This window comes from Ranitomeya imitator, chromosome 1, assembly GCF_032444005.1.
Source record: "Ranitomeya imitator isolate aRanImi1 chromosome 1, aRanImi1.pri, whole genome shotgun sequence".
Lineage (NCBI taxonomy): Eukaryota > Metazoa > Chordata > Amphibia > Anura > Dendrobatidae > Ranitomeya > Ranitomeya imitator.
In genome coordinates this window covers 660,462,817-660,523,764 of record NC_091282.1, presented here as the reverse complement: position 1 = coordinate 660,523,764, position 60,948 = coordinate 660,462,817, and the positions used below count along the sequence as shown (strand labels likewise).

Sequence of the window (60,948 nt, the reverse complement as noted above, 5' to 3'; positions counted from 1 at the left end):
TGGGTGTGATGTCTTGCGGTGGTGTAATACTCTGTACATTAGGCGGTGGGTGCGATGCTCTGCGGTGGTGTAATACTCTGTACATTAGGCAATGGGTGCATACTCTGCGGTGGTGTAATACTCTGTATATTAGGCGGTGGGTGTGATGTCTTGCGGTGGTGTAATACTCTGTACATTAGGCGGTGGGTGTGATGTCCTGCGGTGGTGTAATACTCTGTACATTAGGCGGTGGGTGCGATGCTCTGCAGCCCAGTCATCTCTTCCCATCAGTGCTGTGGTTACACAGACAACTGCCTCCAGCCTGGGGTAACGCCATCGCCCTCTGGTGTCAGGCCTGGAGTACAGCTCCGCCAGGTTCCACTCTCCTAGTCTTTCCTTCACCATATTGTAAAGTCCCCACCAGGACAAAGCAGAAGTGAGACGCCGGAGCATGCGGTGGTTTTCTCACTGACATTTCCGACCACAAGGCGAGGATTATCAGTGTTATGTGGAGTGGCCCTTTAAGAAACTGTTGTCTTCTGAGGTCTTCCCTGAGGCTGCTGATACAGGAAGGAAGGAGAGTTTCCTGGAGGCGACAATGCAGAAGGACAAGAAGTGTCTACATGCAGAGGGACTACAATTCCCAGCATGCACACAGGACCTGACTACTTCTGGGACTAGAGGTAGAGGCTTCGGGCAGCGGTAGTAACTGCACACAGGGATCACCGCACACATTTAATGGCGCAGAACAAAAAAAATACAAACGGCCTAAACAGCCGGAGGAAGGCGGTGACCACGAGAAGTGACACTACAAGCGTGGTATCAGGAGGTTACTGAGCACGGACCGAGCGGCTGCCACACCAACCAATCAGAACTCAGCTCACAGACATGCAAGACCAGCAAGAGCATGAAAGCTGACCACTGATTGGTTGCTAGGGGTAACATTATTCAATAAACTTTATTTATAAGCACAGACAATCGTAGACAAAGAGGGTTTTGTTCTACTGATGGAGAGTTAAAGATGGTGGAAATTAAGCAAGAACCATCAGAGTCTGTGTGGAGTCTGCAGAGGGGAACAGTGGGGGCGCCAGTGAGGGACAGATGATGCAGACGCTCTTAAGCACTTAAATATACAGGCAGACATGTCCTACATCCCATGCCGCGCCACACGCTCAGTTCACTTTCGCTCCACGGTTAAGAGTCTCATACGTGGCCTTGTCTGTCGGTCCGAGACCCTGAGAACAGAAAAGTGTAATCACAGAATCATCCCAAATATACAAAGCACTACAAATCCCAGCAGGAACAGCACATGATAATGCTGAGCGTTCTCTTACCTCTCCTGTATTATTCTGCAGATCAGTGTATCTAATCCTCCCCTGTGCCGTACCATGTATCAGTGTATCTCATCCTACCCCACACAGCACAGTCTGCCAGTGTATCTAATCTTCTCGTGCAGCACAGTCTGCGGATTAGTGCATCCAATCCTCTTTCGGACAGTGTATATTATCCTAGCCTGTGCGGTACTGTCTACCCATTAGTGTATCTAACCCTGCTCTGTGTGATACATGAGCAATAGGTGATACTTACAGTGTAGACGCCTTCACCCCCCTGGAAAAGAGCAGAGACATACATGGATTAGATACATCACACACACAGCGGAGCCCCCAGACCGTGATTACTGGCCCCGCCACACACAGCGGAGCCCCCAGACCGTGATTACTGGCCCCGCCACACACAGCGGAGCCCCCAGACCGTGATTACTAGCCCCCACACACACAGCGGAGCCCCCAGAACGTGATTACTAGCCCCTACACACACAGCGGAGCCCCCAGACCGTGATTACTGGCCCCTACCTACACACACACACAGCGGAGCCCCCAGACCGTGATTACTGGCCCCTACCTACACACACAGCGGAGCCCCCAGACCGTGATTACTGGCCCCTACCTACACACACACACACACACACAGCGGAGTCCCCAGAACGTGATTACTGGCCCCTCCACACACACAGAGGCGCCCAGATGGCGATTACTGGACCCTCCACACACACACACAGAGGAGCCCCCAGATGGAGATTACTGGACCCTCCACACACACAGCGGAGCCCACAGTCGGTGATTACTGGACCCTCCACACACATAGCGGACCCTCCAGACAGTAATTACTGGACCCTCCACACACACAGTGGAGCCCACAGTCGGTGATTACTGGACCCTCCACACACACAGTGGAGCCCACAGTCGGTGATTACTGGACCCTCCACACACACAGCGGAGCCCACAGACTGTGATTACTGGACCCTCCACACACACAGCGGAGCCCACAGACTGTGATTACTGGACCCTCCACACACACAGCGGAGCCCACAGACTGTGATTACTGGACCCTCCACACACACAGCGGAGCCCACAGACTGTGATTACTGGACCCTCCACACACACAGCGGAGCCCACAGACTGTGATTACTGGACCCTCCACACACACAGCGGAGCCCACAAGCAGTGATTACTGGACCCTCCACACACACAGCGGAGCCCACAGATGGTGATTACTGGACCCTCCACACACACAGCGGCGCCCGCAGACGGCGATTACTGGACCCTCCACACACACACACAGAGCGGAGCCCCCAGACGGCGATTACTGGACCCTCCACACACACAGCGGAGCCCCCAGACGGCGATTACTGGACCCTCCACACACACAGCGGAGCCCCCAGACGGCGATTACTGGACCCTCCACACACACAGCGGAGCCCCCAGACGGCGATTACTGGACCCTCCACACACACACACAGAGCGGAGCCCCCAGACGGCGATTACTGGACCCTCCACACACACAGCGGAGCCCTCAGACGGTGATTACTGGACCCTCCACACACACAGCGGAGCCCAGATGGCGATTACTGGACCCTCCACACACACACAGAGGAGCCCCCAGACGGAGATTACTGGACCCTCCACACACATAGCGGACCCTCCAGACAGTAATTACTGGACCCTCCACACACACAGCGGAGCCCACAGTCGGTGATTACTGGACCCTCCACACACACAGTGGAGCCCACAGTCGGTGATTACTGGACCCTCCACACACACAGCGGAGCCCACAGACTGTGATTACTGGACCCTCCACACACACAGCGGAGCCCACAAGCAGTGATTACTGGACCCTCCACACACACAGCGGCGCCCGCAGACGGCGATTACTGGACCCTCCACACACACACACAGAGCGGAGCCCCCAGACGGCGATTACTGGACCCTCCACACACACACACAGAGCGGAGCCCCCAGACGGCGATTACTGGACCCTCCACACACACAGCGGAGCCCCCAGACGGCGATTACTGGACCCTCCACACACACAGCGGAGCCCCCAGACGGCGATTACTGGACCCTCCACACACACACACACAGAGCGGAGCCCCCAGACGGCGATTACTGGACCCTCCACACACACAGCGGAGCCCTCAGACGGTGATTACTGGACCCTCCACACACACAGCGGAGCCCACAGACGGTGATTACTGGACCCTCCACACACACACAGCGGAACTCCCAGACGGTGATTACTGGCCCCTCCACACACACAGTGGCGCCCAGATGGCGATTACTGGACCCTCCACACACACACAGAGGAGCCCCCAGACGGAGATTACTGGACCCTCCACACACATAGCGGACCCTCCAGACAGTAATTACTGGACCCTCCACACACACAGCGGAGCCCACAGTCGGTGATTACTGGACCCTCCACACACACAGCGGAGCCCACAGACGGTGATTACTGGACCCTCCACACACACAGCGGAGCCCCCAGACAGTGATTACTGGACCCTCCACACACATAGCGGACCCTCCAGACAGTAATTACTGGACCCTCCACACACACACAGCGGAGCCCACAGACGGTGATTACTGGACCCTCCACACACACAGCGGAGCCCACAGACGGTGATTACTGGACCCTCCACACACACAGCGGAGCCCACAGTCGGTGATTACTGGACCCTCCACACACACAGCGGAGCCCACAGTCGGTGATTACTGGACCCTCCACACACACAGCGGAGCCCACAGTCGGTGATTACTGGACCCTCCACACACACAGCGGAGCCCACAGTCGGTGATTACTGGACCCTCCACACACACAGCGGAGCCCACAGTCGGTGATTACTGGACCCTCCACACACACACACACACACAGCGGAGCCCACGGACGGTGATTAATGGACCCTCCACACACACACACACACACACACACACACACACACACACAGAGGAGCCCACAGACGGTGATTACTGGACCCTCCACACACACACACACAGCGGAGCCCCCAGACGGTGATTACTGGACCCTCCACACACATAGCGGACCCTCCAGACAGTGATTACTGGACCCTCCACACACACAGCGGCGCCCATAGACTGCGATTACTGGACCCTCCACACACACACAGCGGAGCCCCCAGACGGCGATTACTGGACCCTCCACACACACAGCGGAGCCCACAGACGGTGATTACTGGACCCTCCACACACACACACACACACAGAGCGGAGCCCCCAGACGGCGATTACTAGACCCTCCACACACACAGCGGAGCCCACAGACGGTGATTACTGGACCCTCCACACACACAGCAGAGCCCACAAGCGGTGATTACTGGACCATCCACACACACAGCAGAGCCCACAGACGGTGATTACTGGACCCTCCACACACACAGCAGAGCCCACAAGCGCTGATTATTGGACCCTCCACACACACAGCAGAGCCCACAGACGGTGATTACTGGACCCTCCACACACACAGCAGAGCCCACAAGCGCTGATTACTGGACCCTCCACACACACAGCGGAGCCCACAGACGGTGATTACTGGACCCTCCACACACACAGCAGAGCCCACAAGCGCTGATTATTGGACCCTCCACACACACAGCAGAGCCCACAGACGGTGATTACTGGACCCTCCACACACACACAGCGGAACTCCCAGACAGTGATTACTGGACCCTCCACACACACAGCGGAGCCCCCAGACCGTGATTACTGGCCCCTCCACACACACACACACACACACACACACACAGCGGAGCCCCCAGACCGTGATTATTTGCCCCTCCACACAAACACACACAGCGGAGCCCCCAGATGGCAATTACTGGACCCTACACACACAGTGGAGCCCCCAGACAGCGATTACTGGATCCTCCACACACACACAGCGGAGCCCCCAGATGGCGAATACTGGACCCTACACACACAGCGGAGCCCCCAGACAGCGATTACTGGACCCTCCACACAGTGATTACTGGACCCTCCACACACACACACACACACACACAGAGGAGCCCCCAGATGGAGATTACTGGACCCTCCACACACACAGCGGCGCCCACAAGCGGTGATTACTGAACCCTCCACACACACACAGCGGAGCCCCCAGACGGTGATTACTGGACCATCCACACGCACACACACAGCGGAACCCCCAGACCGTGATTACTGGACCCTCCACACACACAGCAGAGCCCACAAGCGGTGATTACTGGACCCTTCACACACACACACACACACACAGTGGAGCTCCCAGATGGCGATTACTGGACCCTCCACACACAAACACACACACAGCGGAGCCCCCAGACGGTGTTTACTGGACCCTACACACACACAGCGGAGCCCCCAGACGGTGTTTACTGGACCCTCCACACACACAGCAGAGCCCACAGTCGGTGATTACTGGACCCTCCACACACACAGCGGAGCCCCCACACGGTGATTACTGGACCCTCCACACACACAGCAGAGCCCACAAGCGGTGATTACTGGACCCTTCACACACACACAGTGGAGCTTCCAGACGGCGATTACTGGACCCTCCACACACACACAGCGGAGCCCCCAGACGGTGTTTACTGGACCCTCCACACACACAGCAGAGCCCACAGTCGGTGATTACTGGACCCTCCACACACACAGCGGAGCCCCCAGACGGTGATTACTGGACCCTCCACACACACAGCAGAGCCCACAAGCGGTGATTACTGGACCCTTCACACACACACAGTGGAGCTCCCAGACGGCGATTACTGGACCCTCCACACACACACAGCGGAGCCCCCAGACGGTGTTTACTGGACCCTCCACACACACAGCAGAGCCCACAAGCGGTGATTACTGGACCCTCCACACACACAGCGGAGCCCACAAGCGGTGATTACTGGACCCTCCACACACACACAGCGGAGCCCACAGACGGTGATTACTGGACCCTCCAATCGAGTTTGACAACACATGGGTCACACAAGTGTGGAGCGCCCCTTGTAAAAAGACTGCTTGTATTAAGCCACATCGGCGCACTTCCCAAAGGGAGAGAAGGCAGAGCCTCCGGCTGAGAGGACCCACAGCCGAGGTCACATGTAATGTATGTGAGGCTGATTATTGGCTGCAGGCGACCGATTCTCACCGTCCGCTAGGCATCACAGTAAGGGCCGACATCACACATACTTGGGTGTATGGGTCATATGTACGGTTGTATCCATGAATACTCAGAGCTCTGTCCTCTTGGGTCAGAAGAGCTCACACTCTACCCCATACAGGAAGCAGCAGGGGAGGGGGGTCTACAGCTCACAGCGTGAGACACGGGAAGTGGTCAGCAGCCACGGACAGCATTTTCTTCTTTCGCTATGAGTTGGTAACATAGCTGTGGGGGGGGAAGGGCAGCGGCAGTGCGTCTGGGGGTAGAATGTCAGCTCCGGGGTCCAGCAGCTGCGCTGTGTCCTTACCTTCACCGTCATCTCGGTCTCGGCCTTCCCGATTTCACTGTAGATCTGCCTCTCGGGGTACTGCAGATGCTGCAGGAACAAGAGTCGTTAGCACCACGACACAGACAGTTCAGTCCTTATATCACGCCATATTAATCACCTCGTAATGCCCCGCCCCCGACTCTGCTTTCTTGGCTTTGGCCGTCTTCACCTGTAAGAAAAATAAAAGCCGGAGGAAAGGTGGGATGAGAACGATATAACTGACTGTGAGCCACATACATGGTCCTGAACAGCCAGAAGTGCACTGACCTTCAGGTGGCAGTAGAGAGCGGTGAGGACAATCCCGTAGAGGAAGAGGATGCCGTCCAGGATGTAGCAGATCTCCGGCTCTTGCATACCTGCAGGTAATGTGATAATGACGCTCGCTCCGCAGGTTCTGCGAGAGAAATAAAAAATGTCAGGAGATCTGAAAAATTGTCGCTTGACACCGAGCACAACGCTGTCTGGTACAGACAGGACCACCATGAATCTCCTGCACCCCCAAAAGGAACCAGATCATAAAGACGGTGGAAACATCAGATCTCTCCCCTCGGACAGCACAACAAAGTATCAAGAAAGCAGATTCCAGAATTGTACAATGACAGGTTTGTGTGTTTTCTGCCCCAATAATTGGAGGTAACGGAGCAGTTACCTTCACGTCCTCGTAGTCCGGGTGCAGGGCGTGGTTTGTGCGCTGTCCGAGCTCTGCAGGGCGGAACGCTCCGTGTCCAGACCAATGCAGGAAGTGACTCTCTGCCCAGCCCCCGCCGCAGAGAACACGTAGATGCGGGGGGGGGGGGGGGGGGGGATTCTATTCTGGGCTTTACAAGAAAATTTTAAGGAAATCGGAGGTTCCTTATTTTGCTGTGATGACGGCCGTGGCTCCTGCCTGGCGCCCTTGTACAGTGGTCTGAGCGATGAGAGTTGGGGGGAGTGTAGTTATCCACAGTTCCCTAAACATGTAGCTCCCCCGGCGGACGGGCCGATTCCTGCAGCTTCATACAATTGCCTCATGTAAGCAGCCACCACTGCCATGTCAGCCCAACGTTACCACCCACCAGCTCGATGACTATCCCTGTGGCCATATTAGCCATCACCCAGCTTTCCTCTGATAACTATTCCTGGCACATGTCAGCGGCAGCGATGACCACGCATTCGTTATCCATTTAGAAAGCAGAGACTTTATTTTCAGACTTTTACAAACACAATGTTAAATAACGTCAGGATGAAGGGGTCGTGGCGGAGCCTCAGAGCAAGCAAATTATCGGTCAACTTCTCCGAACACGATATCCTGAGTCCCTACAAGAAGAGAAGCCGCATCTGTATCCAGGAGGCACACTGGCTATAAACCCCACCACCCCCTGCTGCAACACTCACCGATGATGGCGACGACGTCCGCGAGCATGTGACCCTGCGACATCTTGTCCAAGCCAGCCTACAAGATAAGAAATCAAGAATGAAGCATGGGTGCCGATGTGCTCCTGAGGATTTGGGGGGGGGTGAAGGTCGGTCTATTTACCAAGTGAGCGAATCCGGGGGCCTTTATCTTACAGCGGTACGGGCGGCTCGTTCCATCAGACACCAAGTAGACCCCAAACTCACCCTAGAAAGACGAATATGAAGTCAGAGGGGCACAAAATTGGCAGAAACCTGATGTCACATCTGCTAGGACTGTGCCATAATCCAACGCCAGAATTCCCCTCCCCCACCTGCCATACCTTGGGGGCCTCGATGGCGGTGTAGGTGGCTCCGGGGGGCACTTGGTAGCCCTCAGTGTACAGCTTGAAGTGATGGATTAGAGACTCCATGGAGCGCTGGAAGGAAAACATGAAATTTGTCCCTGATGCCAGCATGGATTAACCCAATAATCCCCATCTGTCATACCTTCATTTCAGACCTCTTGGGTGGTGAGATTTTGGCGTCATCCACCTTGATCTCGCCTTCCGGCATCTTATTGAGACACTGGTGGATAATTCGCAGGGACTGGCGCATCTCCTCCACACGACACAGGTACCTGGAGTACAGATACGGGTCCGCGGGGTGAGACACAGCACAGAGAGGGGCTAATATGTACCATGCCCGTCCACTCACCTGTCATAACAATCTCCCCTAGATCCGATGGGGATGTCAAACTCCACCTGGTCATACACATCGTATGGCTGCGACTTCCGGAGGTCCCACTGGACCCCTGAACCTCGGAGCAACACACCACTGCAAGGGCACAAGAAGGGTCAGAGCGGAACGGTAATCTGTGGAGGTGCCGAATTAATGAAAACTCTACAACATAATACTGGATTACAGGATCTTTCTAGTTAGATAAATAAAAAAATATTCTGGATTATTGGACTAGTGAACAGAGCATGGCAATCCAGAATACCTATAATCCAGCAGGACTGATATCACCATGTAGTTACCTAAACCCATAGTTCAGGGCGTCCTCGGCAGAAATCACCCCAATGTCCACAGTCCGGTTCTTCCAGATTCGGTTGTTTGTCAGCATCTGGAGGACACAAGAGGATTATGGGATGTCTGGAATCTGCTGTTATTGTGCGCCACCCCGTCTACGTGAGCAGGGGGAGTCACACACAGAGGACGGACATTGCTGTGCATCCTCTGAGGGGATAATTGAAAGCCCTTTACTATACATAGGGATGAAGGGCGTTGTCAGGGAACAAACTTGCAAGGATAGAAAGACAGAAGACCCACAATGGCGGCTCAGTGATCAGAGGAAACCCCCTCCTGCATGATGACAATTTACTAGTCAGTCAGGGCACCCCTCTGCCAGAGACTTCCGGACCCTCACCTCTTCCAGCTCGTCAATCCGCAGCGAGAAGTTCTTTATGAACTCATAGATGTCGTTCATCAAGCCGAGCGGCATGTCCTAGGAGACACAGGGCGAACAATCAGTGGCCCCTCTTATGTACAGCAGGGGGAGGGGACAAATAATGATAGCACACCTGGTGCACTCCTCCGGGCCGGATGTAGGCCGCATGCATCCGAGCCCCCGACACCCGCTCATAAAACTCGAACATCTGCAAGAAAGATGCTAAGGTCACTATCAGCAAGCAAAGGTTTTGCATCATGAGGGGCGTGGTTTGGGTGAGATTTTATACATCTTCCCAACCTACCTTCTCTCGCTCCTCGAACATCCAGAAGAAGGGGGTCATGGCACCGACGTCCAGAGCGTGGCAGCACACCGCCATGACGTGGTTCATCACTCGGGTCAATTCCCCGAACAGCACTGGAATGGTTGAAGGAAAGGTTACTGCCCCTCTAGTGGAGGATCGTGGGTAAGGCATGGGGGCAGCGAGGACCACTCACCTCTGATCCACTGAGCTCGGAGCGGGGGGCGGATGTTTAGCAGCTTCTCTACCGCCAGGGAGTAGCACTGCTCATTGCACATCATGGAGACGTAGTCCAGACGGTCAAAGTATGGCAGAGCCTGCAGGGACGAGAGCTGCTCATTACCAGGAGTACCACCCCCAGATTCTGCTGTCACCAGGCATCACCCCACCCTTACCTGCAGGTAGGTTTTGTACTCGATCAGCTTCTCTGTTCCTCGGTGCAGGAGGCCCACGTGGGGGTCGCACTTCTTCACTGACTCCCCGCTTAGCTCCATCACCAGACGGAGCACGCCGTGAGCGGCTGGATGCTGGGGGCCAAAGTTGATGGTGAGGTTGGACACTTCCTTGTGCACAGGGGGGTCCTTGTCTGTACAAAGGGGAGGGGCAGAAAACAAGAATATGAGTGACAGATGAAAGGGTCACGAGCAGGGAATACTCCCATCATCCAGACAGGCTCACTGAAGCATCAACGACACCTGCTGGTAAGATGACGGTAATCTTCATTTCTGACGCGGTAAAATGAACAGGAGACTATTCTCCGCCTGCGAGGCCACAACAAACTGAGCGGGAGGTTATACATCTTTGTGGTGGTAAAAAAAAAAAGATTTATAAGAGTACTAAGAATTTTTATCTATGTCTCTTGCTCCCAAGTGCAGTAGGTGGTGGGGTGCGGGGATAACTCTCCAAGTTTTCATTGCAGACACTTTTTGCTGCATTTTCATTATTTCATTATTTTTATTATGCTTTGCTTATATAGCGCCATCATATTTTGCAGATCTTTACACACATTATCATCGCTGTCCCCGTTGAGGCTCACAATCTACATTCCCTATCAGTATGTTTTTGGAATGTGGGAGGAAACCGGAGAACCCGGAGGAAACCAACGTAAACACGGGGAGAACATACAAACTCCTTACAGATGCTGTCCTTGGTGGGATTTGAACTCAGTACCCAAGCGCTGCAAAGCAAAAGTGCTACCCACTGAGCCACCAAGCTGCTGTATGAATAGTAGTGCTAACCACTTAGCCACTGTGCTGCTCTATGAATAGAGTGCTAACCACAGAGCCAAAGTGCTGCGCAATAAATACTACAGTACTAACCACTGAGCCACCGTGCTGCTCTATGAATACTACAGTGCTAACCACTGAGCCAAAGTGCTTCTCTATGAATACTACTGTGCTAACCACTGAGCCTCCGTGCTGCTCTATACTACAGTACTAACCACTGAGCCAAAGTGCTTCTCTATGAATACTACTGTGTTGAGCACCGTGCTGCTCTATGAATACTACAGTGCTAACCACTGTGATGCTCTATGAATAGAGTGCTAACCACTGAGCCAAAGTGCTTCTCTATGAATACTACTGTGCTAACCACCGAGCCACCATGCTGCTCTATGAAGAGTGATAACCACAGAGCCAAAGTGCGTGCAATAAATACTACAGCGCTAAACACTGAGCCATCATTCTGCTCTATGAATAGTACAGTGCTAATCACTGAGCCACCGTGCTCCTCTATAAATACTAGTGCTGACCACTGAGTCAAAGTGCTTCTCTATGAATACTACAGTGCTAGCCACTGAGCCACCTTGCTGCTCTATGAATAATACAGTGCTAACCACAGAGCCAAAGTGCTGCAAAATAAATACAGGCTAAGCACTGAGCCCCCGTGCTGCTCTAAGAATACTACAGCCTGACTACTGAACCAGTGCTGCTCTATGAACACTACAGCGCTAACCACTGAGCCCTCATTCTGCTCTATGAATAATACAGTGCTAACCATGGAGCCAAGGTGCTTCTCTATGAATACTACTGAGCTAACCACTGAGCCACTGTGCTGCTCTATGAATAGTAGTGCTAACCACGGAGCCAAAGTGCTGCGCAATAAATACTACAGCGCTAACCGAGCCCTCGTTCTGCTCTATGACTCAGTGGTTACCACTGTACTATTCAAAGTGTTGCTCTATGAATACTAGTGCTGAACTCTGAGCCACCATGCTGCTCTATGAATAGTACAGAGCTAACCACTGATAGACCATGCTGCTCTATGAATAGTACAGCGCTAACCACTGATCCACCAAGCTACTCTATGAATAGAACAGTGCTAACCACTGAGCCAGTGCTGCTCTATGAATAGCAGTGCTAACCACTGAGCCACCATGCTCCTCTATGAATAGTACAGCACTAACCACTGATCCACCATGCTGCTCTATGAATTGTACGGTGCTAACCACTGAGCCACCATGCTCCTCTATGAATAGTACAGCACTAACCACTGATCCAGCATGCTGCTCTATGAATTGTACAGTGCTAACCACTGAGTCCCCATGCGGCTCTATGAATAGCACAGTGCTAACCACTGAGCCAGTGCTGCTCTATTAATAGTACAGTGCTAACCACTGATCCACCATGCTGCTCTATGAATTGTACAGTGCTAACCACTGAGCCACCGTGCTCCTCTATGAATAGTACAGCACTAACCACTGATCCACCATGCTGCTCTATGAATTGTACAGTGCTAACCACTGAGCCACCGTGCTGCTCTATGAATTGTACAGTGCTAACCACTGAGCCACCGTGCTGCTCTATGAATTGTACAGCGCTAACCACTGAGTCACCGTGCTGCTCTATGAATTGTACAGTGCTAACCACTGAGCCACCGTGCTGCTCTATGAATTGTACAGTGCTAACCACTGAGTCCCCATGCTGCTCTATGAATAGCACAGTACTAACCACTGAGCCAGTGCTGCTCTATTAATAGTACAGTGCTAACCACTGAGTCACCGTGCTGCTCTATGAATTGTACAGCGCTAACCACTGAGCCACCGTGCTGCTCTATGAATTGTACAGCGCTAACCACTGAGCCACCGTGCTGCTCTATGAATTGTACAGTGCTAACCACTGAGTCCCCATGCTGCTCTATGAATAGCACAGTACTAACCACTGAGCCAGTGCTGCTCTATTAATAGTACAGTGCTAACCACTGAGTCACCGTGCTGCAGGGGGGTCAACCTGCGTGTTATGTTACGGCCGCGGCAATGACAATCACTTTCGTGGTATCTGAGGGGTTAAACATCAGCCGCGGGACATGACTTGGGGTACTGAGGGGGTAATGAGTTCTGTCCTCACCGTGCCAGGGGGCGGGCACCCATTTGGCGGTGACGGCGCTGGGGTACATGACAGCTCCGCTGTACTGCTCCATATACTCCATGTCCGGCTGCCATTGCTTCTCTCTACAAGATAAAACAGACTGAGGACTACAATTCCCATTCGCTGTGTTGTGGGGGCAGCCATGTTGGCGGTCCCCCAGCTTTCTCAAGGGGCAAACGTGCCTCTTGTCAGGGTCCCTGCCGGTTCTCTCATTACCTGACCGGCTGCGCCGCCCTCAGCCAGCGCCCGGACAGAACACCTGAAGGTGCCCGCAGCCGTCCCACAGCCCTGAGCGCCGCCATCTTCCCGAGCGCCCTACCTACTGGGAACTTCCGGTGTACTGCTCCGGCTTCACAGCCATAGAGACTCGCTGAGAGGTGGCAGGATGACGCACTTCCGTCGAGAAGCGAGAAGCCATGTTGGATAAGGGCACGTTTGCCAGAACTGGTTAAGTACAGAAGGTGTCACTGACAGGACGGCGCTTCTGTTGCTAAGCGATGATATGGCTCTAATGACTTCTGGCACACGGCCCCGATTGTGGTGACCCCATTACTAACATCCCAATTTTTTTTGTGCAAGTTTTTTTCTGCTGTTCATCCAATGGTAGAAATAAATCTCTAGAAACTGCTGGAAAAGAAAAGACTGAGCAAAGGTGAGAAAAAGGCACAAACCCTGTGGTGTTTCATGCCCCAGTTTCCTACATGAAAATGGGGGTCCTGGCTGGGTGTGTGTGGACTGTGTTTTTGGGGGCACTACACCCTCGCTGGCCGGGACCTGATGTTATACAGCTCAATAAGGGGGAGTCAGTTTAGTAAGCGAGTCCTAATTTTGGACCTGCGCTTCCGCATCCTTAGCTTCATTGCTTGCTGACGGCTCGGGACTACCACACGGGGCGCTCTCTTCCTCTCGTACTCCCTGCTCCAATGCATCCCGTTACCTCTCCGGTAAATCACTTTGCCTTCTTCCCTACTCTGGAAAATTCATTGCAGGTATACTCACTGGTCAGACCATACAGGTCCTTCTCAAAAAATTAGCATATAGTGTTAAATTTCATTATTTACCATAATGTAATGATTACAATTAAACTTTCATATATTATAGATTCATTATCCACCAACTGAAATTTGTCAGGTCTTTTATTGTTTTAATACTGATGATTTTGGCATACAACTCCTGATAACCCAAAAAACCTGTCTCAATAAATTAGCATATTTCACCCATCCAATCAAATAAAAGTGTTTTTTAATAACAAACAAAAAAACCATCAAATAATAATGTTCAGTTATGCACTCAATACTTGGTCGGGAATCCTTTGGCAGAAATGACTGCTTCAATGCGGCGTGGCATGGAGGCAATCAGCCTGTGACACTGCTGAGATGTTATGGAGGCCCAGGATGCTTCAATAGCGGCCTTAAGCTCATCCAGAGTGTTGGGTCTTGCGTCTCTCAACTTTCTCTTCACAATATCCCACAGATTCTCTATGGGGTTCAGGTCAGGAGAGTTGGCAGGCCAATTGAGCACAGTAATACCATGGTCAGTAAACCATTTACCAGTGGTTTTGGCACTGTGAGCAGGTGCCAGGTCGTGCTGAAAAATGAAATCTTCATCTCCATAAAGCATTTCAGCCGATGGAAGCATGAAGTGCTCCAAAATCTCCTGATAGCTAGCTGCATTGACCCTGCCCTTGATGAAACACAGTGGACCAACACCAGCAGCTGACATGGCACCCCACACCATCACTGACTGTGGGTACTTGACACTGGACTTCAGGCATTTTGGCATTTCCTTCTCCCCAGTCTTCCTCCAGACTCTGGCACCTTGATTTCCGAATTACATGCAAAATTTGCTTTCATCAGAAAAAAGTACTTGGGACCACTTAGCAACAGTCCAGTGCTGCTTCTCTGTAGCTCAAAAGTGGCTTTACCTGGGGAATGCGGCACCTGTAGCCCATTTCCTGCACACGCCTGTGCACGGTGGCTCTGGATGTTTCCACACCAGACTCAGTCCACTGCTTCCTCAGGTTCCCCAAGGTCTGGAATCGGTCCTTCTCCACATTCTTCCTCAGGGTCCGGTCTCCTCGTTGTACAGCGTTTTCTGCCACATTGTTTCCTTCCAACAGACTTACCATTGAGGTGCCTTGATACAGCACTCTGGGAACAGCCTATTTGTTGAGAAATTTCTTTCTAGGTCTTACCCTCTTGCTTGAGGGTGTCAATGATGGCCTTCTTGACATCTGTCAGGTCGCTAGTCTTACCCATGATGGGGGTTTTGAGTAATGAACCAGGCAGGGAGTTTATAAAAGCCTCAGGTATCTTTTGCATGTGTTTAGAGTTAATTAGTTGATTCAGAAGATTAGGGTAATAGGTCGTTTAGAGAACCTTTTCTTGATATGCTAATTTATTGAGACAGGTTTTTTGGGTTATCAGGAGTTGTATGCCAAAATCATCAGTATTAAAACAATAAAAGACCTGACAAATTTCAGTTGGTGGATAATGAATCTATAATATATGAAAGTTTAATTGTAATCATTACATTATGGTAAATAATGAAATTTAACACTATATGCTAATTTTTTGAGAAGGACCTGTAGGTCTGCTTCTACTTCACGCTGTGTCATATCTGCCTTCCTGTCCCTTCACTTTAGCCCCCACATCCACCTTGGGCTTGTCCCAACTATTAACCCTAACTGTCCAGAACATAGTTTGTCACTAATAACGTACATTACCAAACACATCAAAATACACTGCAACAATATACGTCTTGAAGGCAATCGTGAGCAGAACTTCAGACTTCTTAAATACAGTGTGAGGCAGTGACCGATGTAATATGCGAGGGTCGCTATGTGTCCCCCAGGATGTGCAAAGAAGCATATGGAGGCTGTAGGAGTGCATTGCAGTGACAGGCATAGCTGTGATTACAATGCAAAATAAAAGTAAGTATTGGTCTTGGGCAAGCTTTGTGTCCAGGGCAGATATAAGAAAACCTGTTCTGGGCTTTTATTTTTGAAACGGACTATAGGATGGTAGTGGGGCAGTCCATTTCCTCCTTAGCCCCGTGTTTTCCATGTGGCCGACGGCCACAGGTTGTTTTGTAAAAGCCCTTACAGTAGAGGGTTGGGTGTGTTAGTTTTGGTCTCGCAGGCAGAGCAGACGGCTCTGCAGAGCACTACCTGTGTGAAGCAATACAGGGCCAAGCAGAGCCAAAAGGTCTGGCACCCTCAGCATACACAGCAGTGCCATAGCCCACGGTAACCAGTCACGGATTGTCTTTATTTTCCCAGCTGCGATCCGGAGGATCCAATTTACTTTCTGTTTGAGTACGCTGTACGTTAAAGAGATTATATTTTGAACTTTTGCCAGGTTACTGCCTCATCACTGTCCAGCAAGGATACCGCTGCAATACATATGGTGTGAACTAAGGCATACTCCAAAGCGTGCTGCCGGGGACAACACCACTGGACGTAAAGTGGGGGTGGTGTGCATACATGGGGAGCTCTGAGAGTACTCGACCACGGAGGTTAATTTTTCTACACCGTGTGGGGACAATAAACATGTGGTGGGAGTGAAGAACCTTCCCAATGGGACAGTGTTGGGAAGAGACTTTCCCTTGTTCTGGTCCCTGTGAGAGACCAGGGTTAACGCTCCCAAGGTAAATGTTGTTCCAGGCGCAGAACCCGAAGATCCCGAGTCAGGGATACCTGCCGTAGGGTTAGCCCACATAGGGACAGAGTGTCACCCCGATAGGTTTCCCCTAGAGGTATTGACAGGAGAGGTAGAGGAGACCCCACCGATCCTTGAGCTGGAGATGTCCCCTGGTAAGTTCGGGACAGCTTAGCTCCAGGATCCCACCCTGGCCCAGGCACGACGAAGGGTAATTGAAATTAATGAAGTAGCTCAGCAACCTGGTGCTGAGATCATTTTTCCCCGCATGGCTATCCACCAGGAGCTGTTATACCAGGTGGGTAATGTTCGAGATGAGGTGGTGGAACAGCTGATGGTGCCCCAATCCTACCGTCAGGCGGTGCTCGACATGGCTCATACCCTCATGCTAGGAGGGCACTTGGGGGCCAAAAAGACGCAGGAGCATATTCTGCAGCGTTTTTTTTTGGCCTAGGTCTACGCGGATGTCCAGTGACACGTGGCCGGAGTGCCAACTATCATCAGTCATCGGAATCCATTGGTACCTTTGCCCATCATAGAGGTACCATTTGAGCGGATAGCAATGGATCCGGTAGGCTCCATAGTGAAATCCGCCCGGGGCCACCAACATATTCTGGTTGTAGTGGATTATGCCACACGGTGTCCAGATGTAATGCCTCTCTGCCACACATCTGCCAAGCTAATAGCTCGCGAGCTGCTTGCAATATTTTTTCACCTTGGGCTGCCAAAGAAGATCCTTAGTGAACAGGGTACTCCTTTTATGTCCAAGGTGACCAGGGAGCTATGTAAGCTGCTCCAGATCAAAGAGCTACACACGTCAGTGTACCACCCACAAACTGACAGGATGGTGGAGAGGTTTAATAAGACCCTTAAGTCCATGCTAGAAAAGGTGGTTGCCAAGGATGGGAGAGATTGGGACATGTTACTGCCCTAGCTAATATTCGCTATCCGTGAGGTACCGCAGGCGTCCTTGGGGTTTTCACCGTTTGAGCTATTGTATGGTTGTCATCCGAGGGGACCGCTCGATGTAGCCAGGGAGACGTGGGAGCAGGAGCCCACTCCACATAAGTGTCCTCGAGCATGTCGCAAGCATGCAGGACCTGATTGTGGCAGTACGGCCCATAGTAAAGGAGCATATGATGGATGCTCAGACTGCACAGAGCCGCAGGTATAATAAAAGAGCCACTGTCAGGACCTTTAAAGAAGGGGAGTGGGTGTTGGTACTAGTACCCACCACAGAGAGTAAGCTAATGGCCAAGTGGCAAGGGTCATATGAGATACAGGGGAAGGTGGGGGAAGTGAATTATAAAGTGTACCAACCTGGGAAAAGGAAACCTGAGCAACTATAACATGTCAACCTGCTAACACCCTGGAAGGATCGGAAATGTTTGGTCACGAAGGCGATTCCGGTTGTATCAATGGGGATCTCTCTGGCATTGGCCAAGGACGCAGCAGAGAGTCAGGTTAAAATAAATGATGCTCTCATCAAACAGCAGCGGCGGGAGGCTTGGACTCTGGTGCAGCGGAATATGGACGTATTCTCAGAGCTGCCAGGGTGGACCTCTGTGATACAGCATGACATTGTGACCGAGCATCGGATAAGGGTATGGATGAAACCGTACCGAGTGCCCGAAGCCTGAAGGCAAGCTATCGTAACCGAGGTGAAGCAAATGCTCCAGTTGGGAGTCATTGAAGAGTCCCGAAGTGAGTGGGCCAGCCCTATTGTACTAATTCCAAAACCATATGGGTCATTATGCTTCTGTAATGACTTCAGGAAATTAAATGAGGTGTTAAAATTTGACCTCTATCCCATGCCACGGGTGGATAAGCTAATTAAGAGAATGGGAAAGGCCTAGTACTTCACCATGCTCGACCACACAAAAGGTTACTGGCAGGTCCCATTAACAGAGTCAGCGAAAGAATGCTTTTATAACACCAGATGGTCTCTATCAATATGTCTTCTTGCATTTTGGGCTACATGGGGCTTCGTTCCAGAGGCTGATGGACATTGTTAGATCCCCATCGGAAAAACGCGTCGGCATATTTAGATGACATAGTCATCTTTAGTGCAGATTGAAACGCCAACCTGTCCCAGGTACAAGCAGTGCTGGAGTCTCTCCGGATCACTGGGTTAACGGAGAACCCAAAGAAATGCGCAATTGGACTCACGGAAGCCCGATACTTAGGTTACGTGATCGACCACAGGGTTATCAAACCCCAAGTAAACAAGATCGAGGCCATTATATATATATATACACACACAATAATTTGTAAACAGGTGAGGGCATTTCTCATCATCAATGGGTACTACCACCGGTTTATACTCAATTTTCCTGGGAGATCAGCACCCTGTTGTGAATTCTGTGGCCGAGCTCCCTCCTGTGGTCACAAGTGGTACTTCGGCTGGTTCTCTCTGTGAGCTTCCGTTGGTGGAGGAAAGTGGTACTGCGGCTTCTGAGTTTCCTTCCTCAGGTGATGTGGTGAAGTCGTTAGGTGCTGCTCTATTTAACTCCACCTAGTGCTTTGATCCTGGCCTCCAGTCAATGTTCTAGTATTGGACCTGTTTCCTCCTGGATCGTTCCTGTGGCCTGCTGCTCTGCATAGCTAAGTTCCTCTTTGCTATTTGTTTGCTGTTTTTTTCTGTCCAGCTTGTCAATTTGTTTTTTTTCTGCTTGCTGGAAGCTCTGGGATGCAGAGGGTGTACCTCCGTGCCGTTAGTTCGGTACGGAGGGTCTTTTTGCCCCCTTTGCGTGGTTTTTGTAGGGTTTTGTGTTGACCGCAAAGTTACCTTTCCTATCCTCGCTCTGTTCAGAAAGTTGGGCCTCACTTTGCTAAATCTATTTCATCTCTACGTTTGTCTTTTCATCTTAACTCACAGTCATTATATGTGGGGGCTGCCTTTTCCTTTGGGGTATTTCTCTGAGGCAAGGTAGGCTTATTTTCTATCTTCAGGCTAGCTAGTTTCTCAGGCCGTGCCGAGTTGCATAGGGAGCGTTAGGCGCAATCCACGGCTGCCTTTAGTGTGGTTGGAGAGGATTAGGGATTGCGGTCAACAGAGTTCCCACGTCTCAGAGCTCGTTCTTTTTTTTTGGGTTATTGCCAGGTCACTGTATGTGCGCTGACCTCTATGTCCATTGTGGTACTGAATTACCTTTCATAACAGCACCCCTAATGGACCTGTTAAAGGGTAAGAAGTCGGTGATAGTCCGGTGGAAACCTCAATCAGAGGAAGCATTTAAGTCCCTGAAGTCGGTGTGTGGACAGCCGTGCCTCATCAGCCCCAACTACAAAGAAACCTTTATCGTGCAAACAGATGCCTCAGAGGTAGGCCTTGGTGCGGTGCTGTCGCAAAAGTTAAACGGGGATGAGCATCCAGTCACCTACTTGAACAGGAAACTCACCCTGGCAGGGAAAAATTATAGCGTAGTGGAGATGGGGTGCTTGGCAATTAAGTGGGCAGTTTCGTTAGGTAATGAACCATTCACCCCTCGTCTGGATGAGAAACTCAAAAGAGAGGAATGCTCAGGTCACCAGATGGTTCCTGTCTCTACAAAACTTTAATTTCTCAGTGGAAAATCGGGAGGGAAGTCACAGGAAAATGCAGATACCCTGTCACGGGCCCCCTGTATGGTGACAAATGTTCAACCCTATAAGTTTGAACAGGGGTTATGTGAGGCAGTGACCGATGTTATATGCGAGGGTCTCTGTGTGTTCCCCAGGATGTGCAAAGAAGCATATCGAAGACATGGGAGTGCATTGCAGTTAAAGGCATATCTGTGATTGCAATGCAGAATAAAAGTGAGTATTGGTCTTAGGCATGTTACGTGTCCAGAAAACCTGTTCTGGACTTTTATTTTTGAAACGGACTACAGGATGGTAGTGGGGCAGTCTGTTTCCTGCCCAGCCTGAGTTTTCCATGTGCATAGGTTCTTTTGTAAAAACTCCTGCAGCAGAGGGTTGGGTGTGTCAGTTTTGGTCTTGCAAGTAGGCAGAGCAGATGGCTCTGCAGAGCACTACCTGTGTGAAGCAACACAAGGCCAAGCAGAGCCAAAAAGCCTGGCACCCTCAGTGTACATGGCGGTGCTGTAGCCTATGGCGACAGGTCACAGACTGTCTTTGTTTTCCCAGCTGCGATCAAGAGGATCCGATTTACTTTCTGTTTGTGAGTACCCTGTACATTAAAGAGATTTTATTTTGAACTTTTGCCGGGTCACTGCCTCCTCACTGCACAGCGAGGATACCGCTGCACTACAGCAGACACACAGACGGAGCTACACAGACATATACATACACTGCTCGAAGAAAGCACAATGCTTTTTTGCAGCAATTTTCCTGTGATTTTAATTACGGTATAAATGGAGGAAGCTACGACCATCTATATGTAATAATGATGGCCACCGGGGGCATCAGCACCACACCTATCTTCTTCGCTGCAGATCTGCTTATTTCTGTGTGTGATACTGTATCTAATCCCATGATGTGTGTGTAAGGGGATGCCAGGGCAGTAGTCATGGCCGAGCACTCTGGTGTATCTTTGCCCTGGCCTCCTCTTACATGAAAACAACATTCATTAAAGGGAACCTGTCACCCCCAAAATCGAAGGTGAGCTAAGCCCACCAGCATCAGGGGCTTATCTACAGCATTCTGTAATGCTGTAGATAAGCCCCCGATGTATCCTGAAAGATGAGAACAAGAGGTTAGATTATACTCACCCAGGGGCGTTCTCGCTTCGGTCCGGTCCGTTAGGCGTTGCGGTCTGGCGCCTCCCATCTTCATGCGATGACGTCCTCTTCTTGGCTTCATGCTGCAGCTCCGGCGCAGGTGTACTTTGTCTGCCCTGTTGAGGGCAGAGCTAAGTACTGCAGCGCGCAGGCGCTGGGCCTCTCTGACCTTTCCTGGCGCCTGCGTGCTGCAGTACTTTGCTCTGCCCTCAACAGGGCAGACAAAGTACGCCTGCGCAGGAGCCGCAGCGTGGAGACAAGAAGACATCATCGTAAGAAGATGGGAGGCACTGGACCACGACGCCCATCGTACCAGGACCGCCCCTGGGTGAGTATAATATAACCTCTTTTTCTCATCTTTCAGGCTACATCGGGGGCTTATCTACAGCATTACAGAATGCTGTAGATAAGCCCCTGATGCTGGTGGGTTTAGCTCACCTTCGCTTTGGGGATGACAGGTTCACTTTAACAAGTGTATCTGTGTCTTCTCCCACTGCGACATCAGGGATACCACTGTGGTGCTGAGGCCTTTCTGCAATTGACTTCATAAGAATGAAAACACAGTCCGCTTCAAATGCAACATGTGAAACTTTAACAACTTGGCAGAACATTATTGTCAGTAACAACATCAACAGCAAGTCTCATGCAGTTCTCATTCTGCTCTTTCCCTGCACTCGGTTCCATGTCCTCCAGTACATTAAAGGGTAATAGTGCCTGCTCAGACTCACTGTACCTGGGGATTCTCTAGTCCGTTTCGCCCCGGTTCTGTGAGCATCGGCCCAAGCAATAATCTGCCACATGTTGAACAATCTGTGCCCTGTGCTATTCCGGACCTCTTCCTTTCTCCAGCTATGAACTGCTGCAATCCTGCTGCTTGACAGCATACTTTTGTCCTATAGACTCCGAATGGCTACGTTTCTCTTACGTTATGTGGCTGCTGAGGCATCCTGGGCCTAGAGCCCATGTGGACTATTCGGGCGCCAGGGCCCCTCTGCCTACTCCAGGAAACATTCCTCACTTGCCACACAGCAGCCCCTCCTATGTTAACTATTTTCTACACTACACACTAGATGAAAGTTCTGTACACTATAATGTCCCCATCTAGTGCCCAGTCCAATAACTGCACTTACCCTATACACAATACATAGCAGCACAAATATGCAATAAACATTTAGCAAGAATGGTAATACACATAGTAGTGTAGCAGTACCAATAAAATACACATATTCAGAAGAATGGTAATACACAATAGTGTAGCAGTATCAATATAACATTATAGCTAGACATATATACACTGCTCAAAAAAACAAAGGGAACACTAAAATCCCACATCCTAGATATCACTGAATTAAATATTCCAGTTGCCAATCTTTATTCATTACATAGTGGAATGTGTTGAGAAGAATAAAACATGAAAGTGATCAATGTAGATCAAAATTAATATCCCACGGAGGTCTGAATTTGGAATGATACTCAAAATCAAAGTGGAAAATGAAGTTACAGGCTGATCCAACTTCAGTGGAAATGCCTCAAGACAAGGAAATGATGCTTAGTAGTGCGTGTGGCCTCCACGTGCCTGTATGACCTCCCTATAACGCCTTGGCATGCTCCTGATGAGGCGGCGGATGGTCTCCTGAGAGATCTCCCAGACCTGGACTAATGCATCCGCTAACTCCTGGACAGTCTGTGGTGCAATGTGACGTTGGTTGATGGTGCAAGACATGATGTCCCAGATGTGTTCAATCGGATTCAGGTCTGGGGAATGGGCGGGCCAGTTCATAGCTTCAATGCCTTCATCATGCAGGAACTGCTGACACACTCCACCCACATGAGGTCTGGCATGGTCCTGCATTAGGAGGAACCCAGGGCCAACGGCACCAGCATATGGTCTCACAAGGGGTCTGAGAATCTCATCTCAGTACCTAATGGCAGTCAGGCTACCTCTGGCAAGCACATGGAGGGCTGTGCGGCCCTCCAAAGAAATGCCACCCCACACCATTACTGACCCACTGCCAAACCGGTCATGCTGAAGGATGTTGCAGGCAGCAGATTGCTCTCCACGGCGTCTCCAGCCTCTGTCATGTCTGTCACAGGTGCTCAGTGTGAACCTGCTGATTTGACAATCCTGGTGTTCTGTGGCAAATGCCAAGCATCCTGCACGGTGTTGGGCTGTGAGCACAACTCCCATCTGTGGACGTCGGGCACTCAGACCATCCTCATGGAGTCGGTTTCTAACAGTTTGTGCAGACACATGCACATTTGTGGCCTGCTGGAGGTCATTTTGCAGGGCTCTGGCAGTGCTCCTCCTGTTCCTCCTTGCACAAAGGCTGAGGTAGCGGTCCTGCTGCTGGGTTGTTGTCCTCTTATGGGCCCCTCCACATCTCCTGGTGTACTGGTCTGTCTCCTGGTAGCGCCTCCAGCCTCTGGAGACTACGCTGACAGACACAGCAAACCTTCTTGCCGCAGCTCGCATTGATGTGCCATCCTGGATGAGCTGCACTACCTGAGACACTTGTGTGGGTTGTAGAGTTCTTCTCATGCTACCACGAGTGTGAAATCACAATCAACATTCAAAAGTGACCAAAACATCAGCCAGAAAGTATTGGCACTGAGATGTGGTCTGTGGTCCCCACCAGCAGAACCACTCCTTTATTGAGTGTGTCTTGATAATTGTCAATAATTTCCATCTGTTGTCTATTCCATTTGCATAACAGCATGTGAAATTGATTGTCAGTGTTGCTTCCTAAGTGGACAGTTTGATTTCACATAAGTTTGATTTACTTGGAGTTATATTCTGTTGTTTAAGTGTTCCCTTTATTTTTTTGAACAGTGTATATGTAACAGATGGTACCAGAATGAGAGAGAAAGGCAAGGCATAACAGGAACATTGTCTACCCCCTTACATGTGATACTGGCTGCTGAGCTGTGTATCTAATCCTGTCCTGTGTGATACTGACAGCTGAACTGTGTATCTAATCCTGGGTATTAGACCATGTTTAACCAGGCGTGGAAAATTATAATAGAGACATACACCACCACTTCTGTATTTATCACCGACTTCTGGTTTTGACTTACAGGTGCTTCTCACAAAATTAGAATATCATCAAAAAGTTAATTTATTTCAGTTTTTCAATACAAAAAGTGAAACTCATATATTATATAGAGTCATTACCAGCAGAGAGATCTATTATAAGTGTTTATTTCTGGTAATGTTGATGATTATGGCTTACAGCCAATGAAAACCCAAAAGTCATGATCTCAGTAAATTAGAATACTTTATAACATCAGCATGAAAAATGATTTTCAAATCCAAAATGTTGACCTACTGAAATGTATGTTCAGTAAATGCACTCAATACTTTGTCGGTCTTCTTTGGCATCAATTACTGCATCAATGCTGCGTGGCATGGAGGCGATCAGCCTGTGGCACTGCTGAGGTGTTATGGAAGCCCAGGTTGCTTTGATAGCAGCCTTCAGCTCATCTGCATTGTTGGGTCTGGTGTCTCTCATCTTCCTCTTGACAAGATCACATAGATTCTCTATGGGGTTAAGGTCAGGCGAGTTTGCGGCCAATCAAGCACAGTGGTGCTGTTGTTTCTAAACCAGGTATTGGTACATCTGGCAGGGTGGACAGGTGCCAAGTCCTGCTAGAGAATGAAATTTACATCTCCAAAAAGCTTGTCAGCAGAGGGAAGCATGAAGTGCTTTGGTCTTGATAAAACATAGAGGACCTACACCAGCAGATGACACACCAAGTAAGGAACTGTTCATCTCCTCTTCAGTCCTCCCCATCCACGTCACCTCCTCATCAGAACTATTCCTTAACATACAATCTTCTGTCTCCAAGCACAGACAGCCCCCTCATGCTCCCACCTTCTAACATTTTCTCTGCTCCTTCTCACTGCTGGTGATCTCTCTCCAAATCCTGGTCCTCCTCACCACATCCCCACAGTCAGTTCTACCTCCCATACACGCTCTATCACAAACTTCCGTAACCTCTCTAACTTTATACCCATTCGCCCAGCCCCCGCTTCCCCAGTCCCACTAACAGGAGTTCTGTGGAACACTCGCTCTGTCTGCAACAAGCTTTCCTACATCCATGATCTTTTTGTTACTACCAAACTTTCCTTCCTCGCCATCACCGAAACCTGGCTCACCCCTTCTGACACAGCCTCCCCTGCTGCACTCTCTAACGGTGGCTTCCACCTTTCTCACACACCCCGCCCCAGCAGCAAACATGGCGGAGGAGTTGGTTTTCTCTTGTCAGATAACTGCTCCTTCACCCCAATCCCACTGCCACCCTCTGTTACCCTCCCTTCCTTTGAGGTGCACTCTGTGCGCATCTACTCCCCCACCAATCTCCAACTGGCTGTCATTTACCGCCCCCCAGGGCCAGCCACCACCTTCTTTGACCACTTCATCACCTGGCTACTTCATTTCCTTTCTGCGGACATCCCCATTATCATCATGGGCGACTTCAACATCCCCATTGACACTTCCCTCTCAGCTGCCACTAAACTTCTAACTCTCACTTCCTCCTTTGGCCTCACTCAATGGTCTTCTGCAGCCACTCACAAAGATGGTCACACACTGGACCTCATCTTCAGCCGCCTCTGCTCTCTATCTAACCTCTCTAACTCAGCTCTTCCACTCTCTGACCACAACCTTCTCACATTCTCATCTCTCCACTCCATGTCTACAATCCCCACCCCACAAACTTTCACACCCTCGCAGAAATCTTAAACATCTTGACCTACATTCATTCTCTGAATCCCTCCTCCCTCTCACAGACATAAGTTCCATACACAATGCGGATGACGCTGCCGCTCTATATAACACCACAATAGCTGTAGCTTTGGAATCTGCTGCCCCACTTACACATACCAAAGCTCGCAAAATCAACAGACAGCCCTGGCACACCAGCCTGACCAAAGAACTGAGGCAAGCTTCCAGGGCTGCTGAGCACAGATGGAAAAGATCCTACTCCAACGAGCACTTTATCACATTCAAACAGTACCTCACTACTTTCAAGACCACACTCGCCACAGCTAAACAAACCTACTTCTCATGTCTCATATCCTCCCTGTCTCGCAGCCCTAAACAGTTATTCAACACCTTCAATTCTCTCCTCCGCCCCACAGCACCTCCTCCCTCCCCACTTATCTCCGCTGAAGACTTTGCCTCATTTTTCAAGCAGAAGATTGATAGCATCAGAGACAGTTTTGGTCAACAGCCCCCAGAGCCCTTCCTCCCGACTTCCCAGCCCTCCACCTCCAAAACCAACTTCTCCACCATTACAGAAGATCAACTCTCCACTCTACTCTCAAGATCGCATCTCACCACCTGTGCACTTGACCCGCTCCCATCCCACCTCATCCCAAACCTCACCACAGTCTTCATCCCAACCCTAACTCATCTCTTCAACCTATCACTAACAACTGGTGTTTTCCCCTCAAGCTTTAAACATGCCTCCATCACACCTATCCTCAAAAAGCCCTCTCTTGAACCATCCTCTGTATCTAGCTATCGCCCTATATCACTTCTCCCCTATGCCTCCAAACTACTGGAACAACACGTTTACCTTGAACTGTCCTCCCATCTCTCTTCTTGCTCCCTCTTTGACCGCTTACAATCTGGCTTCCGGTCACACCATTCTACTGAAACTGCCCTAACTAAGGTCACCAATGACCTCTTAACCGCCAAGAGCAAGCGACACTACTCTGTCCTCCTCCTCCTCGACCTGTCGGCTGCCTTTGACACAGTGGACCATTCCCTATTATTACAGACCCTCTCATCCCTTGGCATCACAGACTTAGCCCTATCCTGGATCTCATCATACCTAACAGACCGGACATTCAGCGTCTCCCACTCACACACCACCTCCTCACCTCGCTCCCTATCTGTCGGAGTCCCACAAGGTTCAGTCCTTGGGCCCCTGCTCTTCTCCATTTACACCTTTGGCCTGGGACAGCTCATAGAATCTCATGGCTTTGAGTATCACCTCTATGCTGATGACACACAGATCTACATCTCTGGACCAGATATCACCTCCCTTCTAACCAGAATCCATCAATGTCTGTCCACTATTTCATCCTTCTTCTCCGCTACACTTCTGAAACTTAACATGGACAAAACAGAATTCATCATCTTTCCCCCATCTCACGCGACACCCCCCAAAAAAACCTATCCATTACAGTAAATGGCTGCCCACTCTCCCCAGTCCCACAAGCTCGCTGCATCGGGGTAATCCTTGACACTGATCTCTCCTTCAAACCACATATCCAAGCCCTTTCCACTTCCTGCCGACTTCAACTCAAAAATATTTCACGAATCCGTTCATTCCTCAACCATGAATCTGCAAAAACCCTAGTCCATGCCCTCATCATCTCTCGCCTTGACTACTGCAACCTCCTGCTCTGTGGCCTCCCCTCTAACACTCTCGCACCCCTCCAATCTATTCTAAACTCTGCTGCCCGACTAATCCACCTGTCCCCCCGCTATTCCCCGGTCTCTCCCCTCTGTCAATCCCTTCACTGGCTCCCCATTGCCCAGAGACTCCACTACAAAATCCTAACCATGACGTACAAAGCCATCCACAACCTGTCTCCTCCGTACATCTGTGACCTCGTCTCCCGGTACTTACCTACACGCAACCTCCGATCCTCACAAGATCTCCTTCTCTACTCCCCTCTTATCTCCTCTTCCCACAATCGCATACAAGATTTCTCTCGCGCATCCCCCCTACTCTGGAACCCTCTACCACAACATATCAGACTCTCACCTACCATCCAAACCTTCAGAAAGAACCTGAAGACCCACCTCTTCCGACAAGCCTACAACCTGCAGTAACCACCGATCTATCCTCGCCTACTGTATTCTCACCCATCCCTTGTAGATTGTGAGCCTTCGCGGGCAGGGTCCTCTCTCCTCCTGTACCAGTTATGACTTGTATTGTTTAAGATTATTGTATTTGTTTTTAGTATGAATACCCCTCCTCACATGTAAAGCGCCATGGAATAAATGGCGCTATAACAATAAATAATAATAATAATAGTTTGTAAGCTTGCGAGCAGGGCCCTCACTCCTCCTGGTATCTGTTTTGAACTGTATTTCTGTTATGCTGTAATGTCTATTGTCTGTACAAGTCCCCTCTATAATTTGTAAAGCGCTGCGGAATATGTTGGCGCTATATAAATAAAATTATTATTATTATAATAATGACATGTCACCCCAAACCATCATTTATTGTGGAAACTTCACACTATACGTCTAGCAGCTTGGATTGTGGCCTCTCCACTCTTCCTCCAGACACTGGGACCTTGATTTCCAAATGAAATGCAAAATTTACTTTCATCTGAAAACAACATCTTGGACTACTGAGCAACAGTCCAGTTCTTTTTCTCCTTGGCCCAGGTAAGACGCCTCTGGCTTTGTCTATTGGTCATGAGTGGCTTGACAAAAGGAATGCAACACTTGTAGCCCATGTCCTGGATACCTCTGTGTGTTGTGGCTCTTGAAGCAATGACTCCAGCAGGAGTCCACTCCTTAGGGATCTTTGTAAACCCTTAGGAAGCCTTTGAAGGTATTTTTGTTAGTTATTCTAATTTACTGAGATAATGACTTTTGGGGTTTCATTTGCTGTAAGCCATAATCATCAACAGTAACTGAAATAAACATGTGAAATAGATCACTCTGTTTGTAATGACTCTATATTAGTTTCACTTTTTGTATTGAAGAACTGAAATAAATTAACTTTTTGATGATAGTCTAATTTTATGAGATGCACCTGTATATATACTGACGGAAAATACTGACCGTGTGAATGTGGCTATACTGTCTTACTGCAGTGATACAAGCGATTGTTCTCTGTTTGCAGCTATCTGACATCTCCTTTCAAATTAAGCCATAAAGTATTATGAGATCATGGGTGTCAGAGCACTACAAGTTCCAGCATATCATAGTGCACATTAGATTGTGAAATATCTGTAGCAGAGGGTGCTATACCAAGAGCTTACACACGAGGGCGCTGTTGGTCCTGCTGTTTTGCAGTTTGCAATGTGGGGATGTACAGCTCCATGTACAGATCATAGGGACTAAAGAGGGACGATCGCCAGACTATGCAGAACATCGCTCCTCCACCTCCTGACAGATACATAGTGATATATCCTGCAGATTATTACACCACTGACCTCTCTGCAGAACATCACTCCTCCACCTCCTGACAGATACATAGTGATATATCCTGCAGATTATTACACCACTGACCTCTCTACAGAACATCGCTCCTCCACCTCCTGACAGATACATAGTGATATATCCTGCAGATTATTACACCACTGACCTCTCTGCAGAACATCACTCCTCCACCTCCTGACAGATACACAGTGATATATCCTGCAGATTGTTACACCACTGACCTCTCTGCAGAACATCACTCTTCCACCTCCTGATACATAGTGATATATCCTGCAGATTATTACACCACTGACCTCTCTGCAGAACATCGCTCCTCCACCTCCTGACAGATACATAGTGATATATCATGCAGATTATTACACCACTGACCTCTCTGCAGAACATCACTCCTCCACCTCCTAACAGACACATAGTGATATATCCTGCAGATTATTACACCACTGACCTCTCTGCAGAACATCACTCTTCCACCTCCTGATACATAGTGATATATCCTGTAGATTATTACACCACTGACCTCTCTGCAGAACATCACTCTTCCACCTCCTGATACATAGTGATATATCCTGCAGATTATTACACCACTGACCTCTCTGCAGAACATCGCTCCTCCACCTCCTAACAGACACATGGTGATATATCCTGCAGATTACACCACTGACCTCTCTGCAGAACATCGCTCCTCCACCTCCTGACAGATACATAGTGATATATCCTGCAGATTATTACACCACTGACCTCTCTGCAGAACATCCCTCCTCCACCTCCTGACAGATACATAGTGACATATCCTGCAGATTATTACACCACTGACCTCTCTGCAGAACATCGCTCCTCCACCTCCTGACAGATAGTGATATATCCTGCAGGTTATTACACCACTGACCTCTCTGCAGAACATCGCTCCTCCACCTCCTGACAGATACATAGCGATATATCTTCAGATTATTACAACACTGACCTCTCTGCAGAACATCGCTCCTCCACCTCCTGACAGATACATAGTGATATATCCTGCAGATTATTACACCACTGACCTCTCTGCAGAACATCGCTCCTCCACCTCCTGACAGATACATAGTGATATATCCTGCAGATTATTACACCACTGACCTCTCTGCAGAACATCACTCCTCCACCTCCTGACAGATACATAGTGATATATCCTGCAGATTATTACACCACTGACCTCTCTGCAGAACATCGCTCCTCCACCTCCTGACAGATACATAGTGATATATCCTGCAGATTATTACACCACCGACCTCTCTGCAGAACATCGCTCCTCCACCTCCTGACAGAAAGAAAGTGATATATTCTGCAGATTATTACACCACTGACCTCTCTGCAGAACATCACTCCTCCACCTCCTTACAGATACATAGTGATATATCCTGCAGATTATTACACCACTGACCTCTCTACAGAACATTCCTCCATTCTCGCTCTTTTCCCCACAGCCCCCCTGTATCCTTTTGTTGGCCCAGGGGTGTGGGCTGTAGATTATATACATATAATGGTGATCCATGCACTATATACCATCTGCCCCCATTTGGCACATTCACAGCGGGGCGACATATATCTGTGGGCTGATGCCTTTTCCCCCAGAGCCCATTATGGCCGCTATGGGGGTACGGCGTGGTCCGCTCACTGCGGCTCTCATGGTTGGATCGGTGGGAATGATCTCTGCTTCCAGAACAATCATTTCCAGATGTGCATTACTCTGTGTCAGCAAAAGGAGCGGCGAGGACAAGAGCGGCGGACACGGAACGGGCCCATACTGAGGATGGTGGAGGGGTGTACGGGCCACATGTGGTTGGGCAGGGGCCTGGCACATTGGGGTCTGCACAATACCTGGCAGACACAGCCCCTTTGTGCCAGGGTATGAAATAAGCAGGGTAAGAAACAGTGATAATTCCCCCAAGGCTGCTTGAGGTGAGCAGCTGAGCCCTCTGCTGTCTGTTGGCCCCATGTCCTTGTTGTTTCCACCCTTAGGTGGCAGTAATGTACATTCTCAGCTTGTCATTGGCCCCTGCTTTATGTCCCCCCCTAGTTATTCCTGGGGGTCAGCTAATACACCCACTGCCCATCAGTTTTACCCTTAGTCTTATCCCTTGTATTCACCCCAATATTCACCCACGCACCTTCTTTATCCTCCACTTGCAGTTCTCTGTGCAGCCTGTAGGTGGCAGCAGGGAACATGACACAATCCTTGGTGTTTTATTGGGCCTTGGACAGGGCTTGTTGACCTTTAAGGCCCCTTCACACTCAGCGATGCTGCAGCGCTACCGACAACGATGTTGATCGCTGCAGCATCGCTGTTTGGTCGCTGGAGAGCTGTCACACAGACAGCTCTCCAGCGACCAACGATCCCGAGGTCCCCGGGTAACCAGGGTAAACATCGGGTTACTAAGCGCAGGGCCGCGCTTAGTAACCCGATGTTTACCCTGGTTACCAGTGTAAAAGTAAAAAAAACAAACAGTACATACTTACCTACCGCTGTCTGTCCCCGGCGCTCTGCTTCTCTGCACTCCTCCTGTACTGTCTGTGTGAGCACAGCGGCCGGAAAGCAGAGCGGTGACGTCACCGCTCTGCTTTCCGGCTGACCGACGCTCACAGTCAGTGCAGGAGGAGTGCAGAGAAGCAGAGCGCCGGGGACAGACAGCGGTAGGTAAGTATGTAGTGTTTGTTTTTTTAACTTTTACGCTGGTAACCAGGGTAAACATCGGGTTACTAAGCGCGGCCCTGCGCTTAGTAACCCGATGTTTACCCTGGTTACCAGTGAAGACATCGCTGGATCGGTGTCACACACGCCGATCCAGCGATGTCTGCAGGGAGTCCAGCGACGAAATAAAGTTCTGGACTTTCCCAGCGACCAACGATCTCCCAGCAGGGGCCTGATCGTTGGTCGCTGTCACACAGAACGATTTCCTTAACGATATCGTTGCTACGTCACAAAAAGCAACAATATCGTTAACGATATCGCTATGTGTGAAGGTACCTTTAGACTTTTCACAAAACCAGGGGCAAAGGAATTACATGAAACACTTGACCCTGCGCCCACTTTGTCTTCTGGGAAAAAAGCTCTGACCCCTCCCGCCCTGATAAAGTAATTCTGCACCTGCAATGTGATGAGGAAACGATTAATACCGCCATCCCGCGCCACAAGGAATCCTCGCACGCCTGCAGTTTTCTTTATTCCATTTTTGTTAAAAAATACTTTTTCCCCTTTTTTGATTCTTTTGTACATTTTTCTCACTTTTATTCCAATTTTTTTAAATCACTTCTTCTTTGTTCCCTTTTGTGTCTTTTCTACTTTATATTTTTTTGCGCTTTTTGTTCATTTTCGCCTTTTTATTCCCTTTTTTAATTCTCGGGTTTTTTTTGCTTTCTGATTCTTTTCTCTTTTTATTTTTTACTTTCCTTTATTGTCTTTTTTTTTCAATTTTCTCAATTTTGCCTTGTCTTATTTTTATCCTTTCTTTGTTTTGTTTTTTTTCTCTGTTTTACTTTTTGTTGTTTCCAGATTTCTTTCCTTTTGGCTCTTATCCATTTTCTCCTTTACATTCGGTTTCTTGTTCTCTAGTTTTTAGCCTTGTGACTTGGTTTTTCATTTTACTTTTTTCTATTTATCTAGTTTTATTTTTGTAGAAAATGGAGAGCATTTGGAGAGGATTATTTCTCGGGTCGGGTGGGGAACGTTATTTGACAATGAGTGGACTGAACCCACGCCTCAGCCTGCATGAGCGCCTGGCCCTTTAATATAAAAGCAAGGAGGGGCGAGAGAGAAGGCGCCATGCACAGGGAGCGAGGCAGAAATTTAACCAATGCATGACTTAGTTTGGGATCTCCCCCTTCTCTGGCTTTTGTCCCTGTCACCAATCACAGGGCTGCTATCCTGACCAATCTGGGATCTCCACTCGCTTGTCACTCGCTACCAGTGACAAAGGCCCTTTATAAGAATGGCTGCCACGCCGCTAAGTACGAGCCCGCCAGGCCGTGCTGTAGTGCAGCCCTTCTGATATTTCCCCGCACCCCCACCCGTGTCCCCGCGTGCACTCTCTGAAACCGATCCCCCCTCAGGAGCGCACACGGGCAAAAAAACTCCAAGCAAAATAGAGCGTTACGTCCGGGACTTGATCCGCGCAGCAGGATGGCGGCCAGGACAGCACATGGCGAAAAACAACATTGGGGTGATCAGAACGCATGTGCCGGGAGGGGTAGCACTCTGGCCATGGCACCGTCCTCACTTCACCCTGCGGGGTCTCGTTACGGCCGTAATGTGCTTCTGGTTAGGAGATGGCGGCTGTGGGACTGTAGATGGGAATCCCCCGCGCGGCCCACATTCAATATGACCACAGTAGGCACACGACATGGCGCCTGGGAATATCACTGACGTGCAGACAGGCTTGGACTGGCCCACAGGAGAACAGAAGAATCCTCCAGTGGGCCCCTGTGCAGAACTGGGCCACCCCCTATCATATGAGCAGTACTTGGCACTATATACTTGAATCACTGGGTCCCTCCAGCCCGGCCCAAAGGGATTCTGGGCATCAAACCAGGCAAATAGCCACTTTTCACAGATTTGAATAACTGCTGTTTTTCAAGGGTTACATTAATGTGACCTCACCCCAGCAATACACAGTGACGGTCAGAACCCCTTTGGGCCGGGCTGGAGAGACCTGCGGAGCCCCCTGATCTATGTGTCTGCAGTGTGAGATCAGTGGCCTGCAGTCAATTAACCCTTTCATGAACGCCCCTCGGTGCCCACTTTGATGCCCATGTTTGTGCCAGTGTTATAAGTTTGGTGCTGCTTATAAGCGTGTTCACATCAGGGCTCCTCGCTGCGGTGTCATTTATTATTGGGATTTTTTACTTTTGTCGTTAAACCTGTAAAGAACAGAAAAAAATGAAATTTTGAAATAAGAAACCAACGTCACCACGGTGATGTGCGGTGGGCTGTGGGTGCGGGGGGGCTGCGGGTGCGGCTGGCTGCGGGCGCAGTGGCTGGCTTACCCTCCAGTCATATGAGAGGTGAGCAATCCTGGGCGGACCCTGCAAGAAAACCATCAAGAAACAAAAAGAAAATGGTGATGGCGGAACACATATGGCTCCCATTACACCGCACAGGCCGACCCCAGAGACTGTGCGCTGCCGGCCTGGAAGGGGGATTGTACTTCACTGCAGACCCTCCATTGTCTGCTGCCCAACATCTCATGGGACAGCAGGGGTTAGCACAAAGCATTATGCTCGTCACACCCAAAGCTGCACCAAAACTGCTCCTCCATCTGACTGCAGCATTGGATGTGACTAGAGTAGGAGTTGTCACCTCTGATCACTATTTTTCCATCCTGACCAGAATAAAGCACGGGACCACAGGACATAACTGAGGACAAGGCGTAGGCAGCATGCCGTCATCTGCAGCACCGGAGGGGATGCCCGGAGACACTCCCACCCTCCACAGCCCCATTACTATCAGTACCGTCCGTGTGAGACCCCCGGACAGAGCCGCACTGGCATTGAGGGGTTCACAACATACACAGTTACTGCCACCCCTCATCACACACATCTGTATACCCCCAGGAGTCCTGCAGGGCAAATGTACTCCAGTCACCCCCAGAGCTGCAGCGTGTCTAATGCTCCAGATGAGAGATAAAGATACAATAATGATGCGCGCACCTCAATATGAAGAATTCTATGTAAAAAGTGAAAACATTTATTGAATTAACATATAAAAACCTCTAAAACCAACAACACAACGTGATCCAATGTCAGATGCCGATGATGGCGACATTATCTCACAGTGATACAAGTATAGTGCAAAACCATCTCCCACAGTAATGGGAGGTATTAACGGGGTCTCCACTGCTACGACAACCCTCTCCTAAACTGTCCGGCCCCAATAAAATAAACCCATACTCCCCTCCCATGCTGGCGCCATTCCCACAGTGTCGGCACTGGCAGTCCGAGGCTGTGAGGTGGTGAAATGACTGGTGATGCCCAGCGCCCAATCAGTAATCTGCTAAGTATGGGCTAGGATGATCCCATAATTATTGGGGCGTGCCCTCATATTGTATTTATATCCGATACTCCAGGTCTTTTATTAAAATAAAAATACTTTCACATGACACTAACTGTGATAAATTACAAATAAAACACAACAGAACAGAACATAAGAACAAAGCTCCAATCAGACGACAACAAACGACAAAAAACACAAAGAAATAAACCGGAAATGGAACCAAAATGGAGAAAGTTCATGACCTTCAAATCAGGGACGTGAAAGAAAAATTCCAATAAAATAAAGAAAGCAAAACTAAAAGACAACAAACAAAATACTCATAACTTACATGAATACCTGTAAAAATTATAAATAATAAATAGTATAAAATCATGTAAGACCCCCGGCCCAGCTTCATTCATACTACTATATACAACCCCAACTACATTCACACCGTCCTATATACAATATTATATACAATATATACACTATAAACACATTATACTAAACCAAATATTATACAACACCGCAAACACAACAAAACCCTACTGGTCCCACTGCCGTACCTTACAGCCACCCCCTTACACCACCACATTCACCCTACAACAAACCTAAATACAATACAGTGTACAAAATTAACATTTGTTTTTTTTGTTTGTTTGTTTTTTTTTAACATATACACACACCTACTCTAACTATCCCGCCACTTCTGATCCAACTCTGGCCACAAAGTTCAGGAATTATCCAAGCTAGGATCAGGCCCCAAAGTTTTTCCCCAGGCGGGGCCTGGGCCAGGCCAGATCAGTCTCTTATCACCGCCGTTGAACCCCCCCAATCCCCCCACCCAACCTGTGAGGATAATGTATAATATAAGTATAGTCTCTCATTGCCAGCACCTATAGGGTGGATGTTGTTTAGCTTTTCTTTTCAATGAGAAAAATTTCCACGCTTGAGTTCACCTGAGGTTATAGCAGCAGGGGGCGCAGTACTGCAAGTCTACCTAGCTACGTTCCCCTTCTTCCCATTCATATCCCAGTTTTTACAGGCAGGAGCACAGCTGCATTAGCAGGCTCCTGCTTGTAAAATTATTTAACCCCTTCAGATGGATTTACAGCGTGGGACAAGACTGAATGACGGAAGGTATTGGATATTGTTGTTTTTTTATTTTAACTTTGTTTCAGGTGACAAGGGTCTTCAATTGGATTGAGAGTATAATAAACTATTACAACACCGTGTCTTTATTTCAATAAAATACTTTTTTTCATAATGTGTGTGTTTTATTAACCATTTACTACTATTGGATTAATAATGGATAGGTGTCTTATTGACGCCTCTCAATTATTAACCTAGCTTAATGTCACCTTACAATAGCAAGGTGACATTAACCCTTTATTACCCAATATCCCACCACTACAGGGGAGTGGGAAGAGAGTGGCTACGTGCCAGAATAGGCACATCCTACAAATTTGCCTTTTCTGGGGTGGCTGGGGGCAGATGCTGTTAGCCGGGGGGGGGGCAATAACCATGGTCCCTCTCTAGGCTATTAATATCTGCCCTCAGTCACTGGCTTTCCCACTCTGGCGGAGAAAATTGCGCAGGAGCCCACGCCAATTTTTTCCATGATTTAACCCTTTATTTTAACAGCTAGAGCTCCAAAATTTTGCACACAGACACTTGGAACATTATTAGTGAGGAATATGTACAAAAATAAGGGATATGAAATGGTTTACTGTATGTAACCATGTCTCATATCCTGTCGGGTTTGGGAAGGAGATAGCAAAAGCCGGCAATTGAATTACCAGCTTTTCTGCTATCTAGCGCTGTATGAAATATAAATATATATACATATATATATATATATATATATATAGATCAGCGGGCCAGCAGTGGTTAATCAGCTTGAAGCAGTCACAGTCAGCTGTATCGGTGGTGCGGTCAGCTGTTTCTTTTTCTGTTTACTATATATATATATATATATATATATATATATATATATATATTTTTTTTTTTTCTATTGTAACCTGCCAGTGTGATTTTACTGTACACCGCACTGAATTACCGGCTTTTCCTTAGAACACCGCTGCGTATTTCTCGTAAGTCACACTGCTGGTCCGTGTGTAATCCGTATTTTTCTCGCCCCTATTGACATTCATTGGTGGATTTTTTGCGCCATATGCTGACAAACGCAGCATGCGGCGATTGTCTACGGCCGTACAAGACTGTAAAATACGGATGTGTAAAATACGGCTGATAGGAGCTGGGCCATAGAGAATCTTTGGTCCGTGTGCAATGCGTATTTTCTGCACCTCTCATACGTCCGTCAAACACGCTAGTGTGACCCTGGCCTAAGGGCTCCTTCTCACTTGTGAGACATACGTCCGAGTCTCGCAGGTTAAAACCAAGCTCTGGCGCCAGCACTTGGGAGCAGAGCATGCAGCCCCATGTATTGCTATGTAGCCGCACGCTCCGCTCTGGAGTGCTGGTGCCAGAGCCGGGTTTTAACATGCGAGACTCGGCAATATTTCTCGCAAGTGAGAAGGAGCCCTAATACTCCAGTCACCCCCAGATCAGCACTGTCTCTACTACTCTAATCACCCCCAGAGCTTCACTCTCTAAGGCTATGTTCCCACGTTGCGGATTCGTATGCTGATTTTTCTGCACCATTTTTGAAAAATCCGCAGGTAAAACGCACTGCGCTCTACCTGCGGATTTACCCCGGATTTCCTGCGTTTTTTGTGTGGATTCCACCTGCGGTTTTACACCTGCCGATTCCTATTAAAGAATAGGTGTAAACCGCTGCGGAATCTGCACCAAAAATTGACATTACTGCGGAAAATAAACCGCTGCAATTCCGCGCTGAATTTTCCGCAGCATGTGCACTGCAGATTTAGTTTCCATAGGTTTACATGGTACAACACATGGAAAACAGCTGCATATCCGCAGTGTGTGCACATACCCTAATGCTCCAGGTCTTTTATTAAATAAAATAAAAATACTTTACATGACAATAACTGTGATACATTACAAATAAAACACAACAGAACAGAACATAAGAACAAAGCTCCAATCAGACTACAACAAACGACAAAAAACACAAAGAAATAAACCGGAAATGGAACAAAAATGGAAAAAGTTCATGACCTACAAATCAGGGACGAGAAAGAAAGATTCCAATAACATAAAAAAAAAGGAAAACTAAAAGACAACAAACAAAATACTCATATCTTACGTGAATACCTGTAAAAAATTATAAATAATAAATAGTATAAAATCATGTAAGACCCCCGGCCCAGCTTCATTCATACTACTATATACAACCCCAACTACATTAACACTGTCCTATATACAATATTATATACAATATATACACTATAAACACATACTAAACCAAACACTATACAACACCACAAACACAACAAAACCCTACTGGTCCCACTGCCTTACCTTACAGCCCCCCTTACACCACCACATTCACCCTAAATACAATACAGTGTACAAAATTAACATTTGTTTTTTGTTTGTTTTTTTAAATATATATATATATATATATATATATATATACATACACACACACCTACTCTAACTATCTCGCCACCCCTGATTCAGCTCTGGCCACAAAGTTCAGGAATTATCCGAGCTAGGATCAGGCCCCAAAGTTTTTCCCCAGGCGGGGCCTGGGCCAGGCCAGATCAGTCCCTTATCACCGCCGTTGAACCCCCCAATCCCCCAACCCAACCTAACTAAGACCCTCTATTATACACACTATATACAATATATACAATACAGTATACAATATATACATAAACCAACATCACAGAACACAACCTACATATTCACCACCCAAGGCTCAAGTTCGATGCCTGCAAACCTTCTATTCAGGGAACAGAAATATAAAACAAAAATCTAGGGTGTAAAGATATCAGCCCACCACCAGGATATAGGAGCGCTAACGACTAAGGCACCCCGAAGGAGAAACCCCTCCAGAGATGGGCCGCCCTCCGAGCACCCAGTCTTTCGCACTCCAGAGAATGCACCTTCACCAGGGCACCTAGGATGCTGCTACAAACTTCATCTACACGGAGGATTTTACTCTGCGTCGAAACTAAAACTCGTGCGTTCCACGTGAAATACCTGACCACTGCGCTAACTAAGAATAAAGTGGCTTGATCCCTTCTCCCGAGGTCTCTGAACGCTCCATAGGCCCACTCGGCATAGGACAGAGTGGCCAGCCGCGGCCAACCAATGGAAGCGCCCACCCTGTTGTACACCTCTGTATTAAAGGGACAATGAAGCAAGAAGTGCTCCATGCTTTCCAGCATGGTAGCGCAAGCCTCACGGGGACAATTCCAGTCCACGGAGCTCCTGTGCTTCAAATTGTCCCTCACATACAACTTGCCTTGGAAGCAGCGCCAAGTCAAGTCCCAATACTTCTTGGGGATCCTGCTAGAATTTAACAAACTTAACCCAACCTCTAGATCCCGACTCGGGCAGTCCTTGAGGACCAATGGTCTCTGAAAATGCGAAAGCAAGACCCACATGTCGAGGAGTTTCCTTGGGAGGGACCTCACTTCCCACATTCCCAGACCCCATCGGCGCATCATTTTCAGAACCGGGGTAACATAAGCCGGGAGATGCCTGTGCGGTGTGCGAAGATCCTTCAATCTTCCCCCTGTCTCCCATTCCTGGAAGAAAGGCTGAAACCATCCCTTGCAGGAGAATACACACGAAGGAGCCCTCTCTTTCCAGAGGTTGGCCACATTAACTTTCAAAAAGGTGTTCACTAGAAACACCACAGGGTTCACCATATTCAACCCCCCTAGTCTCCTCGTGCGATAAGTGTCCTCCCGTTTGACTAGGTTTAGTCTATTCCCCCATAACATCTGGAAGAACAGACTGTAGACCCGTGTCCAGAGAGGCTCCGGCAAGACACAGACGCTGCCCAGGTAGATTAGCAAGGGGAGCAGGAAAGCTTTGCACAGGTCAACCCTTTCCCTCAGGGTCAAAGACCAACCCTTACATTGGTCCACTCTTTGGGCGACACCTTTGATTCTGCCTTCCCAGTTTTTCGTGGGGTAATCACCCTGGCCAAATTCGATGCCTAGGACTTTGGCATGTTCTTGGGGTTCGAGGAGGGTGTCCGGAAGATTAAACGTGGGATCCCCGCCTCCCAGCCAGAGGCTCTCACACTTGTTCTGGTTGACCTTGGACCCGGATGCCTCCGAGTAGCTCACCACTTCTGACATCACCACCATCGCCTCCTCTTGCGAAGAAACAAAGACGGTAACGTCATCCGCGTAGGCCACTACCCTCAGGATAGCCTCTGGAGCCAAAACCCGCCCATCCCCACCCCCGCCAACGGTCCACAATCAACCCTTCTGAGGAAGGGATCGATCGCAAAAGCGTAAAGCAAAGGGCTAAGAGGGCAGCCCTGGCGGACACCAGATCCCACCCCGAAAGGTTGTCCAATCCACCCGTTTACCAGAGGGAAAGTCTCAGCCCCTGTGTACAAGGTCTTAAGCCAGTCCACAAACCCTCCAGGCAGACCATACCTCAAAAGAGTGGACCAGAGATACTCGTGGTCGACCCGATCAAAGGCTTTTGCCTGATCCAGGGTCAGCAAGAACCCCTTCCAAAGGCCCGCCTTGCCCCGCTCCACGGCCTCTCGGACACCCAGAACAGCACTGAAAGTGCTATGGCCAGGAACGCAACAGTGCTGGGCCTCCGAAAGGAGCCGTGGAGCAAACTTCCCAAGCCTGGTGAAGACTATCTTAGCCAAAACCTTCCTGTCCACATTGAGAAGTGATATGGGACGCCAATTCTCAATGCGTGACGGATCCTTACCCTTTGACAAAATGATCAAAGCCGACCTGTTGTGAATTCTGTGGCAGAGCTCCCTCCTGTGGTCACAAGTGGTACTTCGGCTGATTCTGTCTGTGAGCTTCCGTTGGTGGAGGAGAGTGGTACTGCGGCTTCTGAGTTTCCTTCCTCAGGTGATGTGGTGAAGTTGTTAGGTGCTGCTCTATTTAACTCCACCTGGTGCTCTGATCCTGGCTTCCAGTCTATGTTCTAGTATTGGACTTGCTTCCTCCTGGATCGTTCCTGTGGCCTGCTGCTCTGCATAGCTAAGTTTCGCTTGAGTTATTTTTGTTTGCTGTTTTTTCTGTCCAGCTTGCTTATTTGGTTTTTTCTTGCTTGCTGGAAGCTCTGGGACGCAGAGGGTGTACCTCCGTGCCGTTAGTCGGTACGGAGGGTCTTTTTGCCCCCTTTGCGTGGTTGTTTGTAGGGTTTTGTGTTGACCGCAAAGTTACCTTTTCTATCCTCGCTCTGTTCAGAAAGTCGGGCCTCACTTTGCTAAATCTATTTCATCTCTACGTTTGTCTTTTCATCTTAACTCACAGTCATTATATGTGGGGGGCTGCCTTTTCCTTTGGGGTATTTCTCTGAGGCAAGGTAGGCTTATTTTCTATCTTCAGGCTAGCTAGTTTCTCAGGCTGTGCCGAGTTGCATAGGGAGCGTTAGGCGCAATCCACGGCTGCCTCTAGTGTGGTTGGAGAGGATTAGGGATTGCGGTCAGCAGAGTTCCCACGTCTCAGAGCTCGTTCTATGTTTTTGGGTTATTGTCAGATCACTGTATGTGCTCTGACTACTATGTCCATTGTGGTACTGAATTACCTAATCATAACAGTACTGGAAGCCAAAAGTACTAATGATTCCCAATAGAGGGAAAAAAGAAGTTCTGAGACCATTTTTTTTTCTTTGCACTGTGTTTTGCCTTTTTTTTCCCCTAGACATTTGGGTGGTTCAGGACACAGGTGTGGACATGGACATTCAGGGTCTGTGCTCTTCAATGGATAATCTCGTTATAAATGTGCAAAAGATTCAAGATTTGGTGGTTCAGAATCCTATGTTAGAACCAAGAATTCCTATTCCTGATTTGTTTTATGGTGATAGAGCCAAGTTTGTGAATTTCAAAAATAATTGCAAACTGTTTCTGGCCTTAATAATAATAATAATAATAATAATTTTTATTTATATAGCGCCAACATATTCCGCAGCGCTTTACAAATTATAGAGGGGACTTGTACAGACAATAGACATTACAGCATAACAGAAATACAGTTCAAAACAGATACCAGGAGGAGTGAGGGCCCTGCTCGCAAGCTTACAAACTATGGGGAAAAGGGGAGACACGAGAGGTGGATGGTAACAATTGCTTTAGTTATTCGGACCAGCTATAGTGTAAGGCTCAGGTGTTCATGTAAAGCTGCATGAACCAGTATGTAGCAGTACAGACACAGAGGGCTAACACTGCATAAAGTGTATGAGAACATGATGCGAGGAACTTTTTTTTTTTTTTTTTTTATTATAAATAGGCCACACAGGGATCGTTAGGTTAATGCATTGAGGCGGTAGGCCAGTCTGAACAAATGAGTTTTTAGGGTACGCTTAAAACTGTTGGGATTGGTGATTAATCGTATTAACCTAGGTAGTGCATTCCAAAGAATCTACGCAGCACGTGTAAAGTCTTGGAGACGGGAGTGGGAGGTTCTGATTATTGAGGATGCTAACCTGAGGTCATTAGCGGAGCGGAGGGCACGGGTAGGGTGGTAGACTGATACCAGGGAGGAGATGTAGGGTGGTGCTGAGCCATGGAGTGCTTTGTGGATGAGGGTAGTAGTTTTGTACTGGATTCTGGAGTGGATGGGTAGCCAGTGTAATGACTGGCACAGGGTAGAGGCATCAGTGTAACGGTTGGTGAGGAATATGATCCTGGCTGCAGCATTCAGGACAGATTGGAGCGGGGAGAGTTTTGCAAGAGGGAGGCCGATTAGTAGAGAGTTACAATAGTCCAGACGAGAATGAATAAGTGAAACAGTCAGAGTTTTTGCAGAGTCGAAAGTAAGAAAAGGGCGAATTCTAGAAATGTTTTTGAGATGCAGGTAAGAAGAGCGAGCCAGTGATCGGATGTAGGGGGTGAATGAAAGGTCAGAATCAAGGATGACCCCAAGGCAGCGGGCATGTTGCTTTGGAGTAATGGTGGAACCGCACACGGAGATGGCAATGTCAGGCAAAGGTAGGTTAGTAGAGGGAGAGAACACGAGGAGTTCAGTTTTTGACAGGTTTAGTTTCAGATAGAGGGAGGACATGATGTTAGAGACAGCGGTAAGACAATCACTGGTGTTTTCTAAAAAGGTCGGTGTGATATCAGGAGCAGAAGTGTATAATTGGGTGTCGTCAGCATAGAGATGGTACTGGAAACCAAATCTACTGATTGTTTGTCCAATAGGGGCAGTATACAACGAGAAGAGTAGGGGGCCTAGGACTGATCCTTGAGGAACCCCAACAGTAAGGGGAAGGTGAGAGGAGGAGGAACCAGCAAAACATACAGTGAAGGATCGGTCAGAGAGATAGGAGGAGAACCAGGAGAGAACGGTGTCCTTGAGGCCGATGGAGCGGAGCATAGTGAGGAGGAGCTGATGATCCACAGTGTCGAATGCTGCAGAGAGATCCAAGAGAATTAGCATGGAGTAGTGACCATTAGATTAAAACCTCGCTCCTCTGGTGACCCAGTTCAACAAGTTAGAATTATTATTTCTTTTTTGCGTGGCGACCCTCAAGACTGGGCATTTTCCCTTGCGCCAGGAGATCCTGCATTAAGTAATATTGATGCGTTTTTCCTGGCGCTCGGATTGCTGTACGATGAACCTAATTCGGTGGATCAGGCAGAGAAAAATTTGCTGGCTCTGTGCCAGGGTCAGGATGAGATTGAGATTTACTGTCAGAAATTTAGAAGGTGGTCCGTGCGTACTCAATGGAATGAAGGTGCGCTCGCAGCTATTTTCAGAAAAGGGTCTCTCTGAAGCCCTTAAGGATGTAATGGTGGGATTTCCTATGCCTGCTGGTCTAAATGAGTCTATGTCTTTGGCCATTCAGATCGGTCGACGCTTGCGTGAGCGTAAATCTGTGCACCATTTGGCGGTATTATCTGAGCATAAACCTGAGCCTATGTAGTGCGATAGGACTTTGACCAGAGTTGAACGGCAAGAACACAGACGTCAGAATGGGCTGTGTTTCTACTGTGGTGATTCCACTCATGCTATCTCTGATTGTCCTAAACGCACTAAGCGGTTCGCTAGGTCTGCCACCATTGGTACAGTACAGTCAAAATTTCTTTTGTCCGTTACTTTAATCTGCTCTTTGTCATCTTATTCTGTCATGGTATTTGTGGATTCAGGCGCTGCTCTGAATTTGATGGACTTGGAGTATGCCAGGCGTTGTGGGTTTTTCTTGGAGCCCTTGCAGTGTCCTATTCCATTGAGAGGAATTGATGCTACACCTTTGGCCAAGAATAAGCCTCAGTACTGGACCCAGCTGACCATGTGCATGGCTCCTGCACATCAGGAGCATATTCGCTTTCTGGTGTTGCATAATCTGCATGATGTGGTCGTGTTGGGGTTGCCATGGCTACAGGTCCATAATCCAGTATTAGATTGGAAATCCATGTCTGTGTCCAGCTGGGGTTGTCAGGGGGTACATGGTGATGTCCCATTCCTGTCTATTTCATCATCCACCCCTTCTGAGGTCCTAGAGTTCTTGTCTGATTACCGGGATGTATTTGATGAGCCCAAGTCCGATGCCCTACCTCCGCATAGGGATTGTGATTGTGCTATCGATTTGATTCCTGGTAGTAAATTTCCAAAAGGTCGACTGTTTAATTTATCTGTACCTGAGCACGCCGCTATGCGGAGTTACGTGAAGGAGTCCTTGGAGAAGGGGCATATTCGCCCGTCATCGTCGCCATTGGGAGCGGGGTTCTTTTTTGTGGCCAAGAAGGATGGTTCGCTGAGACCTTGTATAGATTACCGCCTTCTAAATAAGATCACGGTCAAATTTCAGTACCCCTTGCCATTGTTATCTGATCTGTTTGCTCGGATTAAGGGGGCTAGTTGGTTCACCAAGATAAATCTTCGTGGTGCATATAATCTGGTGCGAATTAAGCAAGGCGATGAATGGAAAACTGCATTTAATACGCCCGAGGGTCATTTTGAGTATCTAGTGATGCCATTCGGACTTGCCAATGCTCCATCAGTGTTTCAGTCCTTTATGCATGACATCTTCCGAGAGTACCTGGATAAATTCCTGATTGTGTACTTGGATTATATTTTGGTCTTCTCGGATGATTGGGAGTCTCACGTGAAGCAGGTCAGAACGGTGTTCCAGGTCCTGCGTGCTAATTCTTTGTTTGTGAAGGGATCAAAGTGTCTCTTTGGTGTTCAGAAGGTTTCATTTTTGGGGTTCATTTTCTCCCCTTCTACTATCGAGATGGATCCTGTTAAGGTCCAGGCCATCCATGATTGGACTCAGCCGACATCTCTGAAGAGTCTGCAAAAGTTCATGGGCTTTGCTAATTTTTATCGTCGCTTCATCTGCAATTTTTCTAGTAATAATAATAATAATCTTTATTTTTGTATAGCGCTAACATATTTCGCAGCGCTTTACAGTTTGCACACATTATCATCACTGTCCCCGATGGGGCTCACAATCTAGAATCCCTATCAGTATGTCTTTGGAATGTGGGAGGAAACCGGAGTGCCCGGAGGAAACCCACGCAAACACGTAGAGAACATACAAACTCTTTGCAGATGTTGTCCTGGGTGGGATTAGAACCCAGGACCCCAGCACTGCAAGGCTGCAGTGCTATCCACTGCGCCACCGTGCTGCCCAGTATTGCTAAACCATTGACCGACTTGACCAAGAAGGGTGCTGATGTGGTCAATTGGTCTTCTGCTGCTGTGGAAGCTTTTCAAGAGTTGAAGCGTCGTTTTTCTTTTGCCCCTGTGTTATGTCAGCCAGATGTTTCGCTTCCGTTCCAGGTCGAGGTTGATGCTTCTGAAATTGGAGCGGGGGCTGTTTTGTCGCAGAGAAGTTCTGATTCCTCGGTGATGAAACCATGCGCCTTCTTTTACAGGAAGTTTTCGCCTGCTGAGCGAAATTATGATGTTGGCAATCGAGAGTTGCTGGCCATGAAGTGGGCATTCGAGGAGTGGCGTCATTGGCTTGAAGGAGCTAAGCATCGCATGGTGGTCTTGACTGATCATAAGAACTTGACTTATCTCGAGTCTGCCAAACGGTTGAATCCTAGACAGGCTCGCTGGTCGCTGTTTTTCTCCCGTTTTGACTTTATGGTTTCGTACCTTCCGGGCTCTAAAAATGTGAAGGCGGATGCCCTGTCTAGGAGTTTTGTGCCCGACTCTCCGGGTTTATCTGAGCCGGCGGGTATTCTCAAAGAGGGAGTAATTGTGTCTGCCATCTCTCTGATTTGCGGCGGGTGCTGCAAAAATTTCAGGCTAATAAACCTGATCGTTGCCCAGCGGAGAAACTGTTTGTCCCTGATAGGTGGACGAATAGAGTTATCTCTGAGGTTCATTGTTCGGTGTTGGCTGGTCATCCTGGAATCTTTGGTACCAGAGAGTTAGTGGCTAGATCCTTTTGGTGGCCATCTCTGTCACGGGATGTGCGTTCTTTTGTGCAGTCCTGTGGGATTTGTGCTCGGGCTAAGCCCTGCTGTTCTCGTGCCAGTGGGTTGCTTTTGCCCTTGCCGGTCCCGAAGAGGCCTTGGACACATATCTCTATGGATTTTATTTCAGATCTTCCCGTCTCTCAAAAAATGTCAGTCATTTGGGTGGTTTGTGATCGCTTCTCTAAGATGGTCCATTTGGTACCCTTGTCTAAATTACCTTCCTCCTCTGATTTGGTGCCATTGTTCTTCCAGCATGTGGTTCGTTTACATGGCATTCCGGAGAATATCGTTTCTGACAGAGGTTCCCAGTTTGTTTCGAGGTTTTGGCGAGCCTTTTGTGCTAGGATGGGCATTGACTTGTCTATTGTCAGATCACTGTATGTGCTCTGACTACTATGTCCATTGTGGTACTGAATTACCTAATCATAACACCGACCTCCTTAATGATCTCGGCAGAGTGCCCGAGGAGAGACACTCATTAAACACCTGAGTCAAGAGGGGGACCAAGGAGTCCCTAAAGGTCTTAAAGAACTCGGATGTTAAGCCATCCGGACCTGGCGATTTTTTGGGCCGGAGCCCATCGATCGCCAGTCTCACTTCCTCTTCTTTGCTCGCTTCTGTCAAACCGCCCAGCGAGAGGTCAGCCCCTGGCTCTGGAACAGCTTCAGCCAGGAAAGCCGACATCCTGTCACGATCCAGTTCCTTCCTTCCCAAGAGGTGCGAGTAGTATGAACTGACGACCTCCAAGATCCCTGATCTGGACCTTCTCAGGGATCCCGTACTGTCCATCAGCCCTGTCACTATCTTACTATTCACTGACATCTTGCAGCTTCTGTAAGGGTCGGGTGAGTAGTACTTCCCGTAGACCCTCTCAAAAACCAAAGATGCGTGCCTATCGTACTGACACCTCTTTAGCAAGGATTTCACACTGGAGATCGCCTCGCGGCTACCCCCGGTCGAGACAAGATGCTCGAGTTTCCTCCTAAGGCTCTGATACAGGCGATCCCTGTTCAGGCTTCTGAGGTTCGAGAGTTGCCGGAAGAATCTCGCCACCCTATGTTTGAACATCTCCCACCACTCAGACTTAGTGTTACTTAGGCCCAGCAGCGGTACCTGGCTCTGAAGAAATTCCTCAAAGGACCGTCTTACAGCTTCTTCCTCAAGGAGTGACGAATTCAGCTTCCAATAACCTCTTCCCATCCGAGGAGTCTCTGTAACGCTCAGAGAAAACATAATCAAACAGTGATCAAGAGAATTCCACCTCCACAACCGATAATGGCGAGGAGACGGCCTCCTCCTTCAAATAAAACCTGTCTATCCTAGACCTGCACTGACTACCTCTAAAAAGGTGAACCCCGCGTGGCCTGTGTTGTGCCGGATGTGGACATCCACCAGGCGTGCCTCACTTACTATCCTATTTAGCGCGACGCAATCGTGAGCCAGCCGGTCTCCGGAACCTCCTCTATCACAGAGTCTCGTGACGTTGTTGAAATCCCCTCCAAAGACCACCTGCCGACTCGAAAATAAGAAAGGTTTGATCTTCATGAAGAGACACTTGCGGTCCCACTTGGACTGGGGACCGTAGATGTTAATGAGCTGAAGCTCCTGTCCCCCCATGGAGACATCTAATATCAAGCATCTCCCTGTTTCTAACTCGATCAATCGTCTGCATTCAACCGCTGCGGTCTTAAAAAGGACCGCCACCCCGCTATACGGCTCGGCCGCAAGAGACCAGTAGGAGGGCCCGTGCCTCCACTCCCGCCTTGCCTTATGCATGGTTGATAGGTCGGTCAACCTGGTCTCCTGCAAAAACAAAATGTCGGCGTCAAGCTGGCCGAGAAAATGAAAAGCCATGTACCTTGCCGCTTCTGACTTTATGCTGGCAACATTAATGGTTGCCAGCATCAACGAGGTGGGTACCGCCATCATGATTGATTGAATTAGATAGCCTTTTTCTTCCCACCCCCAACAGTTTCACCCTTTTCCTCTGACAATGATGAGTTTTTAGTGCGCTCAAGACAAACAGACTCATCCATTCTCTCCTTACATACACTCTGGCCCCTGTCTGGTGGTCCTGAGGTAGTCCCCCCCCCAGAAGGCTTTGTATTTGCCCCCTGAGAAGAAGACCCAGCGACCTCCTGAGCCCCAACAACCTTGTCCGCAACCTCCGGCCCCGGGTCCCCATCGCCCCCCTCTGGAGGGGAGTCCTGGAGGGCCCGGAACCGGTTAGAGAGATCCACCAGAGGGGGGGGGGGGGGGGGCGGCTGGACCTTCCAATGGCCCCTGGATCAGGGCTACGGAGTCAGAGGGGTTGCACTCCAAGGAGGAGGCTCGAGGCGCGGACCCCCTCTTATCCTTAGTTGTTTTCCTGTTACCCTTTTTCTTTTGCTGTAACCACTCGCCCTCTCCCTCATCCAGACTGTCACAGGATGAAGGTTCCTGGGCAGACATGGCATCCTTTTGCTCCTCCCTTTCAAGTCTCTTGACTTCCTCACTCAATTCGCTGTCTTTAGGATCCTCAGCTGCAAGTGAAGCACCCGGGTCAGAGTTTAGGGTCATTACTGTTGTGAATTCTGCTCTTGGGCTCCCTCTGGTGGTTATGAGTGGTAGTGCTGCTGTCTTTGGATCGCAGCATTTATCAGGTGTGTCCACTTGGACAAATTGCAATTTGGACTGGGCTATTTAGTCTTGCTTGATCCTTTAGTCAGTGCCAGTTGTCCATTGTTTTTGGAGGATTCACATCCCTGACTGGTCTCTCCTGTTTGCTGTTCTTTTCAACATAGATAAGTTCTGGCTTTGTTTTTGCTGTCCACATGCTGTGGGCCTTATAGTTCTGTGCATTTTCATGTATTGTCTTGTCCAGCTTTGTCTGTGTTAGGATTTTTTGCAGCCAAGCTGTATCTCTGGAGATGCAGATATACCCTCCATGTCTTTAGTCAGATGTGGAGTTTTGTATTTTCTGTGGTGGATATTTTCTAGTGTTTTAATACTGACCGCATAGTTCTCTGTCCCATTCTTTCTTTTTAGCTAGAAAGGCCTCCTATGCTAATCCTGATTTCAGTCTGCGTATGTCATTTCCCTCTCCTCTCACAGTCAATATTTGTGGGGGGCTGTCTATCCTTTGGGGATTTTCTCTGAGGCAAGATAGTTTTCCCGTTTCTATCTTTAAGGGAAGTTAGTCCTTAGGCTGTGTCGAGGTGTCTAGGGAGTGTTAGGTACATCCCACGGCTACTTCTAGTTGCGGTGCTAAGTTCAGGGTCTGCGGTCAGTACAGGTACCACCTTCTCCAGAGTACGTCACATGCTGCTCCTAGGCCACCAGATCATAACACATTACTCCCTGCCCCCTGTTCCCATGGCGCTGCTGCTGCCGCCTGATATTGGATGGCGGCAGCCTGCTCCTCACCGGTTCCTTGCCTCCTCCGCCTCTGCTGGTCCCTTCACCGGCGAGATTAGTCCAGGCTTTCGCCTGTCCCGCACTTGCCGCTTTCAGGACCGCATTGGCAAAGGAACGCGGACAGCGACTGAACGGGTGACCGAGGTCACCACACAAGTTACACCTAATCCTGCCACAGGTAGCAGCAAGATGGCCGAGGTCCCCACACAGTGCGCATTTCTGGGTGGTACACTGCGCACTGAAGTGTGTGGGGCTGCCGCACCTGTGACAGACCTTAGGCTGCCCCCGGTAGAAAATCAAGATCCTGTCCCTCCCCAAAAATGTTGAGGAAGGGATATGGGTAACGGTGTTTCCTGAAACCTTCAATTTCACCATGAAGGTCCAGGCTCCTGACCAGATACCATGCTCATCGAGGGTCTTCTCAGGAATACCGACGATGTCGCCGTATTGTCCAACCCAGGTGGAGATGTCGACACAGGAAAGTGACTCGTTACTGGTCAAAACAATCACCTTCCTGACTGAGTTCTGGCGGGATATTGCTACAGCGAGGAAACCCCGCCATTCGGGGTGACCCCAAGCCAGCTCGTGGCGAGACCAGAAAAGCTCAAGGCCCTCCGGTCTCACGAAGCTGACATCGAAGTAAGAGGTCCCATAGGGATGGATCAAGGCAAAGATGTCATATGCCGCAAAGCCCATCCCCAGCAGGAGCTCAGCAACCTTTGACCGATCAGGACAGGCATCCTTGCTTACCCACTGGAGACGGGCCACGTTCCTACGGTTACTCCTCTGCCCCGTTGTCGGCAGAGACCAGACAGTCTCTGCCCCTCTATCTCGGAAGGCGGAAAGACCGTGTCTCTCTATCCAGAAAGACAGATCAACCTCCCTCCCCTCTACATTGATGGAACTCTCCCCTCTCCTCAGGGCGTCCAGGAAGCGCTGTCGCAAGTCACCATCCTCAGGGTCACCAGACAAGGGCGCATTACTACCCCCAGCAGTGACAGCTCCTGAATAGCTTGGGGCTGAAGCCCCTGCCACCGCTGGGGGGGCAGCGGGACCACTACCTGCTTCCCCTCCACCAACACCAGTAATGCTCTCCTCATTCACTCCACCACTACTCCCATCATTTGCAACATCACTACTCCCATCATTTGCAACATCACTACTCCCATCATTCACTCCACCACTACTCCCACCATTCACTCCACCACTACTCCCATCATTCACTCCACCACTACTCCCACCATTCACTCCACCACTACTCCCACCATTCACTCCACCACTACTCCCACCATTCACCCCACCACTACTCCCATCATTCACTCCACCACTACTCCCACCATTCACTCCACCACTACTCCCACCTTTCACTCCACTACTACTCCCACCATTCACTCCACTACTACTCCCATCATTCCCCTTACCATTGCCACCACTTCCCGTCACTTTATTACCAGTATTGTCACCACCATTTTTTCCAGTGTTCTCTGCACCTTCCACAGTAACATCCATTCCTTCCTCACTTGTGTCTGGCTTCTCTGCACTCACACCTGCTGGACCAGGGGAGGGGTGCAGCACCACACCCGGTTTCCCTTGATTGGTGCTCTGTTGTGTCTCTGGAGCGCCTTGCCCCCCCACTGCAGCAGTTTGTATTTTATTATTCTGGGCCTGCTGCTTGTTGGGGGGCGCCGCCTGCCCCGCACCCACAGACTTCGGGGTCCTGTTGTCACGTTTGGGTGCTGGAGCACTCTGTCCCCCAGTCGCAGCAGGGCGCCCAGTGTTGCCTGCAGATGATTTTTCCTGCTTTTTTTTCCATTTTGGACTTGCTGCTCTCCTGTCGCAGCCACATGCCTCTTCTCTGCTAAGGCGCACTGCGCCCCTGTCACAACAGTGTGCCCCCCTTTCGCCGCACCAAGTCTCTTGGACCTGCTCCCCACAGCCCGGGCGTCGGCAGTGAGCAGGAATGGAGTCTGCCCACACCGTCCCCCTTTCGCAATGGCGTGGACATCCCCCTCGCCCCCCTCAGCCCCGGTGATAACCGGCTTAGCCGCAGAGGACAGGGAGGGAAACTCCTCGGGGTCCCCTATGTCTGGCGCCGTTAGTACCATCACATCCTCGCCCCCTGCACTGTTCCCCGCACAGACGGCAGCACCGCCGGACGTCCTCCTCCTCTCCCAACCTTGCCTATGCCCCGGACCCACTGCAGAGCCCGTGCCTTTAGGTTTGGTGGGGTTTACACAGGAGGTGGTAGGTGTAACATCATCCATCAGTACATATCTGTATCTCACCACCTCCCGTGCGGTCTCCTTTGTCTTCTTCCTCTTCTTGGATTCCTTTGCTGGCTCGTCCTCACCAAAGGAAAAGCGGTCCAGGTTCACTGGAGACTCCAGCTGTCGGATCTCCTCTAGCGGACCGCCCTCCTCCTCTACCTCCGCTGACACTCCAGCCTGTGCTGTCGGAGTCCTCTGCCGTGCCGGGAGGCCGCTTCCCTGTTGTCGGCTCTGCGATTCACTCTCCCGGCTGGTTCCAGCTTGTAGGACTCCAGTCACAGCCACGTCGACCTCCTCCTCCTCCTCGTCGCTTAGGACGCCGGCTGGCGGCTCTCCTGAGGTATATAACCCCTTCATTTCTGAGAACCGCCGCTGGTTCTTAAACCTCTCCAGGAAGGGACCTGCACTTTTCTCAATCCCCTCCCAGAGGAGCACTAACCGGACCATCTCATCTTTGAGGGCTCTGAACCTCTGGGAGGTCGCGGGTTTCTCTTTGTTAGAGGCTTGGGTGTTCAGGACCCGAGCCACCCGCAGCTCCTCCTTCAGCCCGGTCAGTGCTTTGCCGGCGTCCTCGTACTCACGTAGCATGGCGACCACACGGGAGGAGAAGGTACTCGTGGACTCGTCGGACCTCCTCTCCCCCCAGGATGTTCCTGGGCTCTCCTTCCTGGGGCCAGGGGTGCCCCTGTCTCTTTCTCTGGGCGGACGATGAGCCGTCTCAGGGTTGGTGTAGGTGGGTATGGTTCTTCTCACCCGTCCCGACCTCCTCAGTCCCTCTTGGGCTGGTTGCTGCTGCTGCTCTCTGTCCCCCGCCGGCACAGACCGGGGAACAGAAGCCTGGGAAGCCATGCCGGCCTCCCAGGAAGCCCGCCTCTCCCTGGGGAGAAGAGAGGCAGACTCTGGGCCTCCTGCTGGAAGTGCTGGAGCTCACAAGACAGGTGCTGCTCCTAGCAGGGTGTGACTGATTGTGGGCACCTGTCCTCCAGTCACCTCCAGAGCTGCGCTCTCTCTAATACGCCAGTCACCCCCAGATCTGCACTCTCTCTAATGCTCTAGTCACCCCAGAACTGCACTCTCTAATGCTCCAGTCACTCCCAGAGCTGCACTATAGCTAATACTCCAGTACACCCATCGCTGCATTATAGGTAATACTCCAGTCATATCCAGAGCTGCACTGTCTACTACTCCAGTCACATCCACAGCTGCACTATAGCTAATACTCCAGTCACACCCAGAGCTGCAGATCTTCTATAGATACATGAATTGTGTATACCCAGTGTGGACACTAGCCCTGGACAGAGTTTGGTTTCCTATAAATCCGTTTCCTTTTAACATAAAAAACGCAGACGCTGAGTGGAATCCCCTCTGGGCAATCTGCAGGACACAATGCCCCTTTCTCTAGCCCGCTCTGTCACCCTCTTTGTCCCTTTGCCACTTTCTCACCCTCTTCCTCTCCCACCTCCCTCTCACGCTTTTTGCCCTCTTTTCCCTCGCCCACTTTCTCATTCTCTCACTTTTCCCCTCGCCCTTTCTCCTTCCCCTGCTTTCTCGCCGTTTCTCTCTCTTTAATCTCTTCTGCTTTCTTGCCTTTTTTTCTCTTGACCGTTTTTTCACCCTTTCCCTCTCACCTGCTTTCTTGCCCTCTTTTTTCCTCGCCTTCTTCCTAGCAGTTTCCCCCTCGTCCGCTTTCTCCCTTGCCCTTTCTCTATCCTATGCTTTCTTTCTCTCACTCCTTTTTCCTCACCTTATTTCTCTCTCTCCCACTTTCTCCCTCCCCTGCTTTCTCGCCCCGTTTCTCCCTCGTCCGCTTTCTTGTCCACTTTTTCCCTTGCCCTCTTTCTCCCCTGCTGTCTTGCCCTCCTTTATCTCTCGCCCTCCATTTTCCTTGCCTTGTTTCTTCTTCCTCCGCTTTCTCGCCCTCTTTTTACCTCACATCCTTCCTCTCGCCCGCTTTCTCACTAGCTGCGATTGCAGTGTTTCCTGATGACAATGACATGTGGCTGCTGATCTGTTGCCCAGTGACTTGCTGGACCTCACCAATCACCACCACACACTTGGCAGAGGATGCAGCAGCGCCCCCCAAGGGAATTATACTGCAAGACACAAGGGCTATGGGGAGGGGGGGGGTTTGGGGGTGAGTGTGTGTTGGTGTCTGGGGATCTAGTGAACTACAACTCCCAGAAGATTTCGTTTTTAGAAGACCGCTAACGCCATATTTTTCTAGTTTTACGTTGTCAGCATTTTTTTTTGCTTTCCAATCCGGAAAAATAAAGCCTGTCCTTATCTCAGGTTTAGGATTTCATACAGCCCCCCTCCATTCTGAAGCATTAGCAGCCAGGGATGAGTAATCGCCCAATGGACCCCTCCTTCCAGCTCCTCAGAAGATGTTTGGCCACTTGAGGGTCCTAAGTTATGGTGGGAACTTTTTGCGAGAACCTAGATGTGATTAATGATGGCTGAGGTTCCTCCTCAGCCTCTCCAAGCACAGGCCCATACAGGAGGAGGGGAGGTGAACGACCGTCCATGTTTACCCTGCCGTGACTCCCTCCCTGTATGAATTACTGGAGGTCTCGGTCCCAGCTGCCCCCTCTGTCCCCTCCACAAACGTTTCTGAGAAAGAAGAGAATCCTCCAGCCCGGAGACGAGAGGCAGATGGATGTCGGGGAGGAAAACAACCCAGATTCTTCAAAAAGATGTTTAATTGTGTATATTGAAAGCCACAGAAGGACCACCAAAGACAACTATCCATCTAATGGAGGACTGGGGGCGCAATTGAAGCCTCACAAATAATTTACAGTCAATTAAGGACAAGTCTCAAAACATTCCAGAGATAATAATGTTCTGAGTTCTCCAATGATGTCAGCCCCCATCCAAACTATCTCCTGAAACGTGACAGACCCCCTCAAAATGAGAAATGAGCCCAAACAAATCCCCTCCTGAAAGACCAGGGCTAAATTCTTTTGTGTTGGCTGATGAGAAAATGATTCAGCCTTGCAAAAAGGAAAAAAAAAAAGGAAAAAAAAATGATCGGGTAACCTACTTTGAAGGTCATGTGTTATCACTTCCTCGCACCCCTCTCAAAAAGTTGATTCCCTTGAAAGAAGGAGACAACCCTAATCTTCAAGGTGTTGTGTGATGATTGATGGCTCTCAAACCACCAAAGGGTTTTCAGCCCCCATACAAACTCCATTGTGAAAGATGGCATTGCCATTCTAAAGCGTTGGGTGATGAAGGGAAGAGGATTCAACCTCAATCATTGGGTCACCTATTTTGGCGGTCATGTATCAATCTCCAAAAGAAGAAGATAATTTAATCTTCAAGGTGTTGAGTGATGAATGGTGGATGATGTTACATCTATGGGCCTTTTCTATGGGCACATCCAAAGCCTAAAACATAGAAAAAGAAACTAAAGATGGAGACAAGGCCAAGGGAAGACCAGCAACCTGATGGCTTGATACTATCAAGATAATGGCGGAGAAGACTCTTGTTGGACCCATCTAGGCTTGCACTAGATCGATCTTCTTATAGATCGTTTATCCATCAAGTGGCTAGCGATCAAGCTGAAGGCCATTAAATAAAATAATCACCATACATCACGCTGGTTATGAAACTTTGGGCAATACTGTATATGACCCTATACATGGAGACAGGACCACTGTACGCTCCGGCCCGCGGTGAGCTATTCCACATGAGTAAGAGAGAAACAGATGTCGGATGAGTCACCATGTCCAGGTAATGACACAACGGTGAGATCAGGGGCCTCAGACCGCAGATGGGGAGGAGCGCCGAGCCTGCTGGCTCACGGTCAGACCCAGATGTCTGTGACCTCGTGGCCGGCAGAAGATGTCTGGGAAACATTGCAGAGCAACGGTGTAAACAATGCTGAATCTACTGTAATACTGTACACATGGCAGATTTATCTCATCCAGGGAATCAGGGCTGGAACTGAGGCTGTGGAAGCCCCCAGAGCAAAACATGTAAGAAGCCCCCACTGTAATGAGATAAGTGGAGGATAATGTCAACCTAATGCCGTAATGTCCCTAAATAATCCCGCCATACAGAGCCAAATACTATAGCAACACACAGTAACAGTGACTGCTTGATATATGTAATAATGATAATCTTTACTTATTTTGCACCAACATATTCCTCAATGCTGTACAACACAGTCATATGTAACATAGTTAAAGATAATACAATAAAGCGAAAGTAATGACGACCCTGCTCGTGAGATCTTACAATCTACACTGAGGTGTGGGGGAGATACAAAGTACAGGAGCTAGAGGGAATGGGGGATAGATAAAGGCTGCATGAGCTGGTCATCAGCCAATATTATAGTGCTTTTGGGTGCGGTGGAGTTTCGCGGAGAATTATGTAATAGTGTCATATAGTGCCAGTGTGATATATGTAATAGTGCCATACAGTGCCAGTGTGATACATATAATAGTGCCATACAGTACCAGTGTGATATATGTAATAGTACCATACAGTGCCAGTGTGATATATGTAATAGTGCCATACAGTGCCAGTGTGATACATGTAATAGTGCCATACAGTGCCATTGTGATATATGTAATAGTGCCATACAGTGCCAGTGTGATATATGTAATAGTGCCATACAGTGCCAGTGTGATATATGTAATAGTATGTAATGTTATCATGCTGAAATACCCATCCACATTTCATCTTCAATGCCATTGCTGATGGAAGGAGGTTTGCACTCAAAATATCACGATACATGGCTCCATTCATTCTTTCATGTATATGGATCAGTCGTCCTGGTTCCTTTGCAGCAAAACAGCCCCAATACATGATGTTGCCACCCCCATGCTTCACAGTAGGTATGGTGTTCTTTGGATGCAACTCAGCATTCTGTCTCCTCCAAACATGACGAGTTTTGTTTCTACCAAACAGTTCTACTTTGGTTTCATCAGACCATATGACATTCTTCCAATACTCTTCTGGATAATCCAAATTCTCTCTAGCAAACTTCAGACGGGCCCGGACATGTACTGGCTTAAGCAGGAGGACACATCTGGCACTGCAGGATCTGAGTCCCTGGTGGCTTAGTGTGTTACTGATGGTAGCCTTTATTACGGTGGTCCCAGCTCTAGCAGGTCATTCCCTAGGTCCCCCTGTGTGGTTCTGGGATTTTTGCTCCATGTTCTTGTGATCATTTTGACCCCACGGGGTGAGATCTTGCGTGGAGCCCCAGATCGAGGGAGCTTATCAGTGGTCTTGTATGTCTTCCATTTTCTTATTATTGCTACCACAGTTGATTTCATCACACCAAGCTGGTTGGCTATTGCAGATTCAGTCTTCCCAGCCTGGTGCAGGGCTACAATTTTGTTTTTGGTGTCCTTCGACAGCTTTTTGGTCTTCACATAGTGGAATTTGAAGTGTGACTGTTTGAGGTTGTGGACAGGTGTCTTTTATACTGATAACAAGTTCAAACAGGTGCCATTACTACAGGTAATGAGTGGAGGACAGAGGAGCCTCTTAAAGAAGAAGTGACAGGTCTGTGAGCCAGAAATCTTCCATGTTTTTAGGTGACAAAATACTTATTTTCCACCATAATATGCAAAATAAATCTTGCCAAATCAGACAAGGTGATTTTCTGGATTTGTTTCCTCATTTTGACTCTCATAGTTGTGGTATACCTATGATATCAATTACAGGCCTCTCTCATCTTTTTAAGGGGGAGAACTTGCACAATCGGTGGTTGACTAAATACTTTTTCCCCCACTGTATGCAATAGTGTCATACAGTGCCAGCGTGATAGGAAAAAAACTGTGCTTTTCTTTCAAAAATAAGGAAGTTTCTAAGTGACCCTAAACGTTTGAACGGTAGTGTATGTAATAGTACCATACAGTGACAGTGTGATATATGTAATAGTGCCATACAGTACCTGTGTGATATATATAATAGTGCCATACAATACCAGTGTGATATATGTAATAGTGCCATACATTGCCAGTGTGATATATGTAATAGTGCCATACAGTGCCAGTGTGATATGTAATAGTGCCATGCAGTGCCAGTGTGATGTATGTAATAGTGCCATACAGTACCTGTGTGATATATATAATAGTGGCATACAATACCAGTGCGATATATGTAATAGTGCCATACAGTGCCAGTGTGATATATGTAATAGTGCCATACAATGCCAGTGTGATATATGTAATAGTGCCATGCAGTGCCAGTGTGATATATGTAATAGTGCCATACAGTACCTGTATGATATATGTAATAGTGCCATACAATGCCAGTGTGATATATGAAATAGTGCCATACAGTGCCAGTGTGATATATGTAATAGTGCCATACAGTACCTGTGTGATATATGTAATAGTGCCATACAATGCCAGTGTGATATATGAAATAGTGTCATACAGTACCTGTGTGATATATGTAATAGTGCCATACATTGCCAGTGTGATATATGTAATAGTGCCATACAATTCCAGTGTGATACACATAATATATGCAATAGTGCCATACAGTGCCAGTGTGATATATGTAATAGTGCTATACAGTACCTGTGTGATATATGTAATAGTGCCATACAGTGCCAGTGTGATATATGTATTAGTGCCTTACAATTCCAGTGTGATATACGTAATAGTGCCATACAGTGCCAGTGTGATATATGCAATAGTGCCATACAGTGCCAGTGTGATATATGTAATAGTGCCTTACAGTACCTGTGTGATATATGTAACAGTGCCATACAATTCCAGTGTGATATATGTAATAGTGCCATACAGTGCCAGTGTGATATATGCAATAGTGCCATAAAGTGCCAGTGTGATATATGTAATGGTGCCATACAGTACCTGAGTGATACATGTAATAGTGCCATACTGTCCAAGTGGTATATACAGTTGTGCTCAAAAGTTTACATACCCCAGCAGAATTTTTGCTATCTTGGCCTTTTTTTCAGAGAATATGAATGATAACATCAAATCTTTTTCTCCACACATGGTTAGTGGTTGGATGAAGCCATTTATTGTCAGACTACTGTGTTTTCTCTTTTAAAATCATAATGACAACCCAAAGCAACCCAAAGATCACACCGTGCTGCCACCAATGTGTCACGGATCTCACCGTGCTGCCACAAATATGTCATGGATCCCACTTGCTATGTCAGGGATCCCACTAATCTGTCACGGGGAAGATACCTTTATCATTCCCACCACTCACAACAATTCGTCACAAACTGGGGTTGTTTGGTTGCCCCTGGTTCCTTCTGAGGATGCGACAGTTCATTTAGAGCAAGGAGTGACAAGCTAATAAATTGTATATTTTACTCAAAAAAAGGTAGGCAGTGTTTACAAAGTATAAAAAAAATATTATAAAGAAGACAAATCATGTGTACGTTACAATTACAAATAAAAGAAGGATTAAGATTGAAAAAACACATAGCGTTCAGATCATTTCATATCATCATGGCTGGCCTGTGGGCTTTGTAGGATGCACACATCTAGATGCATGTCACATCTATAGAGCTGCAGGACCCCGGACACAAAGATGCTCCCAGAATGCTGTCTCACTAAGTTATTCTAGCCCAAAACTCAGGCACTCCCCCTGTGGTGACATCACTTAGAGGCTGACACCTCCCCTTTACTTAGAGCTATGTTAACTATTTTTATGCATAACTTGCTGTGTGAACCTCGCATAAGTACGACACCATCCGGAATATATAATTCTTATATCCCTAGCCCGGGTCGGTGACACTATATATCACATTAATAGAACAAAGAATCTCAACAAAGAAAGCACCAGTTTTGGCCAGTATTCGATGAGAGGGGGAATGAGGATTCTAGGGAGAATTGTCTGTCCAGCATAGAACCATAAAAAATCTTCAGGGAGGGATTTAGGATTCACACACACACAGCA

General features: G+C 48.8%; 2 protein-coding genes across 2 annotated transcripts; both read right to left on the bottom strand.

Moving 5' to 3' along the window:
• Positions 1 to 701: 701 nt before the first annotated feature.
• Positions 702 to 7,562, bottom strand: FCER1G (Fc epsilon receptor Ig). Its single transcript, XM_069728872.1, has 6 exons — positions 7,449 to 7,562; positions 7,067 to 7,193; positions 6,918 to 6,968; positions 6,779 to 6,847; positions 1,567 to 1,587; positions 702 to 1,214 (listed from the first exon to the last, which is right to left on the bottom strand). The coding sequence occupies exons 2-6, from the start codon at positions 7,151 to 7,153 to the stop codon at positions 1,152 to 1,154; spliced, it is 291 nt and encodes a 96-aa protein (XP_069584973.1). The 5' UTR covers positions 7,154 to 7,193; positions 7,449 to 7,562; the 3' UTR covers positions 702 to 1,151.
• Positions 7,563 to 7,954: 392 nt separating this feature from the next.
• NDUFS2 (NADH:ubiquinone oxidoreductase core subunit S2) lies at positions 7,955 to 13,657 on the bottom strand. Its single transcript, XM_069728871.1, has 14 exons — positions 13,503 to 13,657; positions 13,266 to 13,369; positions 10,317 to 10,507; positions 10,118 to 10,238; positions 9,925 to 10,037; positions 9,754 to 9,828; positions 9,600 to 9,677; positions 9,211 to 9,296; positions 8,888 to 9,007; positions 8,681 to 8,810; positions 8,515 to 8,610; positions 8,316 to 8,399; positions 8,174 to 8,231; positions 7,955 to 8,095 (listed from the first exon to the last, which is right to left on the bottom strand). The coding sequence occupies exons 1-14, from the start codon at positions 13,586 to 13,588 to the stop codon at positions 8,058 to 8,060; spliced, it is 1,380 nt and encodes a 459-aa protein (XP_069584972.1). The 5' UTR covers positions 13,589 to 13,657; the 3' UTR covers positions 7,955 to 8,057.
• Positions 13,658 to 60,948: the final 47,291 nt, after the last annotated feature.

Coding starts and splice junctions, on each gene's coding strand:
- NDUFS2 (XM_069728871.1), bottom strand. CDS start 13,588: ATGGCGGCGCTCAGGGCTGTGGGACGGCTGCGGGCACCTTCAGGTGTT. Junction 10,508..13,265: donor GGTGCCCGCCCCCTGGCACG/GTGAGGACAGAA, acceptor CCCTTTGTACAG/ACAAGGACCCCCCTGTGCAC. Junction 9,829..9,924: donor TGTTCGAGGAGCGAGAGAAG/GTAGGTTGGGAA, acceptor TCTTTCTTGCAG/ATGTTCGAGTTTTATGAGCG.
- FCER1G (XM_069728872.1), bottom strand. CDS start 7,153: ATGCAAGAGCCGGAGATCTGCTACATCCTGGACGGCATCCTCTTCCTC. Junction 1,588..6,778: donor AGACCGAGATGACGGTGAAG/GTAAGGACACAG, acceptor GCTCTTTTCCAG/GGGGGTGAAGGCGTCTACAC. Junction 1,215..1,566: donor GGGGTGAAGGCGTCTACACT/GTAAGTATCACC, acceptor TTCTGTTCTCAG/GGTCTCGGACCGACAGACAA.